The sequence below is a fragment of the Lactuca serriola genome, chromosome 6, assembly GCF_051521515.1.
Source record: "Lactuca serriola cultivar US96UC23 chromosome 6, Lser_US96UC23_V15, whole genome shotgun sequence".
Classification (NCBI taxonomy): domain Eukaryota; kingdom Viridiplantae; phylum Streptophyta; class Magnoliopsida; order Asterales; family Asteraceae; genus Lactuca; species Lactuca serriola.
This window is the reverse complement of record NC_136413.1, coordinates 188,380,640-188,452,728: the sequence shown is the minus strand read 5'-3', so window position 1 is coordinate 188,452,728 and position 72,089 is coordinate 188,380,640. Positions and strand designations below refer to the sequence as shown.

The following is a 72,089-nucleotide window of genomic DNA, read 5'->3' as shown; positions in this document are numbered from 1 at the left end:
ATCAAGACATGCTCTTACAAAGATTTCATCAATGCCAAGCCACAAACCTTTAATGGCATAGGTGGAATGATAACCCTAAAGAGATGGATTGAAAAGGTGGAATCGGTATTTGAGATATGTGAATGCCCCGAGGAGATGAATGTGAAGTTTGCCGCATGCACATTCGTTGACCAAGCTCTCACCTGGTGGAATGGACACGTAGAGGCCATGACTCTCCCTGTAGCCAACGCCATACCATGGGTGGAGTTGAAAGAAATGCTGATGGCCAAATACTACTCGCATGGAGAAATTCAAAAAATGGAGCACGTGTAATGGGATCTCACTGTCCGAAACTCCGACATTAATGCATACATATCAAGGTTTAGCGAACTGTCATTGTTGTGCCTTGGAATGATTACTTCAATAGGAAAGAAAATCGAACAATTCATCTGGGGATTAACCTCCCCAATTCAAGAAAATGTGATAGCTGCAAATCCTGAAACCTTCGACAGTGCCAAGAGGTTGGCCAAGAAGCTGTACGACCACAACAACAAGAAGGGCGAGAAGTCAGGGGAAACTGAAGGCAAGAAGGAGAGTGACAACAAGAAAGGAAATAATAACAAGAGAAAGGGGCGATAAGTCTCAAAGTCATCAAAGAATCAACAAACAGTGACAATCAATGCTGCAACCACCCAAGTTCCCTCCATACCACATGCTCCTGTCTCAGCTACTCCAAGTGACCCTAGGCAGTATTCCGGGAATCTCCCAAAGTGCAACAAGTGCAGTCTCCATCATAATGGCGAACGCAGGGAGATGCATTGTACCAGTTGCAATCGAAAGGGTCACACGGCGAAATACTGCAGGGCCTATCCTCCCCAGAACCAGCAGCAGGGAAGCAACAACAACAACAACAACAACAACAACAACAACAACAACAACAACGCGGGGACAAGCCACACCTGTTATGGATGTGGAAAGACTGGGCATTTCCGTCGAAACTGCCCTAATGTCAACAACCCTGGGAATGGAGGAGCAGCGAGAGTGCTGACCATGGGTCAAGGAGAAGCGGTTCAGGATCCCGCTATCGTCACTGGTACGTTTCTCCTAAACCACACATATGCATGCATCCTATTTGATACCGGGGCAGAACAAAGCTTTGTGAGTAATAAATTCAAGCACTTGTTAAAACGACAACCCCAAAAGCTTAATTAAACCTTTATGGTGGAAATGGCTAACAGAAAAACAGAATCAACTGGGGAAATCTACATAGGACGTATTCTGACCTTAAATCATCACGTCTTTCAAATAAACTTGATACATGTAACTATTAGGAGTTTCGATGTGATTATCGGCATGGACTGATTAAGCCCCCACCATGCTGAAATTATGTGTCACGAGAAGGCCGTTTGTGACAACCCAAAAATTTCCGTTAGTTTTAACGTCGAAATTAAGCATGTCAAAAATTAGCCAAATTTATCCCAAAAATATTTTTGACCGGATTTACACCTGTTGGAATATTTTAAATAATATTTGTCAAGAGAACCAAAATTAATGCGGTATAATTTTAAAATTTGACGTGATTAGCGATAGTCGTGAAAAACCCCGTTCGCGGTTGGTGTCAGGTGAACCCCCCAACCAGGCCATAAACTCCACCCTATATAAGGGTTGAGTGGGTTTCATTCCCACCTTTTTCCCACCTTAGACACTCTCTCTCTCTCTCTCTACTTTCTCTCTCTACAAAACGAGTTTTGGTCAAAAATCGCCCCTTCGAGCTTCAAATCGGTAAGTTAACCTTCCTAGCTTGTTGTTTATCTTATCTAGCTTGCAAATTCGTGTTTAAATTACCCAAAACCCTCAAGAACATGAGTTTACGATCCAAGAACACCTTCATGGACTGTAAACACTCATAAATGGGGTTTTAATGCTCAAAAACCCTTCCAAAACCTTTATGGAGCTTAGTTATGACTTAGAGGCTTACATGAAAGGACTTAGAACACCAAAATCTTAGCAAATGGGGAGTAAACATGAGTTTACGGTCTAAGAACATTCTTAGACCGTAAACCCATCTTCATGGACCATAAACACCTTTTTGGGTGTTAAACTACCCCTCAAACACCTCTAAAAGCTTCCATGAGTGCCTAGAGCCTTGAAATCCTTCGTTTGATGCACCAAAACACATGATTCATGGACTAACATGAGTTTACTTCCGTAAACTCATGTGTTTAAGGTAGTAAGCTCCCCAAGAACATCTTCATAGACCGTAAACACCTTTCCAAGGTGTTTAAGTTCCTTTAACACCTTCCTATGCTCATATAAATGACTAGAACCTTGCGTGCATGAGTTAGAACCACCAAACAACAAAAGAAATGGGCAAAGATGAGTTTATGACCATAAAATCATGTGTTTACCGCTGTAAACTCCTCAAGGAGTGGTCAATGGACCGTAAACTCCCTAAAATGGTCCATTTGGAGCCTAAACCACTTCCTTTGCCCTAGAATTGAACCTAGCCTAATTCCACGAGTGAGATAAGACCTTAAAGCATCCCAGGACACACCACCCATGAGTTTACGACCATAAACTCATGGGGATAAGGTCTTAGGGCTGTAAACTCTATAAAGAGTTTACTCTTGAAGAGTAAACTCCCTAACTAGGCCATACACTCCCTTAGATGTTACCCGGGACACTCCTAGCACTTGACCAAAGTGTTTTCCACTCATTAGGATGCGTATACATGTTTAATTAGTATTATAATTACTAATTGTATGTAAACATATGTCATCATATGTTAATAGGTCTCTAAGTGTGTTCAAGTCTTCACTTGACACCGAGCACCCAACCGGCATCTCCGTCCGATCCACTTACAACAGGTGAGTTCATATCCCCAAATTAACCTTTTAAATGTTTTTACATGCTTTTATGGGGGAGGGGAATACAAGTTAAAACATGCCAGTTATCATATCAATCATATGTGATTAATAACCCGCATGCACAAGGATTTATTACACTTTCAGCTGTTTTACCAAGTATGATACTATAAATGGTTTTCCAAAACGTCCTTACTTGTTTAAATCTTTTCTCAAATTGTCTCTCGCGTTGTATGTTTTACTTCAAAACCAGTTATAGCAGTATTTTAAACAAAAGTTTTTCTTTACTTATATTGTGTTATCAAAGTTATATTCAAAACTTGTTTATGAAAGGTTTTCAAGGATTTCTAAAGGTCTTCAAACTTATTTTACAAAAGGATATCAAGTCATGATTTTATTAAGAGTAAAGGTTTTCCAAAGTTTTCGTCAAAGTTTTCTTCCATGCTTCTATGCTTCTACTACGTTAAATGCTTCTACTTCGTTAGATGCTACTACTTCGTTATGCTTCTACTTCGTTAGATGCTACTGCTTCGTTAAATGCTTCTACGTTGTTAAATGCATGCCTGTACTTGTATAGTTATATAAATAATGTTTAAAGGACTTAGGAAGGCTAGTTCGCCCTATTTCCTTTTCCTCGTTTGGATGTGGTCTGGTGGGTATCGGATATCCGTCTGAAGGTCGTTTAAACATTAATTATATATCTTGTATACATGTATAGACATAAAGGTTTACATCGGCCAGTTCATGTTCCTTGGGTAGCAAGGGCATCCTCCCAGTCGTCACTCGTAGATCAGGGACACTAGTAACTATTATAGGAATAGTTAGGAAGCTCTATTTACTATTTCTAGTACGCGAATTCCAAAGGATTCAGTTCAGTTGTGAGTCTCTATCGTTAGTCCAGTATCTACATCAGAATTCACTATACGAGATGCATCTTCAAGACTCGGATCTCCCCGTCGTCGAGTTGGTAACCAGAGTCTCCTGTAGGGAGAGCGGGCATTGTGTGTATAGATCTATACGGGACTGACACTCCTGCACCCTGACTGCTACCTACAGTCCACGACCTACCAAGCCAAGGGGTGATAAATGTCATATTTATTCCGAAGCTTGCAGGGCATCAAGTACTCTAGTGTCAATCAGTATGGTTACGAGTATCTCCATGTTCACCTTATAATTCATGGCCTTAAGATAACGAGAATTAACATTGTATTCTGGAAACAACACTCTTAGGATTTCTCTTTGTTTTAGACCTTGCTAGCTGTATCTTTCATTTGATACTGTCTGCGGTCTGTATTCCTTTGTTTTAGACCCTGTTAGCTGTATCTTTCATTTGATATTGTCTGGGGTCTGTGTTCCTTTGTCTTAGACCTTGCTAGCTGTATCTTTCATTTGATATTGTCTGGGGTCTGTGTTTCTTTGTTTTAGACCTTGCTAGCCGTATCGTACATTTGATACCATCTGGGGTCTGTGTATCCTTTTGTTAGACTGAGCCAGGCGTATCATTCATTCGATACTCTCGTGGAGTCTATGATTTCTTTGCCTTAGTCAGCAGTATTTTCTGCTGAGGCATATGTTATTTTCCCCTAGTACTTTTACTAGTGATATTCTCCTACTTTCTTTAAAGTCAAATACCGTATTTTGGTAATGATAACATTTTAGGGAAAATTTCTCTTTAAAACATAACACTGTCGAGTCTTGGTAAGAAGAGTGATTTTAATTAGAAAATATAGGATTTTCTGGAAAGGACGCTAATACACCGTAGATTCTAAACTACTACTTTTATAAAGTTATTTTGAGTAAAATGCTTACTTACACAAATGACACTAAATACTTATGAACTCACCAGCATTTATAAAAATGTTGATACTCGCTTTCAAAATAACTTGTATTCTTAGGTCAACAATAGACAGGTACACCCGGGAGCTTTTGTGAAGCCAGCCTAGAACCGAGCTGCAGCTATACTAGTTTCTGTATTACTTTAATTTCTCTATGAAATGTATCTTATGTAAAACTATTACTATTAATGCAATGGTTGTTGTACTTTGATTACTATACTGCATATGTTGTGATACTTGACATGACGTCATCCACCCCAGAACGTTTCCGCCGTTCCGGTTTTTGGGTGTGACACTGTTCGCCTTCACCTCCCAAATCGCGAAACCCTAATTATATACAGAGACAAACCCAGCATGAACCTTCGTCTTATCTCATGCATTAAGGCATAGAAGTATCTACGAAAGAAAGGCTTGACATTTCTGGCTCATATAGTGGATAAGTCTAAGGAAGAGGTCAATATTCGTGACATCCCAGTGGCTTGCGAATTCCCAGATGTCTTTCCTATAGATCTTCTAGGGATATCCCCAGAAAGACAAGTCGAGTTCCGAATTGACCTTGTGACAGGAGCTACACCCATTGCCAAATCACCCTATAGGTTGGCTCCTGCGGAGATGCAAGAACTATCCAGCCAACTCATCGAACTTTTTAACAAAGGTTTCATCTGACCCAGTTTCCCACCTTGGGGAGCTCCAGTTCTCTTTGTTAAGAAGAAGGACGGTTCCTTTAGGATGTGTATTGACTACAAGGAAATAAATAAGATCACTATCAAAAATCACTATCCACTTCCGCGAATCGACAATCTATTTGACCAGCTCCAAGGAGCAAGTTACTTCTCTAAGATAGATCTGCGATCCAGATACCACCAACTCAAAGTCAGGGAAGAGGATATCCCAAAAACCGCTTTCCGAACTCATTATGGACATTACAAATTTGTTGTAATGCCCTTCAGTCTAACGAATGCCCCTGCCGCATTCATGGACCTAATGAATCGAATCTTCCGACCATTCCTCGAAAACTTTGTCATTGTTTTCATTGACGATATCCTAGTCTATTCTCGAAGCGAAGAGGACCATGGCCGACATCTCCGACAAATCTTGGAAACCCTACGAACCGAAAAGCTATACGTAAAACTCTCTAAGTGTGAGTTATGGCTCCGTAGTGTGAAATTTTTGGGTGATGTTGTTAGTCAAGAAGGGATACAAACAACACCCACATAAATTCATCAATTTTTAGGTCTCGCAGGCTATTACAGGAGGTTCATTAAGAACTTCTCCAAAATAGCCAAGCCACTTACCATGCTTACGCAAAAGGATGTACCCTTTGAATGGACGGATAAGAAAAAAGCTGCATTTCGAACTCTAAAGAAAGCACTCTACAGTGCACCGGTACTATCACTACCAGCGGGAACAGAGGACTTCGTAGTTTACTATGATGCATTGAATCAAGGTTTAGGCTGTGTACTCATGCAGCGTGGGAAGGTGATAGCTTATGCGTCCCGATAACTAAAGACACATGAGGCGAATTATACCACCCATGATCTTGAATTGGGAGCTGTGGTCTTCTCCTTGAAGATTTGGAGGCACTACCTTTATGGTACAAAGTGCACCATTTTCACGGACCACAAGAGTCTCCAACACATTTTAAATCAATATCTATCATCTCAGATATCTATCATCTCAGATAGAGATGATAGGTTTACTTCACGCTTTTGGCAATCGCTTCAGAAAGCTATGGGAACACAACTTGACATGAGGACTGCCTACCACCCACAAACGGATGCTCAAAGCGAGCGAACCATTCAAATGCTTGAAGATATGCTTCGCGCATGTGTGATATACTTTGGAAGGTCGTGGGATACCCACTTTCCTTTAATCGAGTTCTCGTATAACAACAGTTATCACTCAAGCATCAAAGTTGCTCCATTCGAGGCATTGTATGGGCGTAAATGTAGATCACCGTTGTGTTGGGCTGAGGTAGGTGACACTCAGCTCGCAAGAGGACATACACCGAGTAATGCATTAATGGGACGATAAATCATACGCGAAACAACCGAGAAGATAATTCAGATCAGAGCACGACTTCAAGCATCACGAGACCAACAGAAGAGTTACGCTGATAAACGACGAAAATCCTTGGAATTTTGAGTCGGGGATCGGGTGTTGTTAAAAGTATCTCCCTGGAAAGGGGTGATTCATTTTGGGAAATGAGGAAAACCAAACCCATGATACATTTGAACCTTCGAGATTCTTGCTCGAATCGGTACAGTGGCTTATAAACTGTAGCTACCCGCTGAGCTCAGCAGTGTACACCCTGTGTTCCATGTTTCCAATTTGAAGAAGTGTTTATCCGATGAAACCCTCTTCATTCCATTAGAAGAAATCAAAATCAATGAGAATCTCATGTTCGTCAAGGAACCAGTCGAAATCATGGACATGGAAGTGAAGCGTACTAAGCAAAGCCGCATTTCAATTGTGAAAGTTCAGTGGAACGCGAAACGTTGACCAGAATTCACATGGGAACGCGAAGACCAAATGAAGCAGAAGTACCCTCACCTATTCTCGCATTCTCAAATCTAGCTTTAAAAAGAATTTCGAGACAAAATTTCCTCTAACGGGGGGATGATGTCACAACTAGGAATTATGATGCTTTGTAAAACCCCTAACAAATATAACATTGTAGCTAAAACTTGAAAACATGTATGGTGCTTATTCAACGACAACAAAATTCCATCAAATACTCTATACAAACATTCAAATAGTCAACAAAAAGTTGGAAACCCTAAAAATCCTGGTTCAAGTCCATTTTGGACTAGGATTTTCTTATTGGGCCTAATGGACCAATAAGCTTCCAATTAACTATGTTGGGCTTAGAACTCTTATAAGGGTTCTAATTGGACCCACTTTCATAAAACTTAACCTTTTGGGCGTTATAAGCCTAAAATGGGCTAATTTATCTAAATGGGCCTTATTGGGCCATAACAAATCTAATTAGCCCTAATGGGCCATAAAACTCATCCCTTGATGTATATTGGGCCATGAATTACCCTAAAAGGATCAATGGGCCAAAAACCACCAAATTTGACCCATATTATGGACTCAAGCATTTAAGGGCCCAAATTCTTTCTCTTCTCTCTCTACTCTCGGCCCAAGTAGGAAACAAAAAAAATTGTGATAAGAGTAATTAGTGAGGTGCCACCTCACTAATAACAATTAGTCCTACATGCCTAATACACAACATACACCCATGAACTCTCATGTTCACATGCACCATCATTTCTAGCTTCACTCTCTCTATTCTCCTTTTTCTACTCATGGCCAAGGGTCACCAAACACACACACACACACACATATCTTCAAACTCTCATTCCAAATTCTCTCAAGAAGACTTTCCTTTCCTCCATCAAAATTTGGAGATCTAGGGCATTTCAAGGAGGTTCTTCCACAAAAATCATCATCCTAGGTAAGTTGACGCTTAGATCCATGGTTTAGCTTCTTGAATCTTTTATAAATCTCCTTCTAACTCATGAAAGCTCATGATCATGCTTCGTAGAACCTATCTAAGCCAAAGTCTTCTCAAGAAGCTTTCTAGGGCCAAAAACAACATCAAACTCTTCCATTTCTTTCTTCAAACCGAAACAACAAGCAAGGGTGAGTTCATACACCTCTATTTTCGGTTTTCACAAGTTTTATGGGGGAGAATAAAAGTAAAATGTTTAGATTTATGTGTATGTGTATGTTATGTGTGATTTCATTTCTTTATGTGGTAAATATGTACCAAAAAGGAAAGAAAACTCAAGATCTATAGCTCAAGGAGGAAAATATACGTGATCTAAGATATATTACCTTAAAAAAGTCAAAAACAATTACCCTCTAAGGTTATAATAAACATATTACAAAATAAAACTCATTTTTAGGCTATATTTGTCAAATAAACAAAAGTCGGGTTAAAGGTAGTCATTCACGGTTTTCATAAGGGCTAAAAGGGTCAAAACAGTAAAAATAGATGTTTGTATGAATATTACACCCTTCTAAGGACTAGAAATGTAAATTGTAGCCTAATGGGCCAAATTTTTGGTCTTTTCGATCCATATGCCCAAATTTGCGAAAAAAATGTGTTTTAAGGGATTGAAATGGTAAAGTTCTCAAAACAGTGGGTAAAAGGGTAAATAAATCTATTTCAGAGGTTAAAATGACCCTTTTTGCCAAAAAGGATAAAAAATGCAAAGTTTTTGGATTTTGGGTCAAAATTGTAAAATTTGTGAAAAGTTTGGACTTTAAATGAAAATTCTTTACTAAAGGGGCTGAAACTGCCAAAGAGTAAATTTTGGGTTAAACACATTATTTAAATAAGTCTATGGGACAAAAATGTCATGAAAATAGTTTAAGGGCCTAAAATGTCATTTTTTTATAAAAGGGACTAAGATTGTCATTTTTACTAAAGAATGGCTGAATAGGTCAAACCAATATTTTTGAGTCAATTATTTTATTATTAAGATATTTGGGTCAAAAATACCAAATTATAACTTATGAAAATAGAATTAAAATTATACATATATTTTCAAATATCGTTATAAACAATCGACAAGCTTCATGCCTTTGCGATTTAACAATTGTTCAATCAAAACTTCCGACAAATATACTATACCTAAAACAAGTAAATATTCAAATTGTTGGGCTTAAAAGATTCTAATCATGTTTATTGGGCCTTCGTGATCCATTAACATGACTTTTGGGCCTAACAATAATACATGTTTATTGGGCCTCCTATTACCCAATTACATGCTTAAGGGACCCTCAATGGCTTTTACGTGCTATTGGGCCTCAGTAGCCCATTAGAATTGCTAGTAAGACCCAAATAAATTATATGCGAAATGGGCCAACGCATCCTTCGTATACCCAACAACCTTAAATAGCATACGTAATTAGCAGGGCCTCATAATCCACTTCTCCTAGTTTGTTAGGCTTACCTTCAGTTCAAGTAAACAAATACAGGCCGTTAATCAATGGTAATCAAATTCGTTTGGATTAAGTGAGTAATAACGGGCGACACCTTTAAGTGTCGGTCGTAGTCTGTAATTACAATCAAAGTCTCCTGGAGGGAGAGCGAGAGTTTGTGTATAGATCAATACGGGGGTGACTCCCCCACACCTCAGTTGTTCGCTACAGTTAGACTCGGCCAGTCTAGGGTGACAAAATCTTAAGACTAATTCCGGCGTTCACTAGAATGCCAAGACAGACGAACTAGTCATTATCATGCATGGTTATAACAACTCACATAATTAATCAAATAATATCCGAGTAATCAAGGGAATTCATAATCATTCGTGGAAACGGTATAATAATTCGAAACAATCATAATATCTTATCGGAGAACATTGGGTTTTTTGGAGAAATCAACACCATTCACTTGTATTTTCAATAACTATAATACAAAATTTCTCATTTATACACGCTTTGAAATCATTCATGCATAAACCTATGGATCCTCACACTTTAGTGTAAACAATTGTCTTTTCAGGAAATATCGGATTTTCTGGGTTTTATAAACTGCGTAAAACATTTTCATGTCAACCCTGCTTATGAACTCACCAACATTCCATATGTTGACGTTTTTCAAAATGACTTGTATTCTCAGGTAATAGATAAGCTAAAGAATAATACCAAGTGTGTTAGGATGTTATGTTTTGAAAACTCTCAAACAATTTATGCTATGGATATGTAATATTTAGACAATATACTTGATGTGAACAAAGTCAATTGTAATGTATTAATGCATGGTGATGTTTATGTTATGTTTCATGTATATTCATTGTGATGATATTCAATTTAAGTCATGCGAGCCCTCAGACATTTCCGTCGTCTGGTTCGGGGGTGTGACATCCCTCTTCATAGTCAAATTATGAAAACATGGCAAATAAAAAATATTGTAGCAAAAGAGTGATCTAGGATGTCTTTATGTGAGACATCATGAATCGTGTCCCATATGCTTCGGATATAGGTTCGATTACATGTGTTATAATATTTATCCTTTCTAAATTTTCCAAATGCCTAGGGCATTAAGAGGGGAAAAGGTTTGGAATTGGATATGACTAAAACTGATTAAGCAATTGTCGAGGACAATCTAAGGTTTACCAAAGATTGGTTGCTCAGAGACAGTTGGAAGTATGGTGTAAATTTTTGGAAAAGGACCATATTGACATATTCTGAAAAGAGGAAGCTCTTGTTCAGAAGTGATAGTCAAAATGGAATATGAAAATGTTTCCATAGGTGGAAGTTATTCTTTAAATCTGTGTAAGATTAGAAAAAAAAAACTTAATGCAAGAAGGATCTTCAAAGGAATGTACTTTGAATATGAGACTTCGTTTCCATGGAATTGATCTCCGTTGGAATGCTCTGTAATGTCTGTTGACAAGTCTTTGTGACTTTGTGCATAGTCAAAGCAAGAGGATTGGTGCATATAAGTTTAGACTCTAACAGATTTCGGTAAATTGCAGGAATTTGGAATTCTTACATTTAAGATAAGGATTTGGGATTGTAAAATGAGAATCATTGGAATTATGTTCAATTGATCTATTCTACAAAGTAAGGATCATAGACAAACATAGTGTGCATACTTGGTGTATGACATAACTATTTTTTGGACAAAGATAGTGTGCATGCTTGGAGCATGGCATGACTATTGTTTTGATTCAAGTATTAAGTTGATTATTTGAAACATTATGCAATGAACAATGTGTAATCAATATGGTGAAAAATAAAAGGTGTTTTATTTATATTCATAAGTTCTGAGACCATATTGGATTCGATTATTCTTGTGATTCACTTTGCATGTTTTTACTTCCCGAATAACTAGGTTATTCAAACTATCCACAATTGATCATACTTTGGAAGTAGTTATTGAGGCAAGACTGTCATGAAGGGTCTATAGTTTGTCTGGGACAAAGTGGCTGCAGTGTTCATGAGTGTTCCTGGAATGAGATTCGAGTGTTGGATTCAACCCACACTCATTTGAATCACTTCATGGATTTTATCATGAGTGAATCATGAGACGATAATATCTTATATTCTTCAAACGGAGACGTGTGAGTTGTAGTTGCGTGTCAGTTGCACATTGACATATGTAAACGCAACTAGTAACTTGGTTGTTATAAAACATATCGTTGTGTGTAATTTGATGAGTAAGTACAAGCGAACACTTGGGTCAAAGTTTATCCATTCCTTTTACCCTTGGAGGGATAAAAGCGATATATGTGGGTCCCTCAATGATTTAGTGATGACCCCCCCTAAGTGCTTGGCCTAGCCTAGACTGATTTGATTTGTTCAATTAGTCAGTCGTCATAAATTGGAAATCGGGAAACAACAAATGGACAGATAGAATGATTATAATCCATGTCTCAGTTCATATGATATCTAGAATGGAGGAATATATGATCCCTTATCTAATGGACACTTCATTTGACTAAGTCAGTGTTCAGCAGCGGCTTAAAGAGCTACGATTGCTAGTCGGGATCTTGGAGTCATACACAATAATAGTTTTAGACTTATCCAAATGGGAGACTATTGGATTAGATATCTAAGCCCATAAATATTATTGGTATGTACTCGACCCGAGAGTAGCATGGTTCATTTGGGTTGCATGACATCGGAACAATTGAATAGACAAAACGAAAAAAATGATACTTATGATTTATATTAATATATTATAAGTTCTAATATATTAATATGAAATTATATTATTTAATTAGTATTGATCAAGAATTAATATAGAATTAATTTAGTGATCACAATGAACTAATTAATATATATATATATATATATATATATATATATATATATATATATATATATATATATATATATATATATATATATACACTAGCCGTTTACCCGCGCCAATCGATGGGTGTAAATATTTTTTTCAAAAATCAGTTTCTAGAGACGATTAGATATTTTGCGCAAATAGTTAGTACATCTAAACAAATATCAATAAACGATTAATGTATACTTTAAAATTCTAATATTTTAGGACCGGTATTTCCTTTTACTAACATTGTATGTTTGATTTCATTTTGTTGCACTTATTAATTCATAGCGATTTTGTTAATCAATTTATACTTGGGTTTAAATATTTTTTCTTAAAATGATAATAGTAAAAGGAAATGATTAATAAATGTATAACCAAAATAAATATATTCAACAACCACATCTAATTTTTATTAATTTTCTTCTATGGTTAACTTAAAAAATAAAATTAGAATATCAAAATCATAATATACAATCATGTATCTATCATACCATTTCTAATTAAGAAAACTAATATACAAGGATATACAATGCAAAAAAAATGTAGAATGACTGATTGACACACTGGTCTGTGTGATATAAAAAGTAAAGTTTAATTAAAAAAATAAAAAAAAATTATAAAAGGAAAAAAGGAAAAAAGATATTGATCGTCATTTCACCAAGCATTTTATGTAGTTTTTTGAGGAGTTAAAAAAGGTTCATATAAAAAATTTGAGGACCGAACAACTATTTTAGAAGCAGAAACATTTGACTTCAAATATGAAAGACTTGCAACGATAATTAATAAAAAGTAAAACCATTTGTGATTTTTCGTTCTCCAAGCTAATAATGTACAATGGCATATCTCATACCACATTGTTTCTTAAATCAACATCCAACATCTTCTGCCTAATGTGCTTAGAGATGTTTCTTAAATCAACATCCAATGTCTTTTGCCCATGTGTTTACAAAGTAAAATACATAAATAAGATAAAATAAATTGAAATTAATACAATGTTGTGAAATAAAATTTGAATGCTAGAATACTCAAATACCAATCAATTGATAAATAGGATAAATGCAAGATACAATAATAGCAATGTACATTCATTAAAAGTGCTTAACTTGGGTGGAGTTTTCTACAGAGGGGTGCTTGCATTCTAGTTTATTCCAAAACTCACTTTCAGTAGGCTTAAGAATGGCACTCATAAATGCAGTCAAAACATTGGTGTTGTTGTCATCATCCAAAGTGGTGTTAAAAAGTGGATCCAAAGTGGTGATTCATTTGGTTGGAAGTCATTTTCCCAAACTTTAGAAAATTTCAATTATTAATAACAATATGTTCAAAGTATATGAAGTATTTATCCGCGATAGAAAGCTTAATCTCTTCATAATATATACATGAGTTGCATAAGACTGCACCTAGTTATGTTAGTTTACTGGAATTCAAATTGAAATTTTGTAACAGATTTTATCAAAATAAATTAATTTTATATCGTAATAGCAAGCTACTTCCAATTTAGCAACATATAAATGGTTATTTTTGGTAATTTTGCCCTTCTATTTTTTTCAATATATAAAATGATGGTATTTTGTTCTTTTGGTAATAAAATAAAATAAAAATTGAATTTCATTCATCCTCAATAAAGATCGGTGAAATCCAAATCTTTCACACAACTCATTTTGAATGATAGTTACTCTAAAAATAACTCTTGTTTGATATTATGCATTCTGATGCTCAAAACAAAAATAACACAACTTAATAAAAACAATCATAGCACCAACAAAAATCCTATCAACAATGTTATTTTCTATTTATTTTCTAGAGTTCATTGTTAATTTTTTTTAGGGGGGGGGGGGGGGTATATACTTAGAAAACAAACATAAAATATGTTGTTAAATTACAAGGATATTTTCTTGCCAATTTTACTTTGGTATGGAAAATATGTAGAAAATCCGACTTTTTCAAGTCCAATGTTATTTTCAAAAGTTGTTTTCGTAATTTTCATTTTTGAAAAACTGCCAAAAATCCGATTTTCTGAAAATACCATGCTATTTTCTACATGTTTTCAAAAAGTTTTTTCGTTAGTTTTCATTTTTTCTAGAAAATATGCAGAAAATCCAATTTTCCAAAAGTATAATGTTATTTTATAAATAGTTTCTATGTTTTTTTTGTAAACTTCTGTTCTTTTTTCTGAAAAATAAGTAGAAAATCCAATTTTCTAAAAGTATGATGTTATTTTCTGCATATTTTCAAAAACTCTTTTGGTATTTTTTTGGAAAATATGCAGAAATCCCATTTTTTTAATAGTAGAATGATATTTTCTGCATAATTTCTAATATTCTTTTTTTTGCAATTTGCATCTTTTCCTAGAAAATATTATAAAAAATAAACATTAGAGTGAAAAATATTCAGATACATAAGATAGATTTCAAACCTTTTTGTTCAAGCATTTAAGTTCCTGGCTGAAAAATCATAAAAAAGTGAAGTTATTATACAAACAACAAAAAATTGAGTTAAATAAAAAAAGACAATGTGATTAACCTACATTTGGTAAATGGTGAAAGTAAGAAAAAGTTCCTCATCTGCAGGAATAACGGCATTTCATGAACAAAATCACACCATCAAATCTTCAAAGAAGTTAATGTAACCTTTTGTAAAAACCAAAAACCAAAAATAAAGTTGTTATCTCAAAAAAGAAGAAAATAAGAGAATTTTTACCTGTACTTAGAAGCACCTAGTACCTAGCAAAGAAAGATTTATGATGTGGAATTTGTGCAACCGACAACCAAAATGACCAATCTGATTTAGTAATAGAACGAAAAACCTAAACATCCATAGTAACATGTAAACACTATATAATAAAGACCATAAAAGAATCAAAACCAATATGACAGTACACAAATTATGTTTTTTTTTTTTCAGTTTATCAACAATAAGTTATTAAATAATAAACATATATATATATATATATATATATATATATATATATATATATATATATATATATATATAGTGTATATTCGTTCTTACCTGATGAAAAAATCACAAAGAGACAAAGACCGCCCGTCACAGAAGTTTCCAAAAATAGATTTAGGGTTATTTCATCTTCCATCCACGTTGTCTCTACACTCCAGATATCATAAAATTTACTTGATACTTTTACAATTTTAGGTAAACAGAGTCATAGTATAGGAACATTAAGAAAGGATAAGCAATTTTAATTTATATTGGTGAAAACGCAGCTACAAGAAGGTTTTCTTTTACCGTTGCTTGAAAACTTCAGCGGATTGGAGAGGGGAATCTGAATCATGAACAATGGATTAATGATGCAGACGGTAACAATTTCTTATTTCTCTCATGTATCCTCTCCCTCTGTTAACTTGTATATGTGTCGATATCTAATCTTTTTTACCTCCTCCAAATTCAAGGCTCCAAGTCCAATTTGGGATCCTGGTAGGGGGTTCATTACCGGATATGAGGGTGGTTGTTCGGACGTAATGACAACAAAAGACGATCGATTTCAGGTTGAGTAGCCAAACAAAATTTTTGAGTTAGGAAATAAGAGTAGGAAAGGAGAAAGGGTGAGATTTTTTTGTTCTTAGCTAGAACTGATGGTTGGAAGAGTTTAATAGTGACGGTGGCGGCGACTGGTGGTCGTTGTTGTTCTTCCATATAAATAGATCGGTGGTGGTCGACGGTAGTCTTTAAAAATCCCAAAAAACACCTGATATGGAGGTCTTTGTGGCGGTTCTGTAGGTGGAAATAACATCATCGACCATAATTTATATGTAGTGATAAACCCATAACTCAAACCGAGCAAAAGAACCTCACACACATACATGAAGATAAGCGGGGAAGGGACATCAACTTACCGATGAAAGCTCTAGGATGTAAGATTTGTAGTTGCTCTTTACCTTGCCCTAGATTTAGAGAGAAAACATGGATGACAGGAGAGAGAAAGAAAATGAGGCAAGCCAACGGAAATTCAAATGGGTGCTGGGGTTTCTAAATAGAATGTTGAAGAGAGCTTAACTCAAATTCAAATTTTGAATAAAATCTAGATTGAGTTGTGCGATGGTGGTGTTTCAAATAGACATTCTCTTATGTTCGGTGTTTTAAACTACGGTTGGGCGGATGAAAGAGAAAGAACAGGTCAAGATAAGGAGAGAAAGGAAACAGATATGTGAGGCTTGGTCAAATACATGCGAGGCTCAGTCAAACATAAGTAAAAAATGAAGTTGTGATCAAATTGGTCGTGTTTGACAGAGTAAAGGGCTGAAAGTAAGGAATATCGGTTCAAACACCCGCCTTGACTTTTTCCATCAATTCTTATCTTGATTTTTTTCATTGACCAAATGATTTTTTATGTGAATATTTAATGCATTGGTTTTTTTATTTATAAGTCCTAATTAATCGCATTTAAACCACACCTTACAGGCAGTGAACCCGGTCGAGTATAGTATAGCTTTGATAAGCAAGGGTGTCGAACATAAGGGGAACGGTGGTAAATTAATTCAGAATATTTGATTATAGCTTACAAAACACACGAAAGGAATAAATAAATAGTTTAATAAATCTCAAACGAACAATTAATTGACAGATCTCGATAAACTAACATGAGAACAAATCTCTTCAGGTACTTTGTTTTAGATAAATTACACCTTAAAAGCATAGACAATTGCATACACAAGTACATTTATTCATGTTCACCGATTCCTAAAATGATTAGATTCACGTTCACTATTACTAATCCTTTAGCAAACAAGTCAATTCAAACAGTGATCAGTTGATTAAACTAACATATTTCCTAGTGTTCAGTTCGTATCAAGCAAGACTTGTAATAATAGTTAATCAAATTGGTCGTTCAATTAACCTCTTGTTGATGGTCATCAAACAAGGCTCACACGTTAACTTACTTATTTCCAAGTTAATCCTAGTTTCACATTCGTTATTCCTAGACTTATAATCTTGATGGTCATCAAAGTCATAAGATACAAGCAATCAAGCAGATGTTCATACAACTTAATTTACTTGACAATTAACAGCAAATAATTATCATTAGCACATAAGGATCTTTTAACAAGCTTGGCAAGATAAATTAAACATAAACAAACAATTTAATCTAGCAATTAATCTAGAAATCAATGTTTCATTTAATCATAAACGCAAAGTAAAAGGTTTTACACCTAAATCAGAAACTAAACACATAATAGTATCACAGTAGAATGCTAAACATGGTCACGTTAACAACCCACGTGATTAACGACATGTATTTGCTCTCCAATCCTTCCGATCTCCGCTCCTGTTAGCTTAACGTCCTTCCGGCCGCCTTCTAGACCCTCAAAACGGCTTAACAGAAGTTAATTATCGACTAAATTAGGTTAGTAGTCGAATCCCCCTCCCTGGTTAGCTGATAATCGCTTTTTATAACCTTTGGAACCGACTTACGTACGCTGGGTGTAAGTCGGATTATGCTTGGCGTAGTTAGAATTGTATCGCAATAAGGAAGTCCGGATGCAAGCCGTTACGCTGGGCGTAATCATAAACTACGTTGGGCGTAATTTGTGTTTAAGCATTATGCTAAGCGTACTTAGCAATTACGCTGGGCGTAATTGACTCCTTCAGCATTTTTTCTTTCTTTTAGCTTTTAAGCCCTAATTCTGCTCCAGTCTTTTCTTTTGCGCTCTATCGACAACGAATAGCTGCAAATCATAATTCAAAACATTATAAGTATTTTTTAGTTCTAAAAAAGAATAATAAACGCTAAAATATTAAGATATAATGTATAAAAATATATATATAAATACACATATCAAAATACCCCACACTTAACTTTTGCTTGCCCCTAAGCAAACTTACGTTTATTTTACCAATATCGCACTAAACAATCCATTTTAAACTCAACCATTATGTCAAGACCGCAACGCATTCATTTGTGTCTAATTTTTTTTCCTAAGGACCCCCCTAATTCTAAGTACTCACAATCCTCATAAACATTCGTCACTTCTTTTGAACAATGCTCATTTTATGCAACCCTCCGAATCCATCCGCAGAAAACTTTCTAACCTCAAGGTATTTTTGTAGAGCAACCCAAGCACACATAATCTAGAAAATTAGAATTTATGATACCACTATGGAGCTCTTTTGGAATTCTTCACTTCTTTGATAATTTAATCTTGATTTCTTTGAATTCTTCAAATTTGCCACCTTTTTTATTTTCTTTGATTTTTAGATATCTTCAACTTTTTGAAGTTTTGGAATTTTGATCTTCAAATTTACACTTCAATAGCTCCAAAACTCTTTCAACTTTTCTTGTAATTCTCTCTCTCTTTTTTTTATACATGTAACTCACTTTTTCACTCAATACCTACATGCTTAAGAAGAGGCGCTCTACTTCAACCTTTATTAGTTAAGACATTAGTCTAGGTGCAATGACTACATAAGTCTTCCTGGATACACTTCAGGTACAGGCTGCTAAACATATTGCATCCCTCAAACTAAGCGAAGTTGTGTTTTTGTCTCATGATTTCACTAGAATAAGGGAGGCCACAAATGCACTATAACGTGTATTGGCTCAACTAAACATTTGAGTTCACATCGGATCATCTCATACAATATTAACAAAATTTTAAATTATCACTATATTTTTCTGAATTAAACTATTATTTCAAGTTTTTAAATTTCTAAATTTTCCTAAATCTAGCAATTTTCAAACTATTATTTTAGTTTTTTAATTTACTTTTATCGACCCCTTACCCCACACTTATTTCATACAATGCCCTCATTGTATGCATAAAACTAATTAAGCACATAAAAAGGGAGAAAAAGGAACAGACTCCCTTGGGGTAGCTGTGGCGAGATCGAATGGGGCTGCTACAAGTTGCTCCAAACATTGCTGAAAGACTGGAAACTGGAACTGCTGCTTTTGAATTTTCAAGAACACCGACTTCTAAGATGTGGTGCAAAAATTGCAAATAAATGCAATATGTAGTAACCATGACGTGGGAAAGTATCAACCACGTCGTCTCGTCGAGAGATGTGAAATCTAAACATAGCCACAATGTGAAAATTGTTGGTCACATCGCCATATCAAGCATGGCAGCCTATTCTCGCGATGAAAACTCCCCCACGACATAGGAAAGTGTCAACCATGTCGTGACAACCGGGATGATACTTCTACCTCGCGTCGAAATAAAACTTTATGGTGTGGGAACAGCTCATCCATACCATAAGAGTTAAAATATAGTAAAAATGCCACTCTTCTAAATAATCACTCACGAAATCAATACGCACCCCACACTTATGAAAAAATTGTGGGTCTTGACTATAATCTTTGAACTCTCACACGGCTCTCTCTAGCAACAGTCGGACCTAGCTGCTGAACTTACTGCCAGCTTTCTAAGGGCAAAAATTCTGCAAAGATCTAAACAACCAAAGAGCATTAACATGGAAAACAAAAATAAAACAACCTAAATTAAACTTAATTACATACCAAATAAAAATACTAATACTAAGCAACACAAAAATAAACTAAAATAACACAAAAATAAAAATAAAAATAAAAATAAAAATAAAAAGGATAAACTAAGTCACTCGTCATCCCCGTCATCATGTTGTTGTGTCCCAGATGTACCGGCTCCATCAGGTCGTGACTGGAATGGTGGAGGAAAAGGAACCGAGTACTGAAACCCCTGGTGGGCAAAGAATGCAGTCAACGCATCCCCATACCACTGCTGTTGTCTCTCTACGTGTGCAACACGCTCACCCATGCTCTGAAATCCCTCGTCCATGCGCTGATCCAGGTAATGTATATCAATCTCCGACTCAGGTCCCTGCAGCGCTCCTCGAGGAGCAGGTGTACGCCGCTGGGCTCGTCACGGCTGAGGCTCGACTACACCCTCCTCGTCTGCCACGTCATCTGTTCGTACCCGCAAGACACCAGCCTCGCCCCACTCAAGTACACGCATCGACTCCAATAACTGAAGGCTCATCGGCCTCATATCATGAAACACCATCGATCTCGTAATCTCACGCGTCAAAAACTGATAGGATCGAGCTAATTGCGTGATAAAATGCCCCCCGCAAATCGGGCTATCCTCCCGACATCCCTGGCCCTCCTACCCAAATAAGCGGCTAAAGAAACTAGAAGGTTCAGGTGCCTCCCTGTAGTAACAAGTGCCCATAAGAAATAAAAGTCTGTAGACGGTACTCTCTCACTATTCTTATGGTGCGTGAGAGATATGGAAATCAGACGGTGTTGAGAGATATGGAAATCAGATGGTGCAACAATCTATATGTGGTAGACCGAATCATCCTCCCCCGTGCAGTAGATGGTGTGTACACTCCCCCTGTGATCTCTTCCCAAAAAGTGTTTTCATTATAGTCATATGGCCGGCCCGTGAGACAATCAGCAAGGAATGTCGGGAAGTGGACACTGCTCGTCTCGTCTACTGTATATATCCCAACTAGAGTGGCAAGCTCAATCGCACTGCACTCCCGACTCACACCACCCAGTCTAAAGGAAAAGGTTGTCCTATCATCGAGTGTCTTCCTAGGGTCATAGGAAACTGTAGCATAAAACTCCAGTAAAAATTCCCGATACACAGACTCCTGGATCCTGAACAATCTTGCCCAACCCTGACATACGAATAAATGGACGCCACTCGCGTCCGAGTGCGTGTACTGCAAAAAATCCTAGATCAGCGTAGCAAGTCCAGTCTGGGCCGCCAATTCCCAATCAAATGAAGGTGCTATGTCAAGCTTCTTAGTAAGCAGCAGACTCAGATTGTTGACATATTTGGCCCGGGTTTCATTGTTTAGAGTTTGCGGGAATTGCAAGAAACGGTTATCGGTCACGTCCTCGGGTGGGTTGGTCCTTTGAGTTCTACGAGCCATAATTCTGCAAAAATAAAAATTGCACACAACCAAAACAAAATACCACAGCATTAAACAGATTCAAGTGAAAATTATATGTGTTGGTCTAGGCTGTACGCTGGGCATACGTCTAGATGCTCAAATCGACCCCCTGTTGGTCTAAGGTCATACTAATACACTACATAGGTATATGCGCAGTCCCTGTTCATTCAGAAATCATAACCCATAACAATGCACACACACATGGCAGTAAACTAAGTTTGTTAAAAATGGGGGAAATCGTATTATTAAGTCCCAAGGTTTAGTCAAATGATCTAAATCAAGGGCAGTAAATTAAGGGGGTCGAACACATGGGCTAACGTCTAGAACTGTATGCATTCAATCGAAGGTTAATACACGAGTGTAAGGTCAAATTAAGTCCCAAGGTTTAGTCGAATGACCGAAATCGGCCTTATTAAGACACAAACAAACTCATATTCGTGTGAAATCGACCCTAATTCAAGAAGTGTATAAACCCTAGATTTTGATTTAGGCTTAATACCTAAATTTTCATGAAAATAATCTCAAATCAAAGCAATATGGTATCCGTTTAACATACCTTTGTGTCGATTTCTACAAGAAAAGAAGAAAAGTCGAAGATTTTTGGAGGTTCCAGTCGCCACAGTCGATGAAGTAGAATATGAAATATGAACAAAAAGTCAAAGAGGAAAGCTATAACCTGTAGACGCTTTACGCTGGGCGTAAAGGTACATTACACGGGGCATAACTCCAATTCTCTGACTAGCCTGGTCACGACCATCCTCTTAGTACGCTAGGCGTAATGTCAATTACGTTGGGCGTAATTTTTCTGAAATATTTTCCTTTTTCCTCTATTTGAAACTCCTTTTTCCAACTAATTTATTTAGGAACTTCAACAGTCACGACTTTCCGATGAGTGACATAAAAAATGAGACATCGTGATAAATTGTCTTTGTCGAGATCAAACAACAATGGTTGATTAAAACCCTTGCACGCAAGAAATGGTTTGTGAAAACAACAACTTTCGGGACCCGTTAAAATATTTCCTTTGTTTTCTTCGCACCTTTAACTAAAAGTAGAACAAGAAGTGACCTAACTAGTCAAGAACAGCAAGAGCTCGGTCTTCTACTTAACCACCACAATACGCCTTGCTATACTACGCCCCATGGATTGAGTTGGACAAATCAAAAAAGTAGTATGCTAAGCAGGTCAAGAATTCTCTAATCGCTTGCATTCTCGAAACTCATGCAAAAGGTAAAGTCAATCAATGTGTACGATCCCAAATTCCTACAATTAACAAAAAGAACCTTCCCGACAAGTGAAATGATATCAACGAAAATAAAACTAAAAATAAAATAACAACTAACTAAAAACAAATAACGAATAATCAGATAAACTAAATTAATTAAAAGTCGTTCCCCGGCAACGACGCCAAAAACTTGATGTGAATATTTAATGCACTGGTTTTTTATTTATAAGTCCTAATTTATCGCATCTAAACCACACCTTACAGGTAGTGAACCCGATCGAGTATAGTATAGCTTTGATAAGCAAGGGTGTCGAACACAAGGGGAACGGTGGTAAATGAATTCAGAATATTTGATTAGAGGTTACAAAACACAAGAAAGGAATAAAGAAATAGTTTAATAAATCTCAAACGAAGAATTAATTGATAGATCTCGATAAACTAACAGGAGAACAAATCTCTTCAGGTACTTTGGTTTAGATAAATTACACCTTAAAAGCATAGACAATTGCATACACAAGTTCATTTATTCATGTTCACCAATTCCTAAAATGATTAGATTCGCGTTCACTATTACTAATCCTTTAGCAAACAAGTCAATTCAAACAATGATCAGTTGATTAAACTCATATATTTCCTAGTGTTCAGTTCGTATCAAGCAAGACTTGTAATAATAGTTAATCAAATTGGTCGTTCAATTAACCTCTTGTTGATGGTCATCAAACAAGGCTCATACTTTAACTTACTTATTTCCAAGTTAATCCTAGTTTCACATTCGTTATTCCTAGACTTATAATCTTGATGGTCGTCAAACTCATAAGATACAAGCAATCAAGCAGATGTTCATATAACTTAATTTACTTGACAATTAACAGCGAATAATTATCATTAGCACATAAGGATCTTTTAACAAGCTTGGCAAGATAAATTAAACATAAACAAACAATTTAATCTAGCAATTAATCTAGAAATCAATGTTTCATTTAATCATAAACGCAAAGTAAAAGGTTTTACACCTAAATCAGAAACTAAACACATAATAGTATCACAGTAGAATGCTAAACACGGTCACGTTAACAACCCACGTGATTACCGACATGTATCCACTCTCCAATCCTTCCGATATCCGCTCCCGTTAGCTTAACGTCCTTCCGGCCGCCTTCTAGACCCTCAAAACGGCTTAACAGAAGTTAATTATCGACTAAATTAGGTTAGTAGTCGAATCCCCCTCCCTGGTTAGCTGATAATCGCTTTTATAACCTTTGGAACCGACTTACGTACGCTGGGCGTAGTTAGAATTATATCGCGATAAGGAAGTCCGGATGCAAGCCGTTACGCTGGGCGTAACCATAAACTACGTTGGGCGTAATTTGTGTTTAAGCATTACAATAAGCGTACTTAGCAATTACGCTGGGCGTAATTGACTCCTTCAACATTTTTTCTTTCTTTTAGTTTCTAAGCCCTAATTCCGCTCCAGTCTTTTCTTTTGCGCTCTATCGACAACTAATAGCTGCAAATCATAATTCAAAGCATTATAAGTACTTTTTAGTTCTAAAAGAGAATAATAAAGGCTAAAATATTAAGATATAATGTATAAAAATATATATAAAAATACACATATCAATTTTTTAATGCATTAACTCGTTTTACAAATAGCATTATGGCCTTGTACCTCTTAATTTTCAGCATTTGACCAAATATGTATGTTAAGGTATAATATATATATATATATATATATATATATATATATATATATATATATATATATATATATATAGGATCGACCAAGTTCATTTAGGTTGGGCTAAGCTTTCATGGATAGCCCATGGAGTTTTTAACCCATGGATCCTATGTAAAAGAAAGGTCGTGGGTATTAGGCTTTACATGAATGTAACCCTAATCCTCCACACTATATAAAGAGGTCTATGGTTCATGAAATGGCACTAGTGCATACACAAAGAGAGGGCAAGGCCGATTTCATAAGAGTGAACCTAAGTAACCTTCTTCTCAAGTTATTCCAAAGGTTTTTGGTGTTGTGTGAACCATTTGAGGTGAAACACTTGGGGCACTAAGCCTTTAAAGGTTCAAGACTTCAAGCTCCATCAAAAGGTATGTCATTCTACCAGATTCTTGTATTGTATATACTTCATATTATGCTAGTCATGATGAAACCTTGGAATATTGAATATTTGCATGTATAATAGAGAAAACATAGATCCAATGTTTATAGGGTTACATGTACATCATAGGAGTGTTAGAATGCTCAAAAACCCTTCAAAATATATTGTCGATCTTTGGTTGCATAACCAAACACTAAACCCAACTTGGTGCCCTCTCCATAGATAACCAGTTCTCCCCCACTTGGGGTTCGAACTACCACGCGCTGGCCCGCACAATCAATCATAGCACTGAAACGGCTCAACCAATCCATACCCACAATCATGCACACATCCCCCATGGGGATAGGGATCAAATCGATCGGATAAGACACCCTGAAGATCTCCAAAATATAACCCTGATATACTTATGATTTTAAAACCCTGTGTTTGTTGTCGATAAAAACTCGCAATGGACACTCTAACTCCCAAAGGGCATGTCAAACTCCCTACTGAACGATCAAGACATAAAAGACCGTGTTGAGAGAAAAACTTGAGACACACTTGAACAAACGTTAGAACAAGTATAGTTGCGGAATAGTTAATCTCAAAGGATCTAAAAGCTCAACAATAATAAGTTAATAAGTTAGATAATTAGAGAGTTAGTTGTGGAAATGTAAGGAAATATAAATGACAGCAGGTGCTATATCAAGTAAACACATAAGTTGATTCATAACATGGAATGCATTCAAACCAAGTTAGTGAGTGAGATCAAGCTTAGTGATAAAGTCACAAATGACTTGCTCCAAAGAGAAGTAATTATGAGTTATGTTCTAGAGAATTTTGAGTGTAAGAAGAGATATGAGATGAGTAAGAAAATGTAATCGATAGACTTGAAGATTGTTCTGATAGATGTATTTAACTGTGAAAGAATGAGCTCTATATATAGAGACTCAAGAATTACATTGGATCAAATCTCTAAGAGTAGCCATGCAAGGCATACTAGACAATAGATAGAATTACAAAAAAGTAGATACAATTAAACTAAGTAAAGTAAGTAAGATTGTGGTTGGATAGATGACTTCGGATGAGGCTGCTGATGAGGGCTTGACTACAGATCCTTGAGGGTTGCGGTAGACTAAGTTAAGAGGGTGACTTCCATGATTCAACAGACCGACTTGCACCCGAGTCGAACAACACTAGAGCAGGCAAAGAGTTCACTAGGAACGTAGCTAATAGAGGTACAAACATAAGCATAACACAAAACATAATCAACAAAATAAGGGATATAAACATACCAGTCACAACATCTGGAGCTGCTCTGGCCTCCTCAGTAGTAAGCTGGAAAGTGCGACCTCGAGCCCTCGGGGGCCCCACCCTGCCCTGACTCCCATCAGTGATCCTTAAAGTAGCCAGTGTTGGAGCCTGCGCCGGTCTAGCAGCAAGTGATGGGCAGTTGGCCTTCACATGGCCAACCTTGTCGCAATGATAACAAATCCGGGAACAGAGTGTTGGGATCTGATGGCGGTAATCCTTCGCCATATGGCCCTGCCGACCACAATTGTGGCACCCTGAAGACGATCAGCAAGCACTCTCATGCACCTTGCTACACTTCCTACAAGTGCGGCCCTTTAGGCCCCAAGATCTAACATTAGCAGTCTTAAACCGCTTTGGTGTAGGCTACGACTACGACGCGGCCGGCCTTTGCTCCATCGACATCAAATCAATCTCAATCTCATGCTGCCTAGCGGCCTCCTGCATCTCCAAAAAAGTACCATAGCGCTGGGTGGAAACAAACTGTCAGATCTCCGTCTTGAGCTTGCTCAATTAATGGGTAATCTAAGTCTGCTTAGATGCAGCAAACTCAGGACAAAACATAGCCCTCTCCGTGAACATCTTGGTGATCTCTGTCACCGTCTCAGAAACCTACCTCAAATCCAGGTACTCCTGGGCCAGCCTCTCGCGCTCAACCAGCGGCACATATCAGGAGTGAATATCTCAAAGAACTACTCCCAAGACACAATATCTCTCTGCTCAGCAGAATATGAACTATTAGTAAGCATTCACTCCGGTCCTTAGAAGGTTCAGAGCGCACCTGACTTTCTGGTCTGCTGGACAAGAACAATTGAAGAAACATCCCTCCACATTAGATAGCCACCTCATGGCGATGATCGAGTCTTGCACCCCATAGAAATTCGGGGGGCTTCATATTGTTGAATTCCCGATACTGAAAAACCCGACCCGATCCAACCCCTACAGCCACAACGGCTGCAGCTGGTGCAGCAGCAGCAACATCAGATAAAGCAGCATAGCACTCATCAAAGTACTCAATCATGGAGGTCTTGATAGACCCAAACATCTATGGAAACTGAGATCAGAAACAAGCAACAACCTCCTCCTGCAAGATCTCCTAGATATTGTCATCCAACGTAGCTGACTCACCCTGGCGGCTAGCTCCTGATCCCGACGCGTAGTCACCATATTGAAAATAAACCAGGAGGATATCAGATAACACACATATCATAACAGAGGAACCAACTCCCAACAAAGCCCTAGGGGTCGTGACTTCCTTGCTACACGTACGAGTTATGTGCTTTCAGTAGTACGGACCCATACTACCTTCCACACCTACCTTTATTTGTCTTAGAGGATCATCACAACACCCTAATAACCTTTAGCATAACCATACACTCAATCCTTATTCCCTAGAGGAAAGGATAACATCTCAAAATTGGTTGGCTGACCCCCACCACTCATCTATGAAACTTCCACCAACTCTGCATTACTCGTTTATGCTAGCCATACATAACATCGGACCATGCTAATGGACCATATATCATCAAGTCCCCCCAGTCTGGTGTTATTGGTACGCGGCCAATGACATCGGACTGGACTTAGTCATATAAACCAGCAGGAGAGTCCCTAGTGAGGCTAGCAAGGGAGTCCCCAGCAGGACTTGGCAAGGGAACGCCAGGCAGGGCTGGCAGGAGCCCCCCAGGACAGGCTGGCGCGCTGGAGATGTCTAAGCCATGCTAATGGACCACATATCATCAAGTCCCCCCAGTCTGGTGTTATTGGTACGCGGCCAATGACATCGGACTGGACTTAGTCATATAAATTGTGTGTCGTCATGTATGGTCATGTCTTCGCCTTGCCACAACCATCTAAAGCACCTTAAAAAATAAACTGAAACAGTAAGCACAAAGCTTAATGAGTTCCCCTAAAGTACCACCACATACACATAACAAACAAATCACATGCACAAATACTCATGCCTGGCCCAATCAACCTCAGACTAGAATACCAGGCATGTCTACGATGGGCTCAATCATCCTCGGGATGGAATAGCCTTGTATTATAAGCATGTTTGGTCCAATCAACCATCGGGTTAGAATACCAAACATGACGGGTCCAATCAACGATCAGGTTGGAATACCCCCCGCCTATTAACCGACGCACAAAGCAGTCCAATCTCACCATATACCCTAACAATCATGTCCGGCCCAATCAACCATCGAGCTGGAATACCCCAAGCCCAGTCAATCATAGGGTCCAATCATCTTCGGGATGGAATACCTTAGATTGGAATGCTAATATATACATAACTTAGGTCCAGCGAACCATCCGGTTGGAATAACCTTGGTTTGTTGGCGCACGCACAAAGAAGTAAAGCCTCAACCACCAACCAAATATTTGCATATATATAGATAAACATATAATCAGTCAGTAGACAATCAGGTAGATCTACAGATCATTAAGCACAACATCATACTATCATATATCAAGATATCTAATCCAATTAGTCGACCTTGGTGCTTTCGACCCGTCAGTGCAGTAAGGAGGACTTACCTCAATCCGCTGATAATCAAATAACTGCTCGGACCGTTGAACCGGATAACCTCGCGCCAACTAACAATAAATACAATCTTAATCAATAATTAAACTTACAACCAAAAATACCCTCAGGTCAAACTAGGTCAACCCTAGTCAAAGTCAACAGTCAACAGTCAAGGTCCAAAAGTCAATATTTCTTCCCTGCGGAGTACGCACTGCGTACCAAGAGAGTACACCTAGCATACTCTGATGTTGACCAATAGCGAGGCGCTGACCGCGCACGCGCATTGTACCACCAGGTACGCCTAACGTACTCAACCTAGTCTCAAAACTCCATTAAGAGCTTATTCCATTAAGTTCTTACATCCAAAACTCAGATCAAAGCCCAAAATGATATCCTAAGTCATAAACGATTCCAACTTTATGACTTTGCATGGCTATAAAGTGCTTAATATCCAAAACCCTAAGTTCTTAACCTAATAAGACATCACAAATCTTGCATGGAAGGGATAGAGGGGCCAAGATCAGATTTTCATAGTTCATAATAGCTTTATAATGGATAAAGTTTCCAACTTTATCTATTAGAATGGTCCCAACAAACAAGATCTAGTCTTTAAGTCTCAATGGGATCCAAAAGTTCAATTTTTTCAACTTAATCCATTAAGTACAAGTCTCCAACGTTCAGATCTGCATCAAAAATGATGTTTATATGGGTAAAGTTTTCAACTTTATCAATAACAAGGTTACAAACTTTCAAAATCTAAACTTTATGCACTAAAATGACCAAAAGCTCATAACATCCAAAACTAGTTAGATCTAACAAATGCATCATCAAGATTCAAACTTTATACCTCTAGAAGATAGATCAAGGTGAGCAAAGTCCAGATCTACAAGCTCCAATGCAACCTATACTTCTCCAAGATGTTCATTCTTCTCCAAGGTGCATGATGCTTACTACAATGCACTCAAAAACACCTTCATTTACGACACAAGGCTCAACTAGGGTTAGGGTTTCATGTAAGGGGTGTTGGATGGGTGGACGATAAGAATGGAGTGGTTTGGGGGAGTTAAGGAGCTTAAAAAGGGCTCAAACACTACTAAAAAATAGCCTTTTAATGACACATAAACAATGACACGCACTGATTTACGATACGCATTTTTTACGTGTCTTAAAAATAATTTCAGTTTTCCAAAATATGAAGGATCGAGGACACACATTTGTGCGTGCCCTAAAATTAGTGTCAGAAAAGAAAAAAAATACAAAGGGCACCAATCATAAAATGTGTGTCATGTAAGTGTGTTGCTTTATATATATATATATATATATATATATATATATATATATATATATATATATATATATATATATATATATATATATATATATATATATAATGAAACACATGTTTTAAGCGGGGAAATGAAATCCCCCAAAATTAAACCCTTGCCTATTCTATCTGAAAAATTAAAACCCCCGCATCTTCCAATTAGCAAGAAAGAAGCCCTAGGGTCTTCGTTTTCACCTACCTTCAGCGCCTCTAACGCTTTTGTGTTCATCAAACACAACTCATGCTCTCTTCGGAAGAAAACCTCAAACTACATACTCCATATGAAAAAAACCCTAATTGGCGGCCAGATAACATGTTTTATCTTAGTCTCTCTTCCATTAATGTACAAGCACTTCTTCTCCTACGCCTTTAGGTAAGTCTCCCTCTCTCTCTCTCTCCCTCTCTCTCTAAAAGGAGTCGGATGAACCTGCTGTGTGTGCAAAGGTTGAGGATTTCGGTCACTCAACTCACCTTTCTTGCAAAATCTTTGGTCAATTCTCCTCCAACAATAGATTATCTTGTGACTACTTTAATGTCTTTTTGTTTTTGTTTTATTTTTGTTTTATTTTTAAATTAACAAAGTATTAAAAATAAAACAAAAAAATTAAAAGGGCAAAAATTTCATTTCAAGTTTACCAGAGACCAAAAACACAGAAAAAAAAAACCTTGGTTTTGGACCAATTATTTAAGTGGGAAATTTTTTAGATCTCATCCAAAGTTTTTTTTTCTACCACAGAGACCAATTTTATAGGATTATCTAATTCTAACATTGGCATCACTAGTTTTATTTAAATACTCAAACTCTCATTTGCAAAATAAATTATTTTGTATGACTCAAAAAGGTTATAGGTTAATCTCATAAATTTTTTTATATTTTATGTTTTTATCATACTTAAAATTTTTTTGTTATCCTATACAAGACTTTGCATTTTTTTCCTTTCTAACCATTTTAGCCATTTTTCAAGAAAAAACTTGTAAAATATGAGGGGTTTTAGGAAAAAGTAAAAAATTGTGGGGTTTTTTTGAAAACAGTTAAAAGGTTAGGGTTTTTTCGAAACTAAAAAAGAGTTTAAAGATTTTCTCCCTAAAAAAGTACAAGATTTAAAAAAAAAATTAATTTTAAAAACCATAAAATATATAATATTTTATGATATTATTCCATTGTGTAAATTTAAAACCTACAGATTTAGATGGGGACATGCGGTCAACGTCCCTATGCATATATACATGATCCGTCTTCTTGTTGATTTCTTCGTGAGTAAGCATTGAGAATAGTCTATTAAAGACTGGCTTTTTTATTAAGGAGTTGAATAACCAACTCCATATCCTCAGTCCTCAAACCAGCTAATTAACCTCGATACTCATGGATGACATGAGCCCGTTTTCAACTAATCAGTGGATACAAGAGTATCCCACCGCAGAGATGACTCAATCCGGTGGTGAACCCTCTGATGATACAAGCATAGCGGTCCATAGAGATTCGAGCCAAGGAACCATTGACCAGACTGGTCCAAAGCCGATACGCAGGAAGTCAAGAGCTTCCCGGAGAGCACCAAGCATTGTCCTGAATGCTAGCCCGACTGATTTCAGGGCCTTGGTTCAACGGTTCACCGGATGCGATAGTGGAGTTAACGTGGGTTCAGGTTTTGTTTTGGATCCAGTTGTGAATTTACCAAAAGGTCCTCTCAACATAGACTTCGCAAAAAAAGATATAAGTACTGAAAGTTCATCACGGTACTCATACTTTGATAATCAGGTGAGCTCAACTCTCCAAGGTGAGCAAATGCAATCAGTTGGTGGCTTTGATATGCAGGTTGGCTATGGAATGGAGAATGCTTCTCTTGTTTATGATGAATCTATTGATGAATCAACGTTAATGGCAACACGAAGAGATGGTGCCAGCCATGATCAGTATCATCTTTAAATTAAAGGTGTTGAATGTTTAAGTAGTGTTTATTATTATCCATATGTTGTTTCATTGACTTTTTTTTTCTTCATTTTTTTATGTGTAGAATTTTCTTTAACGAGCCTAATTAAGCAGTTCAGTTTAATTAGCTCAGTTTGGTTAGCTTAATAACAAAGGATATCATTCACTATTAGTACACACAGCTACTTGAACAGAAATCAAACGAGATCGAAACATTTAGTTATCCAGTGTAGTACTGTTCATGTACATTATGAACGATAAAAAGTTGATCTAAAGTGAAAACAATTGATGCATGAAGAGATTTGATGATGAGTTACAAAATGAATGTAATAATTAATAGATGAAACAAAGATATATGATTAATTCAGAACGGGGAAAAAGAATCAAGGTTGAAGAAGTCAGAGACCAGACGTGTAAGGAACGCCGGCAGCTTTAATCCATTTGTCCCCGTCGATAAAACGTTTGACAGTGAACTTAATCGCTTGCTTGGTGGTTATAAATTTAAGTCCTTTCCAGGTGACTCTATTCTTTATGGCTGCACCTGCACCATAATTAGCAAACTCTGCATAGAATATTGTGTCGGGAGCTGTTGTTCCAACCCATGGCAACCATCCCTTTGGATGAATGAAGCTTCCCATCATGTTGTTAAGATAAGCTGTAGTTGAATGGTTCTTCCATGGACGACCGAGATATGTGTTAACATCGCTTAAGTTCCCATATGGCCAAATGGTGCACTTGTGAATCGAAATACCAGTGTTTTGATTAGGATCAAACCTGCCTTGAGCTGTAATCGTGTTTTGCTGGCCAGTCATCGGTCTCCTGGGAAGTATGTTACAGTTTTGAAGAACGACAGCCGAGTTGCCAAAGATGAAGTCTACAGTTCCATAGATGTTGCATTCTTTATAAAATTGTCGGTTGGAATGTGCATATAGAGAATCCTGGAATGCGTCAATGCGACATCGGTAGAATACTGACAGGTCTGCGGTTGACATAAGTGCTACTGCCTGATGCTTGGCTGCTCCAGCAGTGTTACGGAACCCCATATCGCGAGCTATAAACCCCTTACCAAACACAGCTACATACATACACAAAATTAAATTAATTATGAAAAAAGAATATGCATGTGTTAATTAAGCAGCTGTTGTATATATTTATCATAAAATATTACCAAAAGTTGCCGACTGAAATGTTGGAGTGCCATCCACAACGTTTAATCTTCCTGACACAATCGTAGAATCCTTACCATCACCGATCATCATGACATTCCATTTAGGTTTTTCGACCCTAACATTCTCAAAGTAAACACCCTTCTTCACGTATATCACGAATCTTTTCTTGCTCTTATCAGGAACTGCCATGAGAGCCTCAGAAATTTTCTTATACTTTCCGGTGCCGTCTTGAGCCACCACCACATCGGCCTTGATGCCAGCCGGTAACTTTGTCTTCTGTAGGAGCTTCCTGTCTTTTACAGACAACCATTCTGGCATTTCATCATCGCTTCCTTCTGCTATGCTCATCAATCTTCTTCTTTGGTTGAACGAACTTGCGGCGTTTGAAAACCCCTTGGTGATCGCGAGGCTGTTGCTGGTTAACTCCGTGGATTTTTTAAGGTAGCCTACACCATTTTCTTGAATACTGTCTATGCATGTTTGCTGATATGTTCCAGCAGCACTTAGCCACGTCATTAGATCATCTAACAGAGATCCTATTGACTTCAAATCAATATCAGTTGACAGTGTATCGTTGAGATGATCAATGGCAAGCTCCAATAATTCGCTGCAGTTCTTGAGCTCCGGAAGTGTGGATGCTTTGGATAGCTCTTCTATGGCGACTAGAAAAGAGAGTTTGAGTAACTGATCGGGATGGATATTGGTGGAATTCACAAGAGGAGCTAGAGAGCTGTAACAGGTATCAGGGTACAATGTACTGTCACAAACGGCTTTAATGGAAACCATGGCTGATGGAGATTGTGAATCACCACCCATTTGGCTGTGGTTTTTGCTCTGTGTAGTTCCAACAACTGCTGAAACTACGACAATAACAAGAATAAGAGATGATATTGCTACAACAACCATCCTTTTTCGTGTTTTCCTGCGAGCGTCAAGCCGCATTTGATCGGCTTCATGCACTTTCCCATAGGATTTTAAAGAATTCATAGCGTTTAGCTTGAACTCTTTCTTGTACGCAAACTTGCTTTTTTCGTCTGTCTAACACTTAATAATGATGGCAATTTATAAAACAAAAATCATGAGAAAAGAAACATGAGCTACGTGCACAGCACCTTGGTATAGATGGTGTAATAATGCTTAAAAGAAAACAACACAGCTGACTTTTCAAGTCGTACACGATTTTTTTTTTACTTATATATATATATATATATATATATATATATATATATATATATATATATATATATATATATATATATATATATATATATATATATATATATATATATATATATATAAACCGTTAGATTAAAAGAATAGAGGGTTAGGATGCTTCGTGGCATTTTCGTAAATATCTGAACTTAAAATGGGGCGGGGGCATCCTATTAAAATAACTCAGGGATATTTTAGGGACATTTAATCAAGTCAACTCTTTATGTCATCTCTCTCTCTCTCTCTCTCTCTCTCTTTATCTCTCTCTCTCTCTCTCTCTTTATCTCTCTCGATCCTCTCTCTCTCTCTACCCTTCCTCACACCTCCGATCTCAAATCGTCGGATCTCAAATCTTGAAATCGTCGTCGAAGTGTGATAGGGTGTGAAGAACTGCATCGTATAGTTCATCGGAACCTACACATATTATCTACAAAGAAGCATTAGGTCGGTCGTTTTCTTCTGAATCTGATCTTGACTTGTCGATTTGGAGAAGACAGTCTTATCAAATGCCTAGTTGGAGTGGAATCGATCGTATAGAGATCCAATCGAATGTCAGGGTGGAGAAGACGATCCTTTGTCGATCAAGTATTATAGCTTCTCCGATGGATCGATTTTTTGATGCCTTCTGATCTCACCAAAAATGTACAAAGCTACAGATCTTAAATCGACAGTAGGCGACGATCTCTCCTTCCAGTGGTAAATATCTCGTTCTTGTGTCTTCTTCCTTGATTGATCAAGTCGAGGAGATTTCTCTTTCCTATGGTATAAATCTATTTTATTCTATTTATTTTAATCGATTGATTGAGTCACAGAGTCTTCATTAAGACATTTACTCGAATGTAATTGCAATTAGAAGGTATTGTGAACTGATAGAAACATAAATTCTTTGATTCTAGCACTTAGTTCCTGTTACCTATGTTACTTCTTTTCTTTTTCAACGATTAAGTTTTGAACTTTTATCAATTATCATATAGTGATATTGTGCTCTTTAAATCGATTAAGTTCGTTTATGTGATAACTGATCACTGGACTTACTAATCTAGCAGTTGAGATGAGCATGTAGTAGTTGAAGGGTCTACTGTATAAATCTTATAAGTGTGATATGATATATATATATATATATATATATATATATATATATATATATATATATATATATATATATATATATATATATAATTCTTGGACTTCTTTTTTCTTTGTAAAAGTTTCTGCCATTTTGCCCCTGGACCGATTTGACCCTGTTTTGGACACATTTTCCCTTCAAAATATCCTTTTTCATCCTGTTTTGGACACATAAACCTGTTTTGGCTACACATTTGTAGCTTTTCATCCTGATAGTCTCATTCTAGGAACTAGTACTTCTGGATCTATTGTTAAAATCTGGGATGTGAAGAGTCAGGTAAAATTCCAAAACTGCCCCTGGTTCATTGTTTTTCTGTATCTTATATCATTTGATTTTTGTAGGCAAATGTTGCAAGGTTTGATTGGCATGTTGAGGCAATTACTGCAATATCATTTTCAGAAAATGGTTACTTCCTTACTGTAAGTGCTTAGCTTTAAATGTAATATTTACAAAAATGGCCCCTATACTTTTTTGAATTTAACAATTTTTAGTCCAAAATTGAAACTTTTATTACTTTTGGTCCTTTTTTCAAGGTTTCATATCGGTTCTGGTCCCTGAAAGTTTGAAATGAAGAACAAAATCATAAAAAGCCTGAGGGAACAAAATTGAAAAATGTTTTAACTAAGGGAGAAATTATACCACCTACCATTTTGTAAAAGTTCATTTTCACTTATAGTCTCTTTCAAATAGTTTCATAACTTTAATTTCTTATAGGGATATTTTAGCCTTCTGATTACATGTGATTCACATGTAAGTCACATGTGATTCACATGTAAATCACATGTGATTCACATGTAAATCACAAGTGAATCATATATGAATTACATTTGTATTTTAGGGGTAACTCACTAAGCTTTCGGGCTTACAGTTGTAGTGTTTTGGTTTCAGGTACTTCAGGAGATCGTGGCCAGGCGAAGGCATGATCGTACCGCTCTTCATACTTCATAATTTTGTGATTTGGTTCTGGGGATACTCTGATGTTTAAACTCTTTTGAAAACAAATTGTAATAACTTAATGGCTTTTGAACGAAATAAAATGTTTAAATTGGTGCAATTCTTATGAGTGTTACATAACTCAAAACCGAATCTTCCTTAAGTAAAAAAATTCAGAAAATATATGTTCATATTCGTAGAAATTAATTTATATTTCTATATGTATGATATGTATGTCAAAACTTTATGTTAGATATTTTGTTTATGAAGCTGAAGTAATACAAAAATCTATGCTTTGTGGATAAAAATAGCAACACAAAGATACTCTTCCGATCCTATATTCGATTTTCTTCGGATCAAAAGACTTTATGTAAAGAAAACTTTTTGTTTTATTTTTTATGAACCAGTCATTATAACATCCCGAGATTTATAGGTATTTCCGAATCTTCTCTTTTATTATTTTGTCATTTGTAGTCCTTGGGGATGGAAGAGTGAAGCCATGAGAAGCCTAAGGGCTAAAGTTGCAACTTTGAGATCAAGAAGAGTACGCTAAGTGTACATTAGGTACACTAAGCGTACTAGGCACGCCATAGTAAGCTGTGCGTACACTTTTGTACGCTGGGCGTACTCGCATCAGATGGAAACCCTAATATTTATGGTTTGGGTGTTATATAAACGTCCTTATGAGCTCACAGCCCTCTATCATTTCAGCCTCCATAGCGTTGAGCCGTTTTCCCAAAACCCTAACCCCTCTCTTGAGTGTGTGAGCTAAAAGTGTGTGTTTTGAGTTGTTGAAGAAGAAGGTATTGCATCAAGGAGTTGGAGAAGTGAGACAAGCTTGTAGACCTGAGGTTACTTTGTGCTCTACAAGCTCCAAGAGGTCAAAAGCTCCAACCTTTATGATTGTATGATGTAGATCTAGTCATAGTAACTTTATGAAACCTTTCTTGTCCCAAAAGTCCCTAGTTGGTGCATGTTATGTTTTGAACGTAATAAGTTGTCCTTACAGACCCTAGGAAGGGTTCTAAATGATAAAATTGAAGTCCCAATGGCTAAAAGTGTCCAATGCAAGTAGTAGAAAGGTCTTAATGGATTAAGACCATGTAGTAAGGGCTTTTTGGACGTCTAAAGTCTTAAAGTTCCAGACTTTATGGTTCTGGGGTTCATTTAGTCAGTGGATTTGGAGTTTGGGCTTAAGTGCACTTATTAGAGTTTTTGGTAAAAGTCACTTACGCCCAGCATAACTTTTGTACGCCCAACATACTGAGTCAACCACCCCGATGGTGGTCAACGCAAGGCGGAGTACGCTCAACGTACGCCCTTTGTTGGGCTTTTGTGCTTTTTGGCTTCAAATTGGGCCACCTTTGGGTCATTATGGATTGGGCCTTTGCTGGAATTTCTGAATAAATGTTGGCCCTAATATGGAAATGGACCTTAGGGTGAGGCCTAATTATAGAGTTAGGCCCAATTGGGTAAATTGGGCCAATGGTGGGCCTTGTATATGTGGACTTTTGGATCATGGATTTGGTATTGGGCCTTGGTTCAAATTAAAGAAAAGGAAAAATGGACTATTACCCTATGTGGGACCCTTCGTCAAGATTCATATCCCAATTGTTGACTTAGTATTTGTTATTTTCGATAGTTCATGATTTTCAGTGAGACAACGGTCGGAGACTTTCAGTCTAGATCACCACTACTTGTAAGGTGAGTGGTCCTCAATATACTAACAAGGTAGAAGGGACCAATGCCGACCCTTTTTAGATCGTTATCCTGGTTATTGCATGATGATATTCTTAGTGACCTGTTAGGTCGGTATCCCGGTATATAGGATGATGCTATGATTAGTGATATGTTAGATCGGTTTGACTATTTGTACATGCTAGCTAGCGTTTGATATATATATATATATATATATATATATATATATATATATATATATATATATATGTGTGTGTGTGTGTGTATGTGTGTGTCTGTGTGTTGATTGTATGTTTGCGGTTAGGTTGAATCGGTCCTGCTTTGTGCTAAAGGCCAACAAACCCAGGGCGGTTTGGATAGACTGCAGACCCATCGGGGCGTATCAGTCAGGCCAAAGGCCCGAAGAACGGTCCAGACAGGAAGAAGGCCCGGGAGGGCGGCCTAGACATACTGAAGGTTCTAAGATTGGGCCAGACAGACTGAAGGCCCAGTGAGGGCGGTCCATTCATATTGCATACTCTATTATACATGTTGTCTGTATGGCGTTGGTATTTTAGGGGAACTCACTAAGCTTCGGGCTTATAGTTTTGGATTTTGTTTCAGGTACTTCGGATGATCGCGGGAAGGCGAAGGCTTGATCGAGCACCTCCTCGCATTGTACCTAATATTAGGTATAGAACCATTAAACTTAATAGTTTTAACTAAATGCAATCAAATTTCGCTACCATCTTTCTTGTATCCTCTATTAGACTAGATAATTGGATTTGTACATATTTTTATGGAGTTTTAAATATTTAATTTTACACCATAAACCATGTATAAGAATACATTATCAACTACCTATAAGCCTTCATATTCAAATTTAATATAGAAAACTATAGTGAAAGACTAAAATTGTTCATTAAAAACTCAATAAACTTCTTTCCATAACACATCAAAAAAAAACCATACAAGTATGCATATGGTAGGTGTCAAAGAAAGTTATGAAACCTACTATATGTATAATATAAACAACACATTCAAAATACAGAGATGTTGGGGATATATTATTAAATCAAAGATAATATGAACTCAAAAACAATAGGAAGAAGCTAACAATGAAAAAAATTCTATCTTTTTAATCAAAATGAAGTCAATTTTGATGGTTTTATATCTAATATTACATACATAACAGCCACATACTCACTTTCTTTCCCTTGCTTTGAATCAATTTTAATGGTTATATACCTAATATTATATATATATATATATATATATATATATATATATATATATAGAGAGAGAGAGAGAGAGAGAGAGATCGGCAGCAAACTTATTTTGGAGGAACAAACCAACAAACAATATATTTCTTTCCCTTGCTTTGAATCACTTTCCTTGCTTCGATCGGCACACACCAACGTCTTCTTCCTTGGAGATCATAGAAGGTTCTCTCTGTAACACCCCGATTTCCAGGTATGATATTTATTTCTTTTATTCATGATATTCCTCTGAAACACGGGGTGGTAAAGCCTCACCATGGCGTGTTGAGGAACTTCTGGACCGCGTGTTTTTATGGACCAACACGGTGTGTTGGTGGGCAAATACGGCGTGTTGGCGGCTGGTTGAGAAAACTCTAATTTTCAAGGTTTTGCACTTTATATAATCTCCTTAAGTTCCAATGGGTAGTCTTTTTTCAGTCTCCAAATCCCCATATCGACCCTTGAGAACCCTAATCATATTTTCCTCTCATTTGTGAGCTACTTTGGTGTTTTTGGAGCCAAATAAGAAAGTAAGGATCCAACAAACAAGCCCTCATCTTTCAATTTGGCGCTCTTCTGGACCTTTGTAAGTGTCCACGATCAGATTTTTATTCCTCTATGTTGCTAGATCTTGAGTTTTGTCCCTTTAGCTTGTTCTTGAGTAAGGGAATGGTTGGATCTCATAAAGTCAACAACTTTATGAATATGCGGGTCTAGGTGACTCTGTAGAGTCTTGGATCTAGCCTATAGTCGAGTTTTGATGCCATGCATGGAGAGTAGGTCATAAATGTTGGGTTTTGAGCAATCTAACACTTCCTAAGTGTGCATGCAACCCTAATAAACCTTGGATATATGTTTTCTTCTAAAATACATGCAAATAATAATTTCCAAGGTTTCTTCCTAACTATCATAGCATAAGGATTATGAATAATAAAAGTACTAGTAGAAATACATACCTTTTGATGATGGTTGACTGTTTGGAGTTTGAGATCCAAGCACCAATAGTGTGAATGCCTCAAATGGAATCACAAATCACCACAAACACTTGGAAAACTTTGAGAGAGTAGTATACTTTCTTGTGGAATCGGCCACCACTAAGTCTCACACTACTAGTGTCACATTTCTTGCATCATATGCTTCTTTATATAGTGTGCATGGTTAGGGTGAAACCCTAATAACCCATGTCTTTTCCTTTCCAAGGATCCATGGGTTAAAAGCTCCATGGACTTCCATATTAGCTTAGCCCATTAACAAATGAGTATTAGCCCACACTATATAAAATATAATAGCCCATAATTTAATCAGTCTTCTTTTTAATCTCTAAATTGATTCATAATTAATTTAAGACTAAAACTAATTAAATAACATGACTTCATATTAATATATTATAACTTATAATATATTAATAAATCGTAAGTATACAATTCTCATAAAATTATCCATAAATCGTTTGGGTGAAGTGCAACCCAAATGGACCATGCCGGGTCGGGTCAAGTATGTACCAAATAAGTTATAGACTTAGACACCTTATCCAACAGACTCCCACTTGGATAAGTCTAATAACTATATTTGTGTATGTTACTTCAGGAACCAACCAGCAATCGTAGCTCTCGAAAACTCTGTTGAACTATGAAGCGCCATTTTAGATAAGTGATCATATAATCCTCTGTTCTCATGATATCAGCCGGACAAATACATGGAACAACGTCATACTTATTGTCCAGCAGTTTGTTTCCCGATTTTCAATTTGTTTGACAAAGAACTTAATCGAACACATCAATTTTAGTTCTGACCGGCCGTTACATAGGTCACAACAAAATCATCGAGGGGCCCAGATATCGCTTCTATTTCTAGAAGGAACAAATAAACTACGACTCATATGCTTGTTCTACTACTTGTTGAATTGTACACAAAGGCACGTTTTATAACATCAAGTTATTGATGCGTTTACGTGCAATCAATGCACAACCAACTCATAGGTAACAACTCATATCTCTAGGTTTGAAGATTTATATGATATTACCGTCTCACGATCACTCGAGATAAATTCCATAAAGTGATACAAGTGAGCGTGGGTTTATTCCAATACTCATAACTCATGAGCACTCATGAATGTTGTAGCAACCATTGCTATGACTAAACCCATTTAGCCATCTACAAACTCGATTCATGATAGTCTTGATTCATACCTACTTCCAACATATGAACGACTGTGGAGTGTTTAAATAACTTAGTCATTCGGAAAGAATAACCTAGCTATTTTGGAAGTCAAAACATGCAAAGTGAAACACAATAATAATCGAATCCAATATGGTCTCAGAACCCTTTTGAATATAAATAGAACCACCTTTTATTTATCACCATATTGATTACACATTATTCATTGTATAATGTTTCAAACAATCAACTTAAGACTTGAATAAAAAACAACAGTTGTCCCATGCTCCTAGCATTTACACTTTGTTTTTCTAAACAATAGTTATGCCATGCTCCAAGTATGCACATTATGTTTGTCTATGATCCTTACATTGTGATGTAGATCAATTGAACATGATTCCAATGATACTCATTTCACAATCCCAAATCCTTATAGTAAATGTGAGAATCCCCGATTCCTATCATTTACCAAAAAATATGTTAGATTTTAAACTTTTATACAATGTTCCTCTTGTAATGATTATTCACAAAGTCACCAAAACCTTGTCACCAGTCATTACAGAGTATTCCAAAGAAGGTCAACTTCTATGGAACGGAAGTCTCATATTCAAAGTACATTGCTTTGAACATCCTTATTGCATTAAGGTTTTCTAATCTTACATAGATTGAATAACTTCCACCTATGGAGACATTTCCATAGTCCCATTTGACTATCACTTCCGAACAAGAGTTACTTCTTTTCAGAATATGTCAATATGGTCCTTTCCGACAACTTACATCATACTTCCAACTTTCCCTGAGCAACCAACCTTTAGCGAACCTCAGATTGTCCTCGACAATTGCTTAATCACTTTAGTCATATCCAGTTCTAGACTTTTCCCTTCTCAATGCCTTAAGCATTTGGAAAATTTAGAAAAGATGAATATTATAGCACATGCAATCGATCCTATATCTGAAGCATATGGGACACGATTCATGATGTTTGACATAAAGACATGATACTAGACAAGTCTTTTGCTACAATATTTTTTATTTGCCATGTTTTCAAAATTTAACTATGAAGAGGGATGCCGTAATCATAATCAAATTTTGAAAACGCAATATATATAGAATTTCTTCAAGTTGAACCATTCCAACATAAAATTCATATATATATTCTTGACTAAAGATGATTAAAATCTCAATCTAAGCTTTAGAATTGAAATGAAGTATAATTTCCTCTCCCTTAATTATAGCAAAACAACTTTTCAACCCCTGCAACTTCACGAATTGAAACTTTGTTTTCTATAATTAACATTGCTAACTTGCAACACTAAACGTAATAATCATGCTCCCACTAACATGATGATTATCAGCATAACACTTATGCTCCCACTAGCTCTGACATATTTCCAGAAATTTGCTGGACTTCTGAAATTTAGATTCATACACCCTTTCTTAGATAGCTCACATGTGTGTCTAAACAATTTTTAGGACTATGAAAAGGGATGCCGTAATCATAGTCTCAATTGCTTAGGCATTTGCCATTTCTCACAAGTCCATGTTAGTGTGCCGGTTAACCACACGCGCTCCACTAACGACTTTTGAAAATGCAAATAACACAATTGATATCTACGTAAAATCTACTTAGTGAAAGCGTTTCCTCACCATCATTTTCATGAATCGGAGAGAAACCTTATGACACTTAGATTTTATAGTGTATGAGTTCCTATCCATGTGAATTTGTCAAAACCATAATCACAAGATAAGGTTAGTGACAAATTCAGCCTTACATGGATTAAACTTGTTCAATCTTAGTTTCTTGTCACCTTGGTAGCACAAGGCCCACCAATGCTTCCAAGTTGAACTCTGATAACTTACATGCAAATTCAACTTATTTGAAGAAGGTACAGAAATAAGAATTATGTCAACACGATAGGTTGCAAACCTTAAGTCGTGTGCTAGTGATAAATTACAGGTTTTACTCTTGATTAAATCTTGAAACTCTTTCAGGATCTTTAAGGCTCCCACTGTCCCCTTGACATATAAGTTTCCCCAGTCAAGAACCATTCCTTGACAAAACAAATATTCAAGGGATAGTGCGGATTCTTATCAAGACTAACACTTCACACAATTGGTCTTAGTTGGTCTTTGTCTCATCCAAGACATCACAACTTACCAATCTCAAATGTACAAGAATAGAAAACATTTTACTCTTACATTTGACTAGTGTTAATAAATCTTCCTTTATGTCACTCAAAGTTACAATCTTGGAGTATGACCCTAAGAATTGTTTTGGAACGAAGTATGACTCGTCTTCTCGATCTTAACCAATCCAACAATTCATGACCTCTCTTCTTAGCCATAACAATGCACTAAGACGTCCTTAGAGTATGACTTTGTGATATGGTTTCATAATCATTAAGATGAACATGAAATACGATACTAAAGTACTCTCCCATCCTTTCAGATTTGAGAAACTTTTATCTTTCTGCCTAATTTGATTCTTCTCATTTGTTCTGTCATACATTGTAACCTTTCCAATGTTACAGAATTATACTTAACCTCATAAGTATAATATATTTACTAATCTTTAGTAAATCATGACAAATCAATCTTTGTGGTGGACCTTGACCAGCGCACACCCAGTGTACCTAATGCCTTAGTCCTTCAACTAACTCACATATACATGTGATCAAAGAATTAGCCTTGATTTTCAAAGATGAAAATTATCATTCATCATACAACTTGTATGATTCCAAGTTTCTATCCAATTGGAACTTGGGTGATGAAAAACTTTCTTCATTCGGTAAATTCAGACACTACCACAAATGAAGGAATCAAATCCACTTTCCAATATTGCTATTACTGGAAACATATAAGCAACAATTTTCCACAGATGCCATTGTAAGGATATTTTTAAAATAAATAAAATTAAAACCCCTTTTTTTTCTTTTTTTTTTAAAACTTTGCGGAAAAACTTATCCTTACAATCCACATGAAAACCTTGTTGTTATCTATTCATAAGCAATATATTATAACTCTTAAGCAACAGCTCAAAATTCTGATTAACGAACCATGCGATCGAAACCCACCTTTGCAATCAGAATCAACATATACTTACTTTAAGCTTCCTATCTTTTCTTTGATTCTTAAAAACATCAGCATGTGACCCATTCATATTATGTAATAAGAATCTCCAAATAGGAACTTAATAGAGTTAGATAGTGGACTTTACCCGAAGTAGAGTCAAACCTCTTGACTTGATCAACCTTATGACCTTTCACGTGAATAGGGCAGCTTCGCAACCAATGCCCCTTCCTTTGGCAACAAAACACATGGACCCTTTGGTAATGGCACATGGGACTATCTCAGACTTAGCCTTTCTCTTTACTATTTGGTCAACCGAGTTGACTATAGCTGATCCCTTTCCATTGGGAAGAGAAATGCTTTTCTAGATATCCAATGCTACCATTGTCAATGTCCATTTAAGACTTGGGAAGTTGTTCTTTTAATCAAATTTGCTTTACTGGTGTTCCAAATCATTGTTGATTCCACAACACCAAGCAAATAGATAACATCATTAAGGGTCATGTCATAGTCTGTCTCATAGTAGTCCCAAAAAGACTCACTATGTTACTAAGAAAGTGATTAAACATCCAACTTTCACGAGACTTTGACACCCAACTCTCACGCTTGTCAATATGTGACTTTATCTCCAAGATGTGAGCACACATAGACTATGCTTGCCAATAGGGATTGAGTGACTTTAAACTTTTCAAGAACTTGTGGGTGTGGGAGAATAATTAGAGGAGGTGGAGGAAGTGAAGCATGATGTTGAGGGACACCATCTTCAAGAGATTTGGGAAGATCATAGTTGTCTGAACCAGACATCTATAATGGGAGAAAATCAAGTTAGTTGATTCAAAATCCTTAATATAACACCCAATATGAAATATTAAGGCTAGGACCCAACACAATATTTTATAATTTGGAAGAGGGATGTCGTAATCCAAGCTATAAAATATTTGAAGGTAGGCGAATGACGATTCACCAATTTCCACCATGAAAAACGAAATAATTTATTAGGTTTTAATTGGAATTGAAATTCCTAGATCTTTTGAGATTCATTGAACTTTTCAATGGCATGTTTCAATCTCGAGTGTGCCCTCTCAAATTTTGTGACTGGGATGCCGAGGATCACAAAATAAAGTGTGAATAACCATACCAATTCACTTGGTACCCTTAATATTATCACCTAATCAATGTGCCGGTTAACCACACACGCTCCATTGATCTATGACAAACATTAAGTCACCCTTCGTGATCCTTACTAGTCCAAGTTAGTGTGCCGGTTAACCACACACGCTCCACCAACGACTTGGTAAGGTACAAAGTGTGAATTCCATGGGCTAGCACCAAATTCACATTTTTCCTAAAGTAACTAAGATTGGAAATTAAATAAAAAAATATTTAGTTACTTTATAATATTCATTATACTTTTAATGAGAATTTAAAGTCATTGTCCTACCCGTTCGGCTAACGACCCTCCACCAGTCAAGCAAGCGGTGGGTGAGAGTGGACACCCATTAAGTCGCCATTTTATAGGCAACAACCTTATATCCACCTTATAGACCGGCTTCGTGAATGAGGCCTACTAACGGTAAAATGACTTGTTCTTATACATATATATAATAATTAACCATTAATCTTATAATAGTATAAGGGTAGAATTTTAACTTTTAAAACTTCTAGGGTATGGAATTAAAGTTTGTGTGAGACTTTACAAGTTCCAAAACTTGAGGGCAAGTTTTGAACAATTCATAAACTTTTGGATATTCATAACTTATGAGTTTTAATTAAGTGTTTAAAACTTTTAATGAAGAGTCTCTTGGAAATCCATAACTTGAGGACAAGTTATGGAGTCCATAAAAGCATTTATTAGAAAACTCTTCAAGAAAATGTAACTTATGACTTCTTAAAAAAACATTTAAAAGAAAAACTCTTGGAATTCCATAACTTGAGGACAAATTAAGAATTCCATTAAAACACATTAAGATCAAGAATTAACTAACAAACAATTTGCAAATAATTCCTATGATCTAACAAAACTCGTATGAACATGAACATCCACATCAAAAATTTCAAGAATCATATGAACACATATAAACTTGAAATTTGATTATAACTTTGAAATTAGTCCACCATCATCATTACCACATCAAAAACAGGTTTTATAAGTCCAAAACAGTTTAAGGTAATGATTCTAGACCAATTCCAGCACCAAAACTCGAAGATATGCTGTCTGGGGGTCCAAATCGTCGAGTGCATGAACCAACTCACCGAGTTGGATGAATTTTGTCTTGGACTCGTCAAGTCCCTTCATCGACTCGGCGAGTCTGCTGTGCAGACAGCATATAAACTTCGTTTTTCAGCAATTTGCATCAAGTATTCAAGAAAACAAGCCTAGGCTCTGATACCACTGTTGGGTTTTGAGCAATCTAACACTTCCTAAGTGTGCATGCAACCCTAATAAACCTTGGATCTATGTTTTCTTCTAAAATACATGCAAATAATAATTTCCAAGGTTTCTTCCTAACTATCATAGCATAAGGATTATGAATAATAAAAGTACTAGTAGAAATACATACCTTTTGATGATGGTTGATTGTTTGGAGTTTGAGAGCCAAGCACCAATAGTGTGAATGCCTCAAATGGAATCACAAATCACCACAAACACTTGGAAAACTTTGAGAGAGTAGTATACTTTCTTGTGGAATCGGCCACCACTAAGTCTCACACTACTAGTGTCACATTTCTAGCATCATATGCTTCTTTATATAGTGTGCATGGTTAGGGTGAAACCCTAATAACCCATGTCTTTTCCTTTCCAAGGATCCATGGGTTAAAAGCTCCATGGACTTCCATATTAGCTTAGCCCATTAACAAATGAGTATTAGCCCACACTATATAAAATATAATAGCCCATAATTTAATCAGTCTTCTTTTTAATCTCTAAATTAATTCATAATTAATTTAAGACTAAAACTAATTAAATAACATGACTTCATATTAATATATTATAACTTATAATATATTAATAAACCGTAAGTATACAATTCTCATAAAATTATCCGTAAATCGTTTGGGTGAAGTGCAACCCAAATGGACCATGCCGGGTCGGGTCAAGTATGTACCAAATAAGTTATGGACTTAGACACCTTATCCAACAATAAATCCCCATTTTGACCTATTTTGGGTTCAAGACATGCATTGTACATGCATGTCTATAAAGCACTGACCTTTGGAATGGTTTTGGTGCTAGAATCTCTTCTAGAAAGAATGGATTTCAGACTTCAAGGATTTAGTGCTTCTTGGTTAAGCCCTTGAACCTTCAAGCCTTGTGGTTGGGTTTTTGGAACCCTTGGAGTAGTTACAAAGGATAAAGTTGGAAACTTTATCCTTCTTGATAGCATTTAGGTCTAGATCTGAGCCTTAGGAATCCCTAGAATCGAAGAAAACAACTGAATGTATTAAGCTGTTGGAACCCGGGTAAACATGGCGTGTTTGCGAGCAAATACGACATGTTGAATGGGGTTTTCTCAACCTTCTAAATGCTATCGAAACACGGAATGTTGGATCGACATGGAATCGTGACCTAGACCTAGACCGTTGACTTTGACTTTGGCCAAGTTTGACCTTGAGGGTATTTTGGGTGTTGTTGGGATTTTGATGGAATTCGTCACTTGGTGGTTGTAGACATTTGAGTTGAGAGTTGAGATTTAGAGCCAGGCCTTATTAGTTATGTGCTGCTTGTAAGGTGAGTTTTCCTCACTGTACTTTCGGGTCGAAGGTACCAAGGCCTTCCCATTGCTTTGATAACCCGATATTGTTTATTACTGAGTATGGAATAGATATGCATGCTAGTTTTGATATGCTAGTCTAGTAGATCTGTAGAACTACCTGTGATACTGCTTGTTTGTTTGTATATAATATTATCTGTTATTTGTCGACATATTGTGTGGGTTAGGTTGAGGTTGTACTGCTCCGTGTTGTAGATAACAAAGCCTGGAGCAAGACATATATGAGCTGAGGGTTGGGGAGGGCATGCCAGACTCATACCGAGGGCTCATGAGCATTCCAGATACAAGCTGAGGGCCGAGAAGGGCATGCCAGACTCGTATTGAGGGCTTAGCGGTATTCAGTCCGAGGACTGATTAGGTTGGGAGCAAGCTAGACATAAGATGTGGGCCAAGGGCAAGCCAGACTTATGTTGTGGGCTCAGGGGTAATCCAATGTATTAGTTGTGGACCCATTGCATGTTGTTATTATATTTGTGCTATTTGTTTGTGTATTGGTATTTTAGAGGAACTCACTAAGCTTTGGCTTACAGTTTTGGATTATGTTTCAGTTACCCCAGAGGATCACGGGAAGGAGAAGATGTGATCATGCACCTCCTCATATCTTGTTTCATGATTTTGGGATTATTCTGATATTGAACCTGTTTTGAAAACTATTTTTAAACAATGATGATTTTTGGGTTGTTTTAAAAGTTTAAAATTTTCATGAATTTTATGGATATTACAAGTTGGTATTAGAGCCTTGTTTTGAGTGAATTGGAAGAACACTCGTGTGAATCCAGTCTCAAACTAAGGAAAACAACTTTTAAAATGATTTTTCAAATGGTTTTCAAAATAATCAAGGAGGATGCGATGTGTACGATCAGCCAGAGCCAATAAGTATAGACCCCAAAATACCATATTATTATTTGATATTGTGATATGTTAGAACAACATGCTAGCGATAGGCTAGGTATCTTCAGGATTTTGCATGATATAATTGCCTAATTATATGATGCCTGATAGCCTAGGGTTCTTCTCTAATGGAGTTGACATCATTACTGTAGTTGCTTAGTGTATGCATCATGGTGCATAACTAAGATTTTATAGTCTGAGAATGTTTGGTTTGACCTTTGATGTGACTTGGCTCCAAACCACTTTTGGCTAATAAAAGATGGTCATCGGAATAGAACCTGAGAGGTCACAAAGAAAGAAGAAACGCCAGCTGCCTTCTGGGGGGAGGTCCCGGAAAGACGCTCCGACGGTTAAGTTAGTGGGAGGAGTATGGAAGCATGAGGGTGAATGATCATGGGAGAATAGCTTACCTCTCAAGGCAGAGTGATTGGCCTTTTATACTGAGGATCTTCCTCGATCCGTACAAGGGACAAGGACTGCGACCCCAACAGGATCCGCCGTCCTTATTGGAGGACCATCCTCCATGTTTGTGTCCAGTCCAACGATTGGTCCAGGCGATAATGCTCTGGCCATGATCTTTGTCGTATGGATCCGTTATCTTTGGACTGTAGCTGAGGAAAACCCTTGGAGAGTGGCAAGCTTCCCACACGGTTGCCTCGCGGGAGTCTGGGGTTGCCAGAGCGGCCGAGTTGCCGGCCTGGGCTTCTCTAGGAACTCCTCGCCGGGGGTTCGCTTGTTTCTGGCCCGCTCTAAGGGGCGCATCGTCAAGTCCCCCAGTCCAGTGGTCATAGGGTATGATAGCTAGCTATGATGTTCTAGACTTAACTGTTGGTGTAGGTGTCACGCTTTTACTTGGTCGCCGCTTCGTTTCCGGTGATGTGATGTTTTGACGTGTGCGCGGAGGTTACGTCAGCCGTGTCAGGGATTTTCATAAATCCCGCTTTTTTTCCTCTTATTGCTCTCAGACGGTTTTCCTTTTTTAGTTTCTATCTTGTTTCTTCATCTCTTTTCCCCCTCTTCTTCTTTTGTGTTTTCGCCATGGCTTCCTCTCTGAGTTTGATCCCCAACTCTTCTGAGTTCGTCACCCTTCAAGAGGCTTGTGGCCTCACTCCAGCTGACTAAGTAGAGTTTCCGGCCTCCGGGTCTCTGATTATGTGACATCCCCAAAATCACGGCCAGAAAAGACCGGTTTGTTTATGCTTTGTTTAAAAAGCAGAGTAACATTTTAAATGAAAGTGTTGCGGAATTTGTCCCAAAACAAAATATGATAAAGATTTATCAAAAGCATTTCCATAGAAATGTATTTCATTAAAAGACTTGGGATGTCATGTTCGTACAGATCAAAAGCATAAACAGTACAATATAAGCCTTACTACATTATTTCATATCTACAGGCCTATATCCGTAATCCCTCGTCCAACATCATATCTATGCTCAAGCGCCACTACCTGTAATACATAAAGCTGAGTGGGTCAGGCTTGGGAGCCTGGTGAGCACATAGGGTTTTCAACCCACAATAAATAAGTTTATTAATTTCACCAATCAACAATAACCCGATTACCCGTTCCTGTTATCCTCACTTTACGTCCCTAAACACCTATCATAAGGGACCTAGCCTAAGGATCATCATCGGGACGGACACTACTGCTAAGGGGATTCCTCAGCAATAAATGTCTTAAAGGCAACCATGTGGGGGATGGAGTACACCGGTGAACACATCGTTCACAAACACCTACAGGTTGCGAGCCTGCTAGTGTTCCACTGGACTGTCTAGAAGAGTCCGTGGTCGTCATCCATACTCCGCTAGATGACAGAATCAACAACATCAACATCGAGGCCTCTCATCATTTTATCACACATCACCTATTACATCTACCCATGTTTTACCACAACATTTTCGTAGATATAAAATACATATACAGTTTAAATCATTGAAAACATGTATAACAATGTTCATCTAGCATAGATAGCAAGTATTTAGATAATATGCACACATAGCACGTAATTTATATAAAATACTTCATATCTATGTGTAAGCTAAAACTAACTATGCACTCACCTGAAAGGTGGTGACTTAGCACTCGGACAGCGCTTCGATACTCTCAAAACGATTTTCCTTCGATAAAACCTAGTATCGATACCACTAGGGTTTAGTCTAACGATAACCGCGACAAATTAATTGTCTGACTATTATTATTATTATATAAGCGTTAATAACACTCAATATAACTCATAATAATAGCCCAAATAATTATTTTAAGGACCTAATAACATTCTTATAATTATTTGAAAGCTATATTAAAAATTGCGTAAGCGTAGCACACTTACAGCGAATTTTTATCGAAAACCAGAACTTAATTGGAGCAGCGTTTCGAAACCGAAAGACTCCTTTTTCTCGGGACTCCGGGAGCCTCGGGGCTTCCCTAGGGTGCTAGGGGTTTTATCTAGGGCTTAGGGGTGATTTGGGGTTGTAGAGAGAGAAAGAAGTTAGAGAGAGAAGTGATTTTGGTGTGAAAAATGGACCTGCCTTTTATAGCCTGCGAGGCCTTGGTACGGTGGGCGTACCTCGGACCTACGCTGGGCGTAATGGCTCGGATAAGGGCGCCACCTCGGACCAGCTGTCTTGCACTCCAGAAGAGATAAGGGCGAGGGTACGCGGGGCGTACTGAGTTCGGACACGTGGCGTAAGCGAGGACCACATGTTGGCCATCCGAAGCGAGCCGTGATTAGCAAGCGACGGTCAGGATCTTGCCACGTCATCGTTCTAGCATCAGATTTCGCAATTTCGAGTTACAACTTCAAAAATTCGTAACTTTTGCGTACGATCTCCATTTTCGACGTTCTTTATATCCACGTGAAGGTGGGAACGTACTCTACAACTTTCGTTTAGACTCCGTTGGCTAATTTTGGCTCGATTTTAAATTTTATATTATTAACATGTCGGGACAGGATTGGTTCGTTAAATCCTCATAACTTTTTCATCCGACATCCGTTTTCGCCCATCTTTTTCTCGTTACGCTACTCTCAACGAGATCTTCGATTCTCATTTAGGTCGTGTCGGCTAAAAACCACTCGGTCTAATATTCGAATTTCGGGCTATACACTGCTATTCCGAAACTTCGAAAAATCATAACTTCTTCATACGAAGTCAGATTTGGGCGTTCTTTTTATTGATGTTCTTAGTTTAACATATTTTACGACTTTCGTTTAGATCACTAAGGCTAAATCTCGCTCTATCGTAAATTCACTATTTACGCTTTCCGGTATCGTGCCGGTTCTGTCGCGAAACTTCGACGGGCCATAACTTCTTCGTTATAACTCGGATTTCGGCGTTCTTTATATGTACGGAAACCTTGAGACATATTCTACAATTTTATGTAGAGATATCGGGATTATATCACACTTTAATTTTGACGCTTATTTTTATTCTTTATTAATTATACATTTATAATTAAATTAAAAGCTCATAAATACACATAATTCACGTAATACTCAAATATTTCATCTTTATTACTTCAAAAAGAGTTACAAGAGTTGATCTAGACTATTACATTGACAAAAATGCTTAGCCCTGAAACCCGGGCGTTACAGATTACCCAACCTCCTCTTGGGAAAGTGGGTGTTTACCTGAAAACCTTTGACGTCGGCCTTTGCCTCCCACTAACTGACTTCCAAGAGGAAATACTCTGGCGTAATGGGTGTAGTATTCAAATGTTGACCCCTGGTGCTGTTCATAAGATGGTAAATTTAGAGATGATATGCTGGGCCAACAACATCATTCTCGACTACTTTGTTTTCAAGTTCTTTTTCCGGTTTGCTGCCACCAACGATAAGTACACCTTATCTGCCCGTCGGGGAGGCCATAAACTTGTCCTTGACAGTAAGCCTCCCAAGAATTGGCAAGACAAATGGCTATGGGTCAACCGAGAGCTGCTTGGCCGCGAGTATCCTTGGGTGAACACATTATCCGATACTATTCCCAAACTGTTCCCCCACAATTAGGCGACCGCCGATCTCTTGCGCACTCTCTAGGTGGTCGTTGATGTGATGTCGGAGGTCATGCTTGCTGGTGTTGGAATGAGCCCCAGTTGGTGTTCTCGGGGGGAGATTTTCATCTTCTACACTGATTCTAATGGTAATTCGTCTTTATTTCTTCCTTTACCTCCTTTCTCCTTCTCCCCCCCCCCCCCACCTCATTTTTTTTTCAAAAAAGGATGGGGACCTCCTGTTTGCTTCTGTTTTCTTGTGCTTGTTTTCTTACGTTTGACATACAGTTGATAGGTGTCAAATGCTCTGTCTCCATGGACTCTGTGCTGCGAGGGCGCTACCAGGGAAAACTAGAACATCACGTGGTGCCCTTGTATGAGACTTTGCACCCCCCCCCCCCCGGTCCCCCCCATCTCCGCCGTTTAATTGCTTCTGTTTTGACGCCCTCACAACTAGTGGGGAACTCCACTGCGTCGAGGAGCCAGCTGGGTTCCAACACTGATGTGACCCCTACCGTTATGTCTCGCCCTCCTATTGAGTCGATAGCTGATAGTGTGGTGGCCAGTAAGGTTAGGATCACTGCCAGCGTTCGTCAGATTGTGGAAAAAAGGAAAGTTGTGCAGGCGATGAGTGGTACGGCGCCCAAGGGTAGTTCAGGACCCATTGGTCGGCGTGTGATGCGGTGTCGTGGCCTTATGCGCTTGTTGTCTTCTGCGCCTTCACATTCAGGGGATGTGTTGGTGATACCCAATGATGACGTTCAACAGTCTGAGGGTATCGAGGGGGCATCTCATCGGCCCATTATTCGTATTCCAATCTCTTTAAGTCCTGGTTTTAGCCCTTAGTCTTCAAAGTTCAATGTTGAGCAGTTGTTTCGGGAGCCTGTTGTTGTGGGGGTACTTCACAATGCACCTACTTCTGTTCCAGGATGGAGCTTGCGATCTGATTCCCGTTTGTATGTGCGTTCTGTTGCGTTGGATTTTACCCGCCATGCTCTTCCTCCTGCCACCATAGAGGATATGGATTCGATGCGCAATGATGTCTTGGCTCATAACCTTGCCTATGCCACTGCGCAGGCCATGACATACTTGGCCACTGTGTCCCGACGTGTGCAATGGTTTGGCAAGGTGGAGCATGCACATTCTGCTCTTACGGCGAGCGAAGCTAGTTTGAGCGGCGAGGTAGCGGACCTTGGTGCCACCGTTCATTGATTGGAGTGTGAAAACAAGTCTTTGGTGTTGGAGAAATCGATGTTGGAAGATGTTCGGAGTGCTTTGGAGGCCATGGTGGAATCTCTGACCCAGGCGAATGAGCATTCAATGATACATAATGAAAGTCTGGAGCGGGACCTTGTCGTCTGTGAACGCGATTTGGAGGTGTCAAGAGCTGATCGTAATTGGCTTCTCCAGGTTGGCCTTGTGCGTGTGATGGATAAGCTTATTAAGCATCCTGAGTTTACCGGTGGTATTAGTCGTATTCGTCATGTTGCATTTGTTGCTGGTGAAGAATCGGGCTGGGCTAACTTAAAAACACAGGTTGACGCTGGGACTTATGACCCTTCTGCTAGTGACTTACGGTCGAGCCATTCTTCGGCCTTGGATGATGCTCTCTTGGCTTTTGCAACTATGGACTTTTTTGGCTTGCTCGGGTTGGGCCACCTGGATGTGGGCGGGGTGAAAGCGTTGTGTGCTTTTGATGAGGGTGAGGATGTTGTGGAAGTTTTGGGTGTAGGGATTGGTGGAGCAGGCGGTGGGATTGGCAGTGATGCTAGTGGAGCAGGTGATGGAGCTGTTGGTGGTGCGTGAAGTTGTCTAGAGCTGCTCTTTCATGGTGTGAAAAAAATCTTGTTAAAGCTTTTTTTGTCTTGAACAATTTATGGCCTCTAAGGCCTTTATCGTGTTACATTGGTAGTTATTTTGACTTAGTATGTGGCCCCTAAGGCCCTTATGCATGAATCGACAATGGTTTTACTCGTTTACTGTGTGTTTTGCTTTTTGGTTGCCACATTGTCTTATTCGTTGAGTATGTTTTCTTACTTTGGCTATATTGAACCTTCTGTGTAGGTTTTTCGTGTTATTATGAGATTTACCATCTCGTTGTGTGCATGTGGATTCACTAAGTATCCTCTTTGCTGTGTGATGCGACATCGACCTCCGGCGATTCTTCTAGTCTTCTGTTGCGGCGGAGATCTGTACATCACAATCAGAAATTTTCAAGAGAAAAAAAAGGGGGAGGGAGAAGAGTAGTGCATTATTGCTACTACTACTCGTGAAACATTTCGAAAGAGCCCCGGAAGAAAATCAATCGGTTTATGATTTAAATAAAATACTAACTATTTGATCGAGTTGTCTTTTCAGATAATCGTTCCAGCATCGCGACACTCAGGGTGTGCCAACAGCAAACTCACGGAGCAAATTCCGGTCTGTGAAGCATTTACAAGAGACTTGTGAAGTGTGCACCGCTGACCAGTCACTCAAAGTTCCCATCCAGCGGGCATAGAAATATAACTACCCACCCGGTGTTGGCCGCGGGTCTCGTCCCCCTCACCCAGGTGCGCGTGCGACGCTCAGAGCGTCTATTTCTATTAACAACTTTCAGTTGTGACTAGAACGCAGGAATCATGGACCAAGTACGTTGTATCTATTTACAGGCTTCGAAGCTCAACACCGGTCTTAGAGACTGCATGGCAAGGTTACACTTCTTAGCTTCCCTGGCCCAACATTTTATCGACGTTAGTGTCGCGTAACACTCTTTAGTAGCCTCGGTTCGCACGATGGCAGCAACAGTTACGTTACATCGCACCGATCAGCTAGTACTCCTCTCAATGAAGGAGTACCAAGTCAGCTCAAGTTTCATAAGCAATGTTTGTCCTATCACACAACCCCACGGCTCCCGTAGGAGAGGTTCGGTCATTTTCTCTATTATTTAATGTATTAGTGCTTTATCTAGTCCGATCTGATTATCAGCAACCCAATCGCATCAGACTAGGGGGACTTGACGACGCACAGTTTATATGACTAAGTCCAGTCCGATGTCATTGGCCGCGTACCAATAACACCAGACTAGGGGGACTTGATGATATATGGTTCATTAGCATGGCCTAGACAGCTCCAGCGCGCCATCCTGTCCTGGCGCGCTCCTGCCAGCCCTGCCTGGCATTACCTTGCCAAGTCCTGTTGGGGACTCCCTTGCTAGCCTCGCTGGGGACTCTCCTGCTAGTTTATATGACTAACTCCAGTCTGATGTCATTGGTCGCGTACCAATAACACCAGACTGGGGGGGACTTGATGATATATGGTCAATTAGCATGGCCTAGACTGATCTAGCACGCCAGCTTGTCCTGGCGCGCTCCTGCCAGCCCTGCCTGGCGTTCCCTTGCCAACCTTGTTGGGGACTCCCTTGCCAGCCTTGCTGGGGACTCCCTTGACCAGCCTTGCTGGGGACTCTCCTGCCGGCCCGGCATGACGCTCCCTTGCCTAGCGCTCCTTGCCAATCTTTCCAGGTGCGCGCCCGCCAGCCTTTCCTGGGGCGCGCCTGCCAGTCCCGCCCGATGCCTCCGGGCGGCCTTGCCTAGCTCCTTGCTAATTGGGCCTGAATTGGGCTGGCCCAAGGCCTGACCTAATTCCCCTTGACCTAATTGTCCACTATAAATAGAATAGTGTCTCCTCCATGAAGGAGAACTTTCCCAAGACCTCCCCTAGACCTCTTCCCTAGGACTTTTCCCCACGGCTCAGCCGCCACTATACTCCGGCCGGGTGGCTCAGCCACCACCCGCCACCGTCAGCCACCATACACCACCACCACTACCAAGATGGTTCCCTCCAGCTATGGAGGACCATCTCAGATCTATCATTTGATCTAACTTGATTTTCGGAGTCCGCTCCCAGGGCACAGTCCCTGGGGCGGCTCTAACGCATCTCTCTGATTGTGATGTCCAAATCTCCGCCGCAGCAGAAGAATAGAAGAATCGCTGGAGGTCGATGTCGCATCAATACACATCCTTGGTTTTACAACTAATTGGATCTTGGGAAACTCTATTATTAAATCATGTTTTGGAAACAATGATTTTGTAAACACTTTTATTAGTAAATGGGTTGTTTTTAAAGGTTTAAATTTGTTGAAAATGTTGGGATGTTACAAGTTGGTTTCACAGCCTTGGTTTGAGTGAATTGGAGGAACACTCGTGTGAATCCAGTATCAAACTAAGGAAATAAATAGGTTTTAAAAATTGTTTTCAAAATAATCAAGAAAGGATACGATGTGTAGGATCAGCCAAAGCTAGTAAGTAGACCCCAAATTACCACACTATTATTTGATATTGTGATAATGTTAGAACAACATGCTAGTGATAGGCTAAGGATCTTTAGGAATTGCATGATAGAATTGTCTGATTATATGATGTCTTATAGCCTAGGTTTCTTTCTTATATAAAATTGACATCATTATTGTAGTTGCTTGGTGTATGCATCATAGTTGTACATAACTAAGATTCTATATCCTGAGAATGTTTGGTTTGGCCTTATTTCCTATTCTTGTTTGATGAAGGGCTTAGGTTAGAATCAAGTATTCGACTGTCTATAGGATCCAATGTTATATATGATTAAAATACATGAGTGCTACAAAGTTGGTGGAAGTTTCATGAGTGGGTGCAGTTCATGGCCGGATAGCGTGTGGAATGATTAGCCACTCTTGAGAGAGTGGGGGCAGGGTGAATGTGTTGGATTAGTGTCTAAGTCCATAACTATAATTGGTATGTACTTGACCCGACTCGACATGGTCCATTTGGGTTGCATGGCATCGGAACATTTGGATAGACCGTTTGTGAGAAGAGGACATTTGTGACATATTAATATATTATAAGTTCTAATATATTGATATGAAATCATGTTATTTAATTAGTATTGATCAAGAATAAATTTGGACTTAATTTAGTGATCAAAAGAGACTAATTAAATATATTGTGATTGATTGTGTAAATCATTCATTCTTATATATGTGGGCTTATGATCCATGATTCCTTATGTTGGGTTTAACCCATGTGGTGACCCATGGATACTCCATGGAGGTTAAAACCCATGGATCATAAGGAATGGGTAAATTCATGGGTTACATGGTGTAACCCTAATAGCCACACTATATAAAGACCCCATTTGTTGGTGAAATTGGCACTAGTGTATACACAAGAGGGCAAGCCGATTTCTAGAGTTCATGTCTTCTTCTCTTGGTTATTCCATATGTTGGTGATGATGTGTGAACCATTTGAGGTGTCACACTTGGGGAACTAGGCTCTCGAGCTTCATGGAGTTAAGCTACATCAACAAGGTGTGTATTCTATCTATTTTTATTACCCAAGTATCAAAGATTGTATGCTAGTTGGGGTAATACCTTGGAATATTCATATTTACATGTATAATAGAGAAAACATAGATCCAAGGTATTTAGGGTTGCATGTACACTTAGGAGTGTTAGAATGCTGATAACCCAACAGAAGGTGCATCCGAGATGCTGGGAGATAGCGATCGAGAATTTCATATGAGGATATGCCTAAATTTATAGTATCTTAGTGCCAATCGTCTCCGTTGCTTGAATGTTGCTTGGTTTGTACTTTGTGGGGCTCAAGTTTATGTGAGCCAACTATCAAATTAATACATTAAGTTACATGTAATGGAGTTTAAGTAATCCTAGAGTGAAGGATTTGGCCCTATTGTGCAACTCTCGTTTGAGTCTAACCGTTGTAAGGTTGGGTTCTTTATGCAGAGGATTATTTAAGTTTTGTTGCTTGTAATTGTATTCATGAAGTGGTTGGCTGACATTAATTGGAGCCCTTCAGTAGATGATGATAGGGGAAGTGGGGAAATCCTACGAGAACCTAGGAAGTATTTTAGTGTGGTTGTTTCGCTATTGGGCAGGTATCGGGAGGATATTTTTGAGTATGTCTTAGAGGACCTAAGATGATTCTTAAGGAAAGCATGGATAGGTGTGGAAGGTAGTATTGGGCTCGTACTACTAGAAGAACATGATACATACTCGAATCAAGGAGAGTTTCGGGGATTCTAAGGGATGGTCGGGAGAGATATCATCTTTTGGTACCATGATTCATGGAAGTAGTTTCCTATTTGTCGATCTTGTGTGGTAGGGTTTCTCGAGGCTGTTCATTTGAGTCACAGGACTTAAGAAGGAAACGATTGTTATGATCGGATAGAGGACTGAAGCTGGAAGTGAGTAGTTGATTGATGGTTTGGAATGCCGAAGTTTGTGGCATGGGTGATGCCCTTTCAGTTCTCCGAGTTCAGAGAAGGAGTGAGCAGGCTTGCAATTTTTCGAGTTAGTATAGAAACCCATCATGGGGTCTATTGGTCATGGTGTTTAGTGACAGTATGTCAGCGCAGCAGTGCACGGGTGGATTGATGTGTTATGGATGCTTTGTGATGTGATCAAGGGTCCGTGTTCTTTGGATATAGGCAAGTCAGGTACCAGGTTGGTGGTTCTGATTGCAGGCTAGGAGGTCATGTTTTGGATCGTAAGTCGGTGTTGGCTTATACTCTTGCAAGGAATCCTTAATGTTAAAGTGGCCATGATTGGGGAAATTTTAGAGATATTCAACTGAAATTCAGGAATTCTCTTGGAATTTGTTTAATCCTTATCTGGAAGATCATCCTGTGTGTGTTATTCATTCCAAGGTCATGGATGGTTGTTTATGGTTAAGCCGATTTGAATTATGGTTTGGTTTCAACACCAATAGATGGTAGTTCGAACCCTAAGTGGGGGAGAACTGATTATTTTTCTTACAGGATCATCGATCTATTCAGGTTCGTCGTATTGAGACCATGGTTCCTAGGGATCTGCGGTGCGAGTATGTGGGATCTTGGTTCAGGAATTTGGTGAAGGCATAGGTATATAGTAGGTGGCGATCAGATGTATGTGTTCGGGAGACACATGAGTTGTACCACGGCATGAAGTGTTTGGTCAATGAGCTGGAAGTGTTTGGTCAAGGAGCTCATTGGAGATATTGGTTTCTTTGTGGGGGTGCCAAAAAAATAGATAAAGAGCCGATGGGACCACTTAGGTTGAGTATTGGTTGCTGAAGGAATTTGTTAGCTCATTGCATGGATTTCTAATTATATTCTAGCTTGTTCAGAGGTCAATCAGGGAATCAGTTTCATAATTGGGTGTGATCAGCTCCGTGTGGGTTTTAGATCATTTGATATAATTTCAATGCGTACTCAATTTCTAGTCCCATCGTTCATCATTCATCGAAGGTTCTTCAAAAGTTTAAAGTTGTGACAGTTAAAGTGCAATGAATGTGTCAACCTATCATCAAGTTCAATGTGTTTTATGTTCCTTCGGTCTCTGGGTATGTTTACCCTTAATGATGGTGGTGTGGAATTTTGGTTCATAGCCGGCTCAGGTTTTGGTAGCATTTAGGGTCACCTTGGAAATCTTCATGAACTGGTTGCGTGTTATTGGAATATGTTCGATCTCAACCAAGGTATGGGGTCTTGTTTCGATCATTCATGGGGATATCTTCTGTTAGTAATTGAGGTTTGTCGTTCGATAGAATTATGGTATTTCTCTCATTTTTTGATGATATTATGGGTTCTCTATGGATGTGCATAGGGGTAATTCATTATATGTATTGCCTACAGGAGTGTATGCGACTAGACAAGATAGCATTGGAGCACTTTGTTCGAATTATATGCATGGCTCTTTTGGGTTATGGCCTTTGAATTGGATCAAGAATATAACCGTTTATCCTATTATCAAGTTGAGTGCGGCCATGATTTTGTCTTATTATGCATTGATAGCAGCGTGTTCTGTAACAAGAATTATGTGTGGTAAGGCCATGGGTAGTTACCATGGCAGGATAGACGTGTCGTAAGACTGCGGAGTGGCCATACCGCCATAGCATTCACTGGATTGGCAGATAGTATGGAAGTGTTGTAAGTATACGATGGCATCGTAGCGTTCACCAGATTGAGGTAGACCATGGTTGGGGTTATCGTGAGTATAAATGAGGATCAGCTCGTCCCTTGGGCAAGGCGGATAGTGGGGTCGGAGAGCATAACTCTTTTATAGGAATATAACCATTAGGGTCTGGGACGGGTTGGGGCTATGTAGCTCTCATTTTGTGAGACTCGTGGGCAAGGCATGTATGATTATGGCAATGCAGGTGAGACCTAGTAGAGACCGTTTAGGTCAAGGAATTGGATTATGGTTTCAGTAGGATGATTATGTGGCCAAGGAGTGTGTTGGGTCAAAATATGGTTTATACTTTGCTTTTCTGGGCAATTGTATTTTTCTATAATATTTTGGGAGTTTACGGTTGAGTTTACGGTCGTAAACACCTTACGACCGTAAACCCATTTACGGCCCATGTTCACCAAGCCCATGTTCTCCAAGTATAAATATAGGTGTTAGGGTGAGGAGTAGAGATTGATGAACGAGAGGAGAGAGAAACTAGAGAGCATTTTGTGTGTGTGAATCTTTTGTATTTGTAACTTTAATTCAAATCAATTCATACAAAGATTCATATTATTCTTCTTCTCCTTCTCTTCTATTTGATCTGACATCATCCGTTTTATTGGGATTTCACACCATCAAACGGATCTGATTGATACACAGGCAAATTAGGGACTTACAATTGGTATCAGAGCCAAGTTGTATCAGTCAATTTTGTCAGATTTGGGGCATTATTTGATCTTATTTTTGAAATATTCTTGCGTTTTTGGATAGATCTCTGAAAATTAAGGGGGGTTTGTTCTTCGTGTTTTTCATAAAAAAAGTGTTTTTGATCGAGTTTTGGAGCAAAAAGGGCAAAAATCACTGTTTTTGGTCGTAACCTGCGAGGGGTGGCGGCCAGCAGCTAGGTTTTCCGAGGAGTTCACGGCCCGAGGTTTGCGGCCGCGGCCTTGGCTCGGAGTATACGGCTCAGCAGTTTGCGCCTCGGTCTCACAAGTTTCCAGCTTCTGCGTTCTCGGCCTCGCACCTCGGCCTCGCAAGAAACACCCTCGCTTCGCATTAAAAAAATCGGACGAGACTTCGGACGTGCTGGGGAGCGAACCCGCGACATCAAGCTCACATTCCTTCAGCGCCTTATCCAACTTAGCTACCTGATCACTTGTTACTTTGCTTCGAAAACTAAACTATAACCCATCTTTTTCGCAACAAGTTTTCCTATTTTGACACTTTTAACCCAAAATTCAATTCCTTTTTAATTTTAAATTCCTTTTTCATCCAAAATTTAAAAAAAAAATTATATAAACAAAAATAAATAAATAAATAAAATAATAATAATAATAATAATAATAAATAATTAAAAAAAATATATTTTTGACTTTTTATTTAAAATTTTGACTTTGACTTCCAAGTTTGATCTTTGATTTTAAACTTTGACTTTTTTGTTTAACTTTTAAATTTTCAAATTTAGCTTTTCAGTTTGACTTTTAAGTTTGACTTTTGAGTTTAATTTTTTAAATTTGACTTTTAAGTTTGACTTTTAAGTTTAACTTTTTAAATTGAACTTTTAAGTTTGACTTTTCAAGTTTGACTTTTGAGTTTAACCTTTTAAATTTGACTTTTAAGGTTGATTTTTGAGGTTTATAATCAAAGGGTTTGACTTTTAAGTTTTATTTTAGCTTCTAGTTGTGCTTTTAACTGATTTTAAGGTCTACTAGGGAGTTGAAAACATGAAAGAGAGTTGTCAGGATATGTTAAGACAAAATTTCAACATTTTCGATTATATCCCTGGAGAAACCCTCGAAACTCAGTTGCAGCGATTTACTACACTCACTACTGAGATGAATATAGCCAGGATCTTCTTGACTAAGTCCGATATAAACAAAAAGCTGCTAAATTCACTTCCGAAATCGTGGGATATGAACGTGGCTATCATCAAGAAGACAAAAGATCTCAATCATCTTAGTCTTGCTGATGTAATTCAAGAACTTGATGCTTTGAAGTGTAGAGAAACAATGAGTTATGAAAACATTCCGATCACTGAAGTTACATGTACTCCAGCTTGTGAAGCTACGATTAAATTTCCTCGGGAACAAACTGATTTATCAAAAAGAGAAGTTGAGGACCTGAGATATGAAGGATATCAACTCAAGAAACGACAGAAACCCTGAAGGCTGAATTAGAAGCAAAAACCAAGGACTTTAGGAAGCTTCAGGAAGAGTATAGCAACAAGTGTGAAAATTATGATTATATTAAGAGATAACTTGCTGCTGTAACTGAAGAACTTGACGCTTTAAAAATTAAGTGTGGAAAAAAATATGTCAGTTTCAAAAATTATACTGCGTCAAGTCAGACAGTCGAGTCCTTATATGAAACCCAATTAAAATTCAAAGAAAATCAAAACAAGGGTCTAGGGTATGATAGTGTACCTCCTCCTTATAATCATAACTACACATCCATCCCTATGACACAGGACGAAACTGACAGGGAGCCACATCTTCGATATGGCAAACGAGTTGGATTTGTGTCAGGAGGAGTTATTAATGTTGAAAATACTAATGTTTCTACTTCATGTGCAGGTAAAGTAGCAGAAGCTGAGAACAAGGAGAGCACTACTAAACAAACCAATGACACCTTGAACTCAGAATATGTTGCTTCGAATTCTGTTACTCCTAACAAACCTGCCGTTGAGAAATACAGGCCTCCAATTCCAACGCAACAGAGTGCTTGTTGCAAGTGTGCATGTGGGAACAACAAGAAACGAGGCAAGGATACGCCACCAGGGGCAGGAAGAAACAATTTCCCAGTGAAGAAAAGCACTTGTTTTCACTGTCGAACACCTGGACACATTGCCAGAAAATGTCCAAATCGCGCATACGTTCCTTACTATGCACAAGGCTGGCAGAACACACCAGGAGTGAGATACTCCAAAAGAAAACCCTCAAGGTCACGTTCAGACCATGATGACTAGAATGCGCACAAGGCCAAGCATCCAACTCCCAATGCCAAGCATCCAACTCCCAAGAACAAGAAGGGAATGTTGGCCCAAAAGTCTATTTCAAGAGATGCTCCTGTGAAACCAAGACCGGTTAGGTCAAAGTCATCTAGGCAGACGGCTTCAAGTTCCAAAGCAAGTGCCAAGGCACCTATCAGATCGAACAAGAAATGGGTTAAACCCGAATATAGATGGGTACCAAAGGTGAAAACTCCCAAATCTCCTAATTCTTCTAACGTTTCTACATCTTCTGTTTGTGATAAGCAGGATATGTCATGGGAGAGAATACCCTGCATTGATGACAAAGGTCGACCCAGTTTCAAAATGGACTGGGTTCCAAAGACCAACTGATCTCGCTCTGTGTCAGAGCAACTATGGAGGCATATCATCAGACTTCGGTTTATTGGTAGTAGCTGTTCCAGGCACATGATAGGAGGCATCTCTCAATTGTACAACACTCAGAACATTGTTTGGGAGAATGTGTCCTTTTGCGGGAAGGAAGAAAGGAAGAGATCACAAATGGGGTAAGTGCTTAATCACATGAAGAATTTTCGGATCTGTTCTGAGATTACGTGTGTTGTTCTCAGACCTTCTGAATGCAGATTCAATCGGTGAATTCAGTTTTGCGTTTTCTTCTCTATACTCCTGAATTTTTCTCTAGCTGATTCACTTTAAAGACTAATTTTTATGTTAGGATAGTTTAAATTTGTGCATTTTGTTTTCTTTTATCTTTAGTCTCACCCATGCACAAATTTAGGGGGAGAAATAATCAAAAATCCAAAAAAATTCAAAAATTCAAAAATCCAAAAACATTAGAAAATCAAAAATATGGTGTTAATGGAATGTGCTTGCAGGAGATGTTTTGGGAAATGAAATTAGCAAGTGATAACGGGCAGTCTGAATCGGCGTAACGTACCTAAGTTGAATCGTCTACGCTCTGTGTTCGATGCGCTGGTAGGCACGAAAGATTATAAATGGACTTGATTAGGGAAAGTTGAACCTAATGAATTTAAGGACTTGACAAACTTTGACCTAGTTAGATCCGTTTAACCTGATTTCACGACGCTTGGATAGGTTGAGCAGGGAGATATACATGGGAATCTACCGGTCACATTAAATAACCCATATCTAGAACTGTGGATTCACTTTTCCTCAATGTGCGGATTCTGTCCTTAATACTGGTTGGATGGGGCGACTGGTAAATTCCGATAAATTAGGTTTGTAGAATATCATTTTTTTTCTTTCCGTCTGTTAGCCATATGTTGTCTCCTTTGCATGACTTACAATCCGATCTGGTACACAACATATGCAACTCTATTTCTCTGCAGGCTATATATATGAAATTCCTCTCATCTGTTAACCATATGTTGTCTCCTTTGCGTGACTTCCAATCCGACCTGGTACACAGCATATGCAACCTTCTACTTCTCAACCCCTCTGAAACAATAAGTAATAGAATTCTGAATCTATCCTCTCTCTGAATGGTTGTTTGCTCACCCGGTTTAAGGAGTACTCTGGAAGTTCTTGATGGCTGGGGCATATCAGGAAGCGGGAAACACATTCTAGTACACTTAAAAATTGAACACATACAGATTGTCTATAGATCTCGCTGCTCGATTTAGGTGGACAACAATATCCCTGGTTGTAGTCATTTAAATGGATCTGATTGATACACAGGCAAATTAGGGACTTACAGAGTGGCATAGAGTGGTGCATAGGCTAGAATAGTCTTATATGTTGGACTCTTAGGAACCTGGTGGTTGGACTAGGTGCGAGGCTGGCAGTCTCAGCGGTGATTTGGGGATTTTATATCCCGGTTTAGGGAATGGTTGCCGTGAATCATAAGAGTTTTGTAACGACCCAAATTTTACAAAGAAAATTTTCATTTTTAATTAGTCAACCATATTTCACAAAACATGAAAATCCCAATAATTGTTTTCAAAACCACCAACATTACAACATTGTTATTTTCAAAACATCAGAGTGTCCCCCAAACCATATCGAAAAAGAGAGATAGAGTGCACGCTGCATCATCACGCCTTGCCTTTGCCCTTAGGCTCCGATGTACCTAAAACAAATCCACAGACGGTAAGTTGAAAGCTTAGTGAGTCCCCCAGAGCATACCCCACACAAACCACATACCACATTGGCTATAAAAGCTATCTCTACCACTATCACACATCAGTTAGCTATGAAGATATCTCTACCGTTAGCTACAAGGCTATCTCTACCATCAGCCATAAAGGTTGTCTCTACGTTTATCCATAAGGCTATCTCTACCATTAGCCATAGATGCTATCTCTACTGCATATCATGCATACATACATATCGCACCTCTACATAGCAAGTAAACCAACTAACATAAAATTGGTTGGCCTTGGTGCCTTAGACCCATTGGTATAGTGAGAAAAATCACCTCACAAAGCTGAACTGGCAACTGAATTTAAGTATAACCTACGTTGCTCCTCCCAAACTGCCTATAACTAAATAATCTTAACTCAGCCCCTAAGGCTCTTCTGAGTCAAACCTGGTCAAAGTCTAGGTTCGTAGTCAAGGTCAAAAGTCTGTATTGACCTTGACTCGACGAGTGCAATCAATTACTCATCAGGTTCCTTTCTTAACTCATCGACTCATCGAGTCATCCGAGAGACTCTTCGATTTCCTTAATGTTTACGGTCGTAAACTCCCAACCGAACACCCTTAACCATGAACCCTTGGTCGTAAACCTTTGGCCGTGAACGAGGAAACTTTCACGACTCGCCGAGTCTCTTGCACGACTCACCGAGTCCCCTTAGTCCATTATGCTTACGGCCTTTTCCAGTGGCACTCACGGTCCCGAACTTCAGATCTATCCTCTACTAGTGTAGATAACACGTAAAGTTGCAAACTTTACGTGTATGCAAGGCCTCACATGGCCATAACACCAAGACTAACCTTCAAACAAGGTTTTCATGCTTGGAGAGGGAATAAGCTTAATAAAAGGTGCAACTTTATGGTATTTGGAGCCTAAGGAGGTCCAGATATGGAATCATATCCTTGTGATAGGTCCAGATCTAAGTTTGCTTCCATCTCCTCAAGGTTGGCCATAACCTCCACAAAGAAATCAAAGCTTAAGGTAGCATATTAATACCTCAGAAAGATGCCCAACACAAAATAGATGCTTGATCTAACACTTCTCCCTTGATACTTCTGCTTCAAACTTGGAATCCTCCCCAAACTCTCAAAGATAAGCTCCCAATTGTTCTTACTTCACACACTAGAGGGTTTGCGGCCGTGAACGTTCTTCTATGGTGTTAAGGGAGGATACTAGGGTTTATAATGATGTTTATATAGGAGCCAAACGCCGAAACTAGGGTTTTCTCTAAACAACTCTGACTCACCGAGTCGGGCCTTCCTACTCGCTGAGTCAGTTCTGACCTGCGTCCAAGATGCCACGACCCTACTCGACGATTTGACCTCCCAACTCGCCGATTCCATGCATAAATCCTTCCTAATTTGGCAACTTTCCCACCAATACCCGAACCATGTGTTGCAAGTCTCCCCCACTTGAACTAGACTTCGTCCTCGAAGTCTGTTGACCCAAATAAATCCGGGTAATGCTCTCGCATCTCCTCTTCCGGTTCCCAAGTCCACTCGAAACCCTTCTGATGCTGCCATTGCACTTTCACCAGTCTTACTTCCTATCCAAGATGGAAACGGGCTTCTCGATGTAGTTCAAGCTCTTATCCACCTGGATATCACCGAATGAGACAACTGCAGCCTCGTCTGTGACATACTTCCAAAGTTGCGACACATTGAATGTGTTGTGAATCTGGCTAAGCTCCTCTGGCAGATCCAAGCGATATGCCACTTTGCCCACCCGGGTCGTGATCTTGAACGTGCCTATATATCGAGGCCCCAGCTTGCCCCTCTTCTGAAACTTGATGATCCCTTTACAGGGCGACACCTTCAACAACACGAAATCCCCTACCTGAAACTCACGATTTGATCACCGTCGGTCAGCATAGCTTTTCTGACGGCTCTGCGCGACCCGCAACCAGTCGCGCACCTGCTGAATCAACCCAGTAGTCTTGAGCACTACTTTAGTGCTTCCCATGACCTGGTGTCCAACCTCATCCCAACAAACCGAGGTTTGGCACCTCTGACCATATAACATCTTGAATGGAGCTCGGTCGATACTGGCATGGCAACTGTTATTGTACGAAAACTCTGCTAGTGGAAGATACGTATCCCAACTCCCTTCAAAATCCAACATGCATGCCCGTAGCATATCCTCCATTTTCTGGATCATTCTCTCACTCTGAAAGTCTGTCTGGGGGTGGTACGCCATGCTAAAATGTAGCTGAGTGCCCAGATCCTCGTGGAATTTCTTCCAGAACCTAGATGTAAACCGAACATCAAGGTCAGAAACTACCTACATAGGCACCCCGTTTCTAGCCACTACCTCACGCACGTAAATATCCACCAACTTCTCTGCGGATATACTTTCGGATATCAGAAGGAAATGGGAACTCTTCGTCAATCTATCCATAATGACCCATATGGCATCCACAACCCTCGTCGTCCTTGCCAACATCGTAATGAAGTCCATTGTGATCTCCTCCCACTTCACATGGGAATGGGTAGCGGCTGGACCTTACCATGAGGCCGTTGATGCTCAGCCTTGACTTTCCTGCAGGTGAAGCACCGCTCTACAAACCAAGCAATTTCCCGCTTTATGCAAGGCCACCAATAACTCAGCCTCAATTCCCTATACATTTTCGTAGCTCCTGGATGTATAGAGAACTTGGACTTATGCGCTTCCTCTAATATATTCTGTCTCACTCCCTCAATCACCGGTACCCACACCCAGCCACACTGCATCAAAAGACCACGACTATCCTTAACAAACAAAGGATATTGTCCTCGGATTCTCTCTACCTTCTAATTCTTTTTCTTCACACCCTCAACCTGAGCCTCTCTGATCATCTCCAACAATGGAGAGATCACCGTCATTCTCAAACACACATTCCTAATCGGGGAACCCACCGTCTTACGACTCAAAGCGTCAGCCACTATGTTGGCCTTCCCTGGATGGTAAAGGATCTCACAGTCATAATCCTTCAGCACATCCAACCACCTCCTCTGTCGCATCTTGAGGTTTTGCCGGTCCATCAAATACTTCAGACTCTTTTCGTCGGTGTAAATGGTACACCGCACTCCGTACAAATAATGCTTCCAAATCTTGAGAGCAAATACCACTGCCCCCAGTTCCAGATCATGAGTGGGGTAATTCGCCTCATGTGGCTTTAACTGTCGCGATGCGTACGCTATCACGTGCCCTTTTTGCATCAGTACTACACCTAACCCTTTAATCGACGCATCACAGTACACCACCAGATCGTCTAACCCCTCAGGTAGTACAAGGATCGGCGCTTCACACATTCTCCGTCTCAATGCCTCGAAAGCCAAGTACTGATCCGTACCCCACCGAAACGTCACATTCTTCTTGGTTAGTCGTGTCAATGGCACAACAATCTTAGAGAAGTCCTGAATAAATCTATTTAGGAATATGTATGTCAGGTTATCAGTTGGAAGCTTCAGGGTCAAAAGGATGTTTCAGTTATGATGGTAGGAGGACACCCTTGTGAATGTGTTTCGGAATGGTTCTACCTGTACGGAGGTCAGACAAGTAATGGGGCTAAGGAATTATAGAAGTAGCGTTTTAGATCGACAATTATGGGTTTACTGATTTGTTCAGCAGTAGAAGGTTTTTTTTCAAAACGTTGATTCTCAAAAGGGTGGTAAGGATGATCTTGAGGACAAAAGCTAATTTAACTAGGGGAGAGTTGTAACACCCTGCTCTGAATTGTTTCCTATGTAGGGGTGGTGACCCGAAGACCGAGTATCATCACGCTTAAGGCCTTTGAGGAAAATAGATTTAGACCCATTTGGTTGTGGGTAATGTAATTTAGATGATTCGGGAGTTCTATCTGTGTTTTGGCGTCAAGGGGTATTTTGGTAAAGTGTCAGTTTGGGTTTTTATGAATGTTGTATTTTTGTTCCAAAAGTTTTAAGGAAAGGATGGGTTGATAGAAGTGTAGAGCTTCTCTTTACTTTTATGTGGATATAAAGAACAACAAAATCGGAGTTAGAACGAAGAAGTTATCCCGTTTGAAGTTTGGTCAGTTTTGGGTTGTGTTGAGTACGTTGGGCGTACAAAGGGAAGTACGATGGGGGTACTTAGGAACCTTGAGTATGTCGAGCATACCAAAAGTACGTTGGGCATATGCAATCAGTGCCCAACCCCTATTTTCGTGGTTTGAGCCCTGTTTAAGCTCCTTAACTCCCCCAAACCCACTCCATTCTCAACGTCCACCCCACCAACACTCCTTACATGAAACCCTAACCCTAGTTAAGCCTTGTTTCCTAAAAGAAGGTGTTTTTGAGTCCTTTGTAGTATGCATGGTGCACCTTGGAGAAGAAATAACTATTTGGAGAAGTTTTGGTTGCATTGGAGCTTGTAGATCTGGACTTTATTCACCTTGATCTATCTTCTAGAGGTATAAAGTTTGAATCTTAATGATGCATTTGTTAGATCTAACTAGTTTTGGATTTTATGAGCTTTTGGTCATTTTAGTTCATAAAGTTTAGATTTTGAAATTTGTAACCTTGTTATAGATAAAGTTGGAAACTTTATCCATCTAAACATCATTTTTGTTGGATTAGTGTCTAAGTCCATAACTATTTTGGTATGTACTTGACCCGATTATGAGCATGTTCCTTTTGGGTTGCCTTCACCATAGCAATATATAGGATGAATTAAGGAGAGAAAGGTTTAATTACGATTTATTAATATATTATAAGAATAATATATTAAAGGAGAAATCATATTGTTTAATTAATATTAGTCAACAATTAATTGATAATTAATTTTGTGGCTAAAAGAGATTAATTAAACTTAGGGGACTGATATTGTAATTGTACGATAGTTACAAAGTTGGGCTTAGGATCCATTAGATGACAATGGACAAATTCTATATGGAGATCCATAAACAAAATCATCCAAGGTCCTTCTGGAATGGTCCATGGGCTGCTTAGGGCTTAAGCAGTCAAATTAGGGTTTACTAGCTTGATAACCCTAATTGCCTAAGTATATAAAGGACCCTTATGGCCCCAAAAACGTGGTGAACTGTTGGATTAGGGTTTCTGGATGATTTTGGCAGCCTCCTCTCTTCTCCTTCTTCATCTAGTTGCTTAGTGGTGTTTGTGACTCCATTAGAGGTGCAGCACTTGAGGCACTAAGCTTTTGAAGCCAATCCAAGCAAGGAATTGATTATTATTGCAATATAACAATCAAAGGTAATTACTAAACCCTTATTTCAGTTCTTATTTGATAGATCTAGGGTTTATAGCTTTGGATATTCAATTGCATGTTCATTAGACAAACTAGATCCAAAAGCTATTAGGGTTTGCATGTACACCATAGGATTGATGTTTTGCTTAAAACACATCAGTGGTATCAAAGCCTAGGGTTGTTTGTTTGATGTATTTGATGCTTTGGTTGATTATTCATGCTTAAAATCGAAATTTTTTTGGTTCTGGAGGCTGGACTCGCCGAGTCCATTGCTGAACTCGTCGAGTCCATAGTGAACTCGACGAGTCCAAGCTTGACTCGACGAGTCGGAGTCGCGGATGGAGCAGATTTCGGGATTTTGACCTATTTTGGCTATAGATAATTACCTAAAATGTTTTATATTAATAAAATCTGATTTTTATCAATATTTGGAGTTTATCCTTGCCAAAATTGAAGATAATTGTCAAATTTAGATATTCTTTTGTTTTAGTAGATAAATATTGATTATTTGTAATTTAGATTTGAATTATCTTGTAAAAAAGTTTCAAATTGCACCCTTTAGGTTTTATAGTTTAAATTTGAACTTAAAAGTTTTGTTTTTGAAATTTAAATAAGTTAAACCCTAATGTTTTGAAAAGTTTCAAAACTTGCCCTCAAGTTTTGGAATTTAAATTTTTGATTAAAAGTTTAATTTTGAAATATTTAAATTCTGAACCCTAATGTTTTGAAATGTTTCAAAACTTGCCCTCAAGTTTTGGAATT

General features: G+C 38.5%; 2 protein-coding genes across 2 annotated transcripts; one reads left to right on the top strand and one right to left on the bottom strand.

The window, feature by feature from the left end:
- The first annotated feature begins 31,144 nt into the window (after nt 1–31,144).
- On the top strand, nt 31,145–31,907 carry LOC145057594 (uncharacterized). The gene has a single exon (XM_079005462.1). It carries the CDS (start codon nt 31,224–31,226, stop codon nt 31,782–31,784), a length of 561 nt encoding a protein of 186 aa, XP_078861588.1. The 5' UTR covers nt 31,145–31,223; the 3' UTR covers nt 31,785–31,907.
- Nucleotides 31,908–32,096: 189 nt separating this feature from the next.
- Nucleotides 32,097–33,985, bottom strand: LOC145057593 (putative pectinesterase/pectinesterase inhibitor 24). Its single transcript, XM_079005460.1, has 2 exons — nt 32,956–33,985; nt 32,097–32,862 (listed from the first exon to the last, which is right to left on the bottom strand). The coding sequence occupies exons 1-2, from the start codon at nt 33,941–33,943 to the stop codon at nt 32,186–32,188; spliced, it is 1,665 nt and encodes a 554-aa protein (XP_078861586.1). The 5' UTR covers nt 33,944–33,985; the 3' UTR covers nt 32,097–32,185.
- Between the last annotated feature and the right edge of the window lie 38,104 nt (nt 33,986–72,089).

What these genes read in the sequence shown, in the direction of transcription:
- LOC145057594 (XM_079005462.1), top strand. Translation starts at nt 31,224, where the DNA reads ATGGATGACATGAGCCCGTTTTCAACTAATCAGTGGATACAAGAGTAT.
- LOC145057593 (XM_079005460.1), bottom strand. Translation starts at nt 33,943, where the DNA reads ATGAATTCTTTAAAATCCTATGGGAAAGTGCATGAAGCCGATCAAATG. An exon ending in ATTTCAGTCGGCAACTTTTG is followed by an intron (nt 32,863 to 32,955) that starts GTAATATTTTAT and finishes GTATGTATGTAG; the next exon opens with CTGTGTTTGGTAAGGGGTTT.